The sequence below is a fragment of the Portunus trituberculatus genome, chromosome 21 (assembly GCF_017591435.1).
Source record: "Portunus trituberculatus isolate SZX2019 chromosome 21, ASM1759143v1, whole genome shotgun sequence".
Lineage (NCBI taxonomy): Eukaryota > Metazoa > Arthropoda > Malacostraca > Decapoda > Portunidae > Portunus > Portunus trituberculatus.
In genome coordinates this window covers 10215392-10287480 of record NC_059275.1, presented here as the reverse complement: position 1 = coordinate 10287480, position 72089 = coordinate 10215392, and the positions used below count along the sequence as shown (strand labels likewise).

General features: G+C 38.3%; 2 protein-coding genes across 3 annotated transcripts in view; one reads left to right on the top strand and one right to left on the bottom strand.

Annotated features, from left to right (window-relative positions):
- Positions 1 to 11844: 11844 nt before the first annotated feature.
- LOC123507118 (exosome component 10-like) lies at positions 11845 to 67458 on the top strand. 2 transcript variants are annotated; one of them, XM_045259697.1, is made up of 15 exons: positions 11845 to 12035; positions 14449 to 14573; positions 23086 to 23197; positions 26851 to 26931; positions 27098 to 27294; positions 27525 to 27711; positions 42322 to 42465; positions 62369 to 62716; positions 63048 to 63196; positions 64314 to 64476; positions 64651 to 64875; positions 65437 to 65598; positions 65866 to 66144; positions 66664 to 66942; positions 67241 to 67458. In XM_045259697.1, exons 1-15 carry the CDS (start codon positions 11967 to 11969, stop codon positions 67310 to 67312), a joined length of 2592 nt encoding a protein of 863 aa, XP_045115632.1. In that variant the 5' UTR covers positions 11845 to 11966; the 3' UTR covers positions 67313 to 67458. The 2 variants fall into 2 exon arrangements, with proteins under 2 accessions (XP_045115632.1, XP_045115633.1); XM_045259698.1 differs by lacking the exon at positions 14449 to 14573 and having other exon boundaries at positions 11892 to 12035.
- Positions 67459 to 71967: 4509 nt separating this feature from the next.
- The window catches only part of LOC123506980 (J domain-containing protein-like), a 7892-nt gene continuing 7770 nt past the window's right edge, over positions 71968 to 72089 (bottom strand). Inside the window, exon 4 of the mRNA XM_045259446.1 lies at positions 71968 to 72089. This exon is cut by the window's right edge and continues 4340 nt beyond it. The gene's annotated coding sequence lies outside the window, so the exon portion shown is untranslated.

Below are 72089 nucleotides of genomic sequence, written 5' to 3'. Positions count from 1 at the left end.
TTTTTTTTTTCTGTGTTTCTGTGGTGTTGTGACTTTGATGTGGTTTTTTACTGTGACTTACTCTGCGTGTGGTTTAAATTTAACCTTTGTGCAATCAAGTGGCTCCTTTTGGGTTAAAAGTGTTTCGTGACTTTCATTGGTATCGCATAGCAGTGGTAGAGCAGGAAACCAGGTAGAAAGGCGTGTTCACCGATAGCACTTATCTCTATTTTTTGCACATAGGCAGGTGTGTAATAAGTGTTATCCAAGTGTTGGGATCATCATATGTTCATGCGAACCCTCAATTCCCTCACTTCGCGGATCATTTTTCTCGCTAGTTAGAATCGGCCATTTTAACTAGTCTCTCAGACTAATCCGCCTCCTTATCAATAACAAGTCTCAGTACAATTCGCTCCTCACTCTCAAGTCTCGTAACTAGAGTAATCCGGATCCTCTTAATGCCGTAATTCTCTAGTTTACCCCTCATTAGTGATTGTACTCATAAGTGTTTACTTAAGTATAATCTAGGTAATTTCAAGGTTGCCTTTATTATCACTCTGCCAAGTTCCTCACTTAAGTAATTCGCTTATCATTTTTTGTTGTTTGTTTAACATCTATTTAATATGGCTACCGCTCAGTTTAACGTTGAAGATTTTCGTGCTGACCCTTCTCTGGAACAACTTAAAGGTGCTAATATAAAAAAGGACCAATGGAAAGCCATCGCTAAACATTTTGATGTTCCCATCACGTCTCAGATGACTAAAGAGGTCATTAAGAATGTAGTTGTTGAACATCTAGTGCAAGAAGGTCAGTTGCTAGGAAATGCCATAGAAGAGTTAACTCCCATGTCAGCCTCTACGAGGACTATAATACACAGTCCCCAGGAAGAACAGGATAAGAGTAGGATAAGTCAGTGGGAAATTGAGAAGCTTAGACTAGAATACCGGATGCATGAAAAACAAATGCAACTACAGGCAGAAAAAGAAGCGAAAGAAATGCAACTACAGGCAGAAAAAGAAGCGAAAGAAATGCAACTACAGGCAGAAAAAGAAGAAAGAAATGCAACTACAGGCAGGAAAAGAAGATAAAGAGAGAGAATTTCAGTTACAACTTAAAAGGCAGGAGAAAGAGTTAGAAATTCAGGAGTTAGTCCTACGAAATGACGCTAAGTTTAGAGGGGAAGAAATAGATATAAAGAAAAAGTTAGCAAGCTTTAATCCCGCTACAGCTGCTCCGCTAGTTCCCCCTTTTGATGAATCTGATGTTGACGGGTCATTTCGCGCTTTTGAGAGCATTGCTAATAGGAATAAATGGCCCAAGGATCAGTGGGTGTCTCTCCTTGTCCCTAAGCTAGTAGGAAAAGCTTACAGGGTATACAACGGCCTTAGTGATGAGGTAGAGTATGAAGAGATCAAAGGTAACATTCTAGACGCCTACTCTATCACTTCTGACGGATACAGACAACAGTTCCGAAAGTATGTGAAACCAGACTCTCACACCTATGTTGAATTTGCTAGTGAGAAACTAAGACAATTTAAGAAATGGTTAGCCGCCCTTAACATTACCACCTTTTCGGAGTTGCTCAATCTAATGGTCCTGGAAGAATGGAAGAACAAGTTACCCTTTAATATTCTGAGGCATGTGTCTGCCGCTAAAGTGGCTGATGCGTTTGCTTTGTTGATGGGATCCCTGGGTAGTAGAGGTCGTGGTTCACTATCTAATGTTAGGTCCTCCTTTGGGGAAGGTTTTGGGGGCGCGGGTGGTAAGCCGACCGGATTCTCGCCAAATGCATATAATTCCTCCTGGTGTACATACTGTAAGAAACCAGGACACACGATCCAAAAATGTAGACACCCAAATTGCAAGGCCTCTCAACGTCAACTTTCTTTAGTGGCCCCTAAATCTAACACCTTTGAGAACAAGAAACCAGTGGCCCTAGCTAACCCTGTCAACTCTCCTCTAGAACTTTATGACTCGTACATGTATCAAGGTAAAGTGTCCCTGACTGATGGTAAAGACAAGGCAATAAATGTCAAGGTTCTGCGTGATACAGGTGCTGCCCAATCCATCTTAAGGGAAGATGTCATCCCTAACATCAAACAGGCTTTCACTGGGGAGAAGGTGATCCTTACAGGTCTCGAATCACAGCTCTCCTATCCCTTGGCTAATATTAGCTTACAGTGCCCGTTCATTTCAGGAGAGGTTGTGGTAGCCATTAAACCTGGTGAACTGCCAGTACCAGGGGTACATCTTGTACTGGGTAACGATCTTGCGGGTAACTTGGCTGTTCCAAACTTAATTGTTCTTGATTCTCCCTTAACAGAAAGTCCCACTAAGACCCTGGACGAAACATCCCCTCACTTCTTCCCAGTGTGTGCAGTCCCCTGCCCTTTCATCACCTCCTCCACCAATGATTGCCTCTACTGACAACTTGTACAATAACATCATTTCAAAGGAGAATTTGATTAATGCTCAGGAACAGGATCTCACTTTGGCTAAGATCAGACATGTTGCCAGTGAGACAAAGGATATGTCTAAATTGCCTTGTTTTTATTATCAGGAAGGAGTCCTGATGCGTGCCTACAGACCTCCTGAACTGAAACAACTAGACACCTGGTCAGAAACACATCAAGTTGTCATCCCCTTGTCTGTAAGACCAGCCATTATAGAACTAGCTCATGATGGATTGTCAGGTCATCTAGGCATCCAAAAAACCTACAAGAAGGCTCTTCAACATTTTTTTGGCCAGGAATGAAAAAGGATGTGTCACACTATGTAAAAACATGTCACATATGTCAAATTGTGGGTAAGCCTAACGAACGCCTTGTGCCAGCTCCTCTGACGCCTATTCCAGTTCAGACGGAGCCCTTCGAAAAGATCGTTCTAGACTGCGTAGGGCCCTTACCCAAAACCAAACGAGGGAATCAGTATTTGTTAACCCTCATGGATCCCACTACCAGGTACCCTGAAGCATTCCCTCTTAAGAACATCACATCAAAGACCATTGTAAAACATCTAATACATTTTTTCACCTCGGTAGGAATTCCAAAACAAATTCAGTCTGACAAGGGTAGCAATTTCACTAGCCATTTTTTCCAACAGATAGTGAATGAGCTAAACATCGACCATGTAACCTCCTCGGCTTACCACCCCAATCCCAAGGCTGTCTGGAGCGGTTTCACCAAACATTAAAATCCATGATGAAGAAGTATTGCTTGGAGCATCAAGGAGACTGGGATGAAAGTATCTCTTTCCTTCTCTTCGCTTTAAGAGAATCTCCTCAAGATTCTTTAGGTTACTCCCTTTTGAATTACTCTATGGTAGACAGATCAGGGGGCCTCTCAAAATATTAAAGGATCAATGGTTTACTCAAAATACTCCTTCAAGCCCCAGTGTGTCTGACTACATCAGTAACCTTAAGAATAAAATCAGTGAAGTCAGATCTTTTGCTAAATCAAACTTCCTCAAATCTCAAACTAAAATGCAACAAAATTCTCTTCCCAAATCTGTCATGAGAAGTTTCAAACCAGGAGACAAGGTTTTACTTTTTCTCCCCACTCCAGGCAATGCTCTTCACAGTAAGTTCATGGGACCTTATGTTGTGGCTCAAAAACTAAGTCCATTAAACTATGTGGTCCACACTCCTGACCGTCGTAAGGATTCCCAACTAGTTCATATTAATCTAATGAAACCTTACCACTCCAGAGAACCAGAGGACGACTTGTCTCGCACTGTACCTGTATGTCTGGTAGGGAAGGAGTCTGGTCCTGTGCCCCCCGAGGAAGAGTCCGACATCGAATTCCTCTTCTCGTCACCTAAAGGACGCCCCTCAAACAGCGAAATCATGTCCAAACTTGATGAGGTTTTTTTTCCCTTAACACCTTCACAACAGTCTGCTCTTAAAAAGTTATTGCTAGACTTTTCAGAAATCACAGGTGACCTTCCAGGACTTTGTACTACTATTCAACATGACATAACATTAATATCTAATGACATCAAGCCTATAAGACAACCAGCCTATCGCATTTCACCCATTAAAAGAGACTTGATGAAAAAAGAGGTAGACTATCTGCTCTGTCATCACCTTGCAGAACCTAGTATATCCCCTGGGCTTCTCCTGCCTGTTAACATCTAAGCCAGATGGTAGTAGTCGATTTTGCACCGACTACAGGAAATTAAATAAAGTGACGGTGCCAGACTCCTACCCATTGCCCTTGATAGAGGACCTTATAGATAGCATAGGAGTAGCCAAATTTGTAACCACTATAGACTTACTTAAAGGTTACTACCAGATTCCCCTCTCGGATGAGGCCAGAATAATATCCACCTTCATCACCCCCTTCGGGCTATACCAATACACAGTGATGCCCTTTGGCTTGTCTAATGCTCCCGCCACCTTCCAGAGGGCTATAAATTACATCACCCAGGACTTGGAGGGAACATCTGCCTATCTGGACGACCTGGTGGTGACTTCGGACGACTGGGTGACACATCTGACCCGTCTCCGGAGGCTGATGGGTCGGTTGCAGGAAGCCGGGCTTACAATCAACCTGGCCAAGTCCACCTTCGGGAAGTCTACGGTGGTCTACCTGGGACATGTGGTGGGGAACGGCAAGGTTCACCCCAAGAGAGCCAACGTAGAGGCCATCCTTGGCTTCCCTGTCCCTACCACCAGGAAAGCTCTCATGAGGTTCTTGGGGATGGCTGGTTTCTACAGACGATTCTGTAGGAACTTCTCCACCCTGGCCGCCCCCCTGACGGACCTTATCAGCACTTCCGTCCCCTTCCACTGGACCCCGACCTGTGACCAAGCCTTCCAACATCTCAAGACGTTTCTCTCCTCGGAGCCAGTGGTCTGGACGCCAGATCACTCCCACCCCTTCCATCTACAAGTGGACGCGAGTGGAGTTGGAGTGGGTGCTGTTCTCCTTCAAGCGGACCCCACAAGCGGCATCCTCCATCCCATCGCCTATCACTCCACCAAGCTGAAGAAACACCAACTCAACTACTCCACCATCGAGAAGGAGGCTCTGGCACTCGTCCTGGCGCTCCAACGTTTTGAGTGCTACCTTCTTCCTGGTCCTCAAACTACGAAGGTCTTCACCGATCACAACCCTCTGGCCTTCCTTCACGCCATGAAGAACCGAAACCAACGCATTCTTAGGTGGGCCTTGTTAACTCAACCCTTCAACTTGGAAGTCCACCATATCAAGGGGGTGGACAACATCATCGCCGACGCCTTATCAAGATCTCCCGTCTCACCAGGTGAGGTACAGATAATGTGGAGAGAAGCTAATGTTGTACCAATAATTAAGAAATGAGATAAAACTCTAACGGCCTGTCAGCTTAACTTCAATTGTGGGTAAATTAATGGAATCAATATTAAAGAGAAAGATTAGGTTACATCCAGACAAACACAGTTTGATAAATCACTCATAGCATGGCTTTACGAAGGGAAAGTCGTGCCTTACAAACTTATTGAGTTTTATAGTAAAGTTTATGTGGCAGCAGATAATGGTCATAATTACGACATCCTATACTTAAGTTTCAGTAAAGCCTTTGACAAGGTACCACACCAGAGGTTCTTGAGAAAGGTTAGAGCGCACGGGATAGAGGGTAAAATATTAGGCTGCATTAAAGTGTGTTTAGGCGATAGGCGACAGAGTAGTAATCAACGAATCAAACTCCGAGTGGGATCAAGTAATTAGTGGGGTTCCACAGGGTTCAGTTTTAGGGCCATTGTTATTTTTAATATACATCAGTGACTTGGATAGTGGAATTAGTAGTAACAGTAAATTTACAGACGACACGAAGATGGGTAGATTGATTAAATCCAAATCTGCCTTTCAGGCAGATTTGGATAGGTTGAAAGAATGGGCAGACAAATGGCAAATGAAGTTCAACATTAACAAGTGCAGGGTACTTAGCGTAGGTGGAGGAAATCCACACAATAGGTACATGATAAATAACAAGGCACTAGGAAGTTCAAAGTATGAAAAAGATTTAGAAGTCATAATCTGCTCCGATCTTAGTCAAAGGAAGCAATGCATAGTGGCGAGAAATAAGGCTTATAGGGTACTAGGGTTAATTTTTAGGAGTGTTAAAAGCAGAAGTCCCGAAGTAATACTATAATTATACTTGGCGGTGATTAGACCATATCTAGACAATGCGGTGCAATTCTGGTCCCCACATTATAGGAAGGATATAGGTCTATTGGAGTTAGTACCAAAATGTCAAAAAAACTACAGGGGATGAGGGATATTCCCTATGAAGAAAGATTGAAGAAACTCAATTTGCATTCTTTAGAGAGAAGTTGAGAGGTGACCTTATAGAAGTATTTATTATAAGTGGTATAAGGGTTATAACAAAAGAAATATGAGCGAAGTTCTTAGGTTCCGTAGCGGGGACAGAACCAGAAATAATGGATTTAAACTTGAGAAATTCAGGTTTAGGAGAAAAAATGGGAAGAAACTGGTTTTCAAAAAGAGTGGTTAATGAGTGGAACGGACTTAGTGGTCATGCAGTCAGTGCTGAGTCAATAGGGAGCTTTAAAAGAAGATTAAATAAATTTAGGTAGTTTTAATCATACTGAGACTGCCATGTCTCCAAATGATTAAAGGCGGTGGTGTAGTGGATAAGGTGGTGAACGTGGAATCGGGCAGACATCCACGTGTGGGTTCGAACCCCACCACATACCGCTCTGAAGCTATGCCATATGTCGAGTGGTTTAAAGTTACCTACATGTCACCATGATGCAGGTTCTAGGTGGTTACACCAAAGATACGCTTGGTTGGTGATATGAGCCCTAATATGGGTACCATAATAGGGTACCCATATATGGGTACCATATTAGGGCCACATATACTCTTCAAGTATACCTGCAGGGACTATAGGCCATAATATGAAAAAAAAAAAAAAAAAAAGTGTAGGCCTGGCGGCCTCTTGCAGCTTCCCTCTTTTCTTATGTTCTAATCAAAGACAGTACAGAAGAAAGACTGGAAAGCTTAGCATTCAACATATACAAAACTTTGACGCCAAAGTTACCAAATGCCACCGGAATTTTTTTTTTTTTTTTTTTCGCGCCCATCTATCTTCTGGACGAAGCACTAACCCTGAACTGCCAGATGTAGCCAGTAATACTTTTATCATTACGTGTGTGTGTGTGTGTGTGTGTGTGTGTGTATATATATATATATATATATATATATATATATATATATATATATATATATATATATATATATATATATATATATATAGAGAGAGAGAGAGAGAGAGAGAGAGAGAGAGATTCTCACTTATTTACACACTCGTGTGTGTGTGTGTGTGTGTGTGGAGGAAATATGAAAAATAAAAAGGGTCAAGTTCCAAACTTTATTGCCACAAACCATATGATAAAAATAATCTGGGAAAAAAAATAGATTCAGTGTTAAGAAACGCATCACTGAAAACATTTTCATTCAAAGGTTCAGAGAACATTAAAATTAAGAACTGACAAAAGCAGTATTGAAGATAAAGTACACAAGAAAACAAACAAAGGGTGTGTTAGTCATGGCAAAAGGTCAGAAAACACAAATGATGAGTGACAACACAGACATAAGGATGCTATTGGTGCCATGGTATAACATACATATATAGCAATGCATGTATATGGAGTTCATACCTGCTGTACTTGTATCACAAATGCCATTACTTTGACAATATTTGCGCCTTTAATAAACAATGAAAGCAGTGCGTTAACCTTATGAAGCAAAAGACATATTTTGTTATGCAACGCAGATTTACATCTCCAATGCAGAAAACAATAAAGCAGTAGAAGCAGTCAGACACAAGCATGAATTAGGTAAAGCATCTACCAGTCAGTGCATCATTACTTGTCACATCAAAGAATGCTGGTTATTATTATTATTATTATTATTATTATTATTATTATTATTATTATTATTATTTATATATTGTTTACATTAAGCACAAACAATACTCTAAAGAAAATACAAGCACATGCTAAATTGTTTACACAAAATATAAGCATAACATGCTAGCAAAACACTATAAAATGATGTCATATCTACATACATGATACAGAATACTTCCAACACCTGAGAAATTAAAGGAACTTTGTTAATACATCTACCTACACACACACACACACACACACACACACACACACGGCCCGGTAGCTCAGTGGTTAGAGCGCTGGCTTCACAAGCCAGATGACCGGGGTTCGATTCCTCGGCCGGGTGGAGATATTTGGGTGTGTCTCCTTTCACGTGTAGCCCCTGTTCACCTAGCAGTGAGTAGGTACGGGATATAAATCGAGGAGTTGTGACCTTGTTGTCCCGGTGTGTGCTGTGTGCCTGGTCTCAGACCAGTGGTTCCCAACCTTTTAGTGATCTAGTACCACTTGGAGGTCCTGTACAGTCGCCGCGTACCACCTGGTTCCAGAGAAACTCAATTCGATCAGATATTACTTTATTTACCATAATTTTACAAGTAGAACACACAAATGAACTAAAAAAAATTCAACTCAATGCGAGGGCTGCATCTGCTTCTTCTCCACCAGCTGGTCAATGCGGGGCATGACTTTGCTCACAGCACATCGGAAATCATGCCCGGGAGCAGCAAGACGGTTCCGGCTCTTCGACTTGATGGTCATGAAGGCTGAGAACCCTGTTCGCACTCCCACGTCGAGGGAAAATCAGTAGCTGGGGAACAGCGTGACGGGCTAACGTTGGGTACGAGGAGGCCATGCTTACCCAGAAGTTTAAAGGTGAGCATTCTTTGTGCTTCGTCTTTGCTGTCTCAGTTTGGCAGATGGCAGACAGTGTATGGCAGATGGCAAACGCGTGTCAAATATGGCAGAATTCCATAATTATGGCAGACAGCGCAACACTGAGTCGCCAGCATACGTTTTCTTTCTGAGTCTGACCTGTTCGGTTCGGGTTCAATTCACACCCACACATTGTCACATTATTGACTATTTTATTTTATGTTAGGGCCATAGGCAGTAAACATTTTTGTGAAGTAAAAAATAACTAAAAATCGTTCATGACCCCGAAAGTGCTCGCGTACCACCTGGAAGGCCCTCGCGTACCACTAGTGGTACGCGTACCACAGGTTGGGAACCACTGTCTCAGACCTATCCCTAGATCGGAAATAATGAGCTCTGAGCTCGTTCAGTAGGGTAACGTCTGGCTGTCTCGTCAGAGACTGCAGCAGATCAAACAGTGAAATTACACACACACACACACACACACACACATATATATATATATATATATATATATATATATATATATATATATATATATATATATATATATATATATATATATATATATATATATATATATATATATACTATTTATGTTCAGCAAGTAAAACCCCAGAGGGAATACATCCCCATTTCGAGGTGCGACACTTGAAAGAAAGTGGTTCTGCACAGAATGCCCCTCCAGTGTTCCTGAAACGCTGTATCATTATATGTATATAGCCATTCACATTGTACATTGAAATATGACACATGAAGCCGAACAATGTTTCATATTCCACATGTAAAGGATGAACTTTATTCAAGTTTCACATGCATACACATGAATCTGAAAAAAAAAATTCATAAGCATACTAATAAGAATAGGTATGCACCATCCACACCACCAATCATGGCTCCAAAAATCATAGCAACAATTACTGGCCTTCACTTCTAACATCCCATCTAAGAAGCAAAATATCCCATGACAAAATCATTTCCCTGAACATACATGCACAAAATGTGCTCATAGTATTTTGTATAAACTCAGTTCACAACGAAATTTCATAAATGAACAAATCGGATACCTTGAAATAGTATTACATTTAAGTCCATTTATAAAGCAGAAATTTCCTTGTGTCTAGTCAGGTCAAGGGAAGCCATGTGGTGAGACAAAACTTCTCCGTTCCACCAACAGGAAGTTTTACATTCTCCACATGAATAATAGTTTCCCTGGCTATCCACAGGAGAGGCCGTGAAGGTGTGCTTCTCATGGATGGCCTCAGCACTCCTCTTTTTCGAAAGGGACTTTGTTGATACAGAATGGAGTGAGAAAACTGCACACTCGCCGGCCACGGGTCGTGGATGCTAACTGTTATGCCTACTTTATTGATTTTTTTTTTTCTTCGCAAATGAGTTCATATGGGTCAAGCAAAACGTATTTAATCATTACTAAAAATGTTCCTATACAAGATATTAGCTATTTAAAGACATGTATGAAGGTTTTTATTTATTTACATTGCGCCACTCGTTTCGCCTATTTTTAGTCTATGCGATGGTGAAGCCCTCTTGTGTTGGACGAAATAACTACATTAGAGTAAGCAGTTAGCCTTTTCTTCACCTAATTTTGGTGCTTTCCAGTCTTTCTTTTATAGGGTCTTTGGTTCTAATGTTCTTATCCATGACTTCAACTTTTCCTGAGTAATCATATGGATCAACTGTGGTGAGAACAGATTCAAGCTGAACACTTTGACATGGAAATATTTGTGACAAACCGAGAATATCAGTGCCTGAAAAGTGTCAGGTTATGCATTTAGGTAAAGACAACAAACTTTAGCTATGAGATGGAGGGATGTTGGCTAGAGGCAGTAGAGGAAGGAAAGGATTTAGGAATAGTGATAGACAGGACTATGAAATTTTCAAAGCAATGTTTAGAAGCAAGAAATAGGGCAAATGGGATCCTGGGTTTTATAAATAGAAATGTTAGTTATAAAAGTAAGGAAGTGGTGCGTAGCTTATATAATTCCTATGTTAGGCCCCATTTAGAGTATTGCATACAGGCCTGGTCACCCCATTATAGGTAGGATATCAACATGTTAGAAGCAGTTCAGAGAAGAGCAACTAGGATGAGTATAGAGATAGATTAAAGGAATTAAACATGTTTTCATTTGAGAGGAGATGTATAAGAGGGGAAATATGATAGAGTTATTTAAAATGTTCTCAGATACAAACTACATAGATGCGAGATCTTTCTTTACCTTAGAGGAGGGAAGTAGGACTACAAATCATGGCAGGAAGATTAGAAAGCAAGGCTGCAGGTTAGATAGAAGAAAATATTTCTTTAGTCATAGGGTGGTAGACTTCTGGAATGCATTGCCAGAGAGGGTTGTAAATAGCACTAGTTTGACAATGTTTAAAAACAGATTAGATAAGCACTTAAATTTATTAGATTTATAATTATGTATAGCGCTGCATGATAGTTTTTATAAGAAATTTACTATAGTTAAATAAGACATGATCCCCATGTATGGGGATCACAGATTGTGGAGGAGTTCGCTGCAGGACTTAGCCCTGTTAATGGGCCAAATATTTAGAATTAGTATATAATGTATTGTGTACTTGTAAGTGTATCTTTAAGTACTGATGACGAGGTCGCTGTGCGACTGATACAGGATAACCTAGATGGGCCCTGGTGGCCCTTTGTTATCCTATTATTTATGTTATGTTATATGTTATGGAGCGGCGTTTTAAGACTGTTGTTGTTTACCTAGATAACAACGCTTTGCAAGATGTGTGAGTGCTTAAAAAATTAGAATATAACTTTTGGGTCCTAGCTCAACACAGTGGTATGTTGACCCTCTAAATAAACTTTTAGAAGTTTAAGAAAAAAAAAAAAAAAAGGGCTTTAATATAGCACAGTCTGCCTCTTCTTTGGCAGTGGTTGATTTCAATTCTCACAAAAATTGGCACTTTGCCCTCCAGTATTTCCAAGTTAATCGCATATGGATAATACATATATTTTTATGTAATTTCCTGAGAGAGAGAGAGAGAGAGAGAGAGAGAGAGAGAGAGAGAATTAATGGACAAAAGCTCAAGCTTAGCAGGAGGCACTCTGGCGGCGGGAGGGGGAAGCTTGCTGGTAAACAAGAAACAGCACGCGGACTCCGGAGTGAAGAAAGTCAAGCACGCACCCCACAGTACTCCTCACTACTACCGCTGTTACTACTACTACTACGCAATGGAGGGGGATGCGGCCTCCTCGCACAATCCCTTCACGGGGAATCAGACACTTGACGAGTTCATAAAGGTAAATATGTGTTGTGGACACAGGTTTATCTGAGAGAGCTTGGTTACCCCTCTGAACCCTGAAAATAGTAACATAACATAAATAATAGGATAACAAAGGGCCACCAGGGCCCATCTAGGTTATCCTGTATCTGTCGCACAGCGACCTCGTCATCAGTACTTAAATATACACTTACAAGTACACAATACATTATATACTAATTCTAAATATTTGGCCCATTAACAGGGCTAAGTCCTGCAGCGAAATCCTCTACAATTTGTGGTCCCCATACATGGGGATCATGTCTTATTTAACTATAGTAAATTTCTTATAAAAACTATCATGCAGTGCTATACATAATCATAAATCTAATAAATTTAAGTGCTTATCTAATCTGTTTTTAAACATTGTCAAACTAGTGCTATTTACAACCGTCTCTGGCAATGCATTCCAGAAGTCTACCACTCTATGACTAAAGAAATATTTTCTTATATCTAACCTGCAGCCTTGCTTTCTAATCTTCCTGCCATGATTTCTAGTCCTATTTCCCTCCTCTAAGGTAAAGAAAGATCTCACATCTATGTAGTTCGTATCTGAAAACATTTTAAATAACTCTATCATATCCCCTCTTATACATCTCCTCTCAAATGAAAACATGTTTAATTCCTTTAATCTATCTCTATACTCCAGGCGCTTTAATGCTGGTATCATCCTAGTTGCTCTTCTCTGAACTGCTTCTAACATGTTGATATCCTGCCTATAGTGGGGTGACCAGGCCTGTATGCAATACTCTAGTACATATACTTGTTGGTTATTTGTATAGTTTCACCAATACTTTTTGGATGTTACGGAAATAGCCAGGTTAGTGTTGAAGTATTGCTTTATTAAAAATCCGAACCCTCTTAATAAACCGAAATGTCCTGATTATGTATTAACTATTTGGCGGATGAAACGATTTTATTCTGATAAGCCTTGATGCCCCTTGGTAAGTTTTTACAGTTACACCAACAGTTCACTTCTAGATGAAATTATTTTTTTCTTGTAGATTTTTACCTGTTTTGAATAAATATGCACTTCGTTTCCATCGCAAATCCGTAGTTTTTTTTTTTTTACCTCCCTCTCCGTCTCTTGCGGAAACACAATTTTGGAGTAAAACGAAGCATTTTTTTTTCTGGTCCATTTTGACCTGTTTTCAGTGAATTTGCACCAGCCAAACATAATCTACCCTAATTTCGCTAATGTAACCTAGTTGAGGCGACATGGGTAAATCTATAGAACAGCAACACGGATTAGAGAGGAGGTCCTGTTTTAAAGATTTACGGTGACATGCACTACTGATATGTCTTTCTCAGAACAAAATGAACTTTATCTAACAATTAAACTGATCTAACCAAAATAAACAACCCTAACTTGACTGGCAATGCTAAGAAATTAATATAAAGTCATTACCTTATTTCTTTTTGTAAAATCTGGCAATACAGTGGATATGATTGAGGCAACTTCATGCCCATTCAGATATCTTCCATAGACTGAATTCAAATAGGGTGGCTTCTCTTCACAAACTGCTTTAATTGGCCAGATTCATTATGTATTATTTTTATTGGTCAGTGGCTGCATGTCCAAACAAAAGAACCAATCATTGCTATTCATTTCACGCATGTGCAAATAATGTGATAATATGCACATATGAACAAACACATGTAACGGCATTTCTCAGTGCCCATCAGTCCATCACACTTTATAAACAATATGCAACAGGTATGTATGGGTTCAAATTACTCAGAATGAAAACCTCTTTAAGATGAGAAAGGTAACAAAAGCCATGTTGCTGTTGGTGTAAGAGTAAATAATATCCACCCCTTTAAATAACCTACCATCACTTTCTGTTGTAGATCACTGTTGTTATGTAGCCCTTTTTTCCTAATGTAAGGAACAGGATAGATATGAAGAGTTCTGCAGCTCTATTTGCTATTTTTGGGGGGCTAAAGCTGAAATAGATTTGAAGTAGGTTCAGATACTGTCTCAAACCTCCAAAAATTAATAGAGTTGCAATACTACTATTTTCAAATTTATTTTGTATGGATGGTGTGTTGTTGATCTTGTTCTTATTGCTAGTAGCATCCTTCAAACTAAACCCAACCTAATTTGACTGGTAAATATGAAAGTGCTGAAAGAAAGCATTGGTCAAGGCATTATTATTTATTTACGACACAAGCTGGGTTTAAAGAGGTTTCCATAATTTTCAGCTAAGACAGTAACATAACATCAGTCATGGCAGCTTGAAAAATTACTCTTGGCTTACATATAAACAAGGTACATTGGCAGTCCATCCAAACTTGACAACAGCTTGGTACTTAGGCATGGAAAATAATGATGAAAACAAATTGAATCCTCTGTGTGCCATTATGTCATAAAATATTCCTCATGCCTGCAGCAAATTATGACTACAGTTCGAGGGTGCCAGAAGTCTTGTGCCGAGCTGCAGGGCTGGCACCACTACAGGGACTATGAGGGTGTGCAGCGGACTATGGAAAGGGTCAACTCCACCATCACCAACCTGTGAGCACCTTAGTGTGTGTGTGTATTTACCTAGTTGTAGTTTTACAGGGCCTAGGCTTTACGCTCGTGTGGCCCCGTCTCCATATCTACACTTATCCAATTTTTCTTTAAAACTATGCACACTCTTTGCTGACATCACTTTCTCACTAAAACTGTTCCAAATCTTAACACATCTTTGTGGGAAACTAAATTTTTTAACATCTCTCAGACATCTTCTCTTCCTCAGTTTTTTACTATGCAATCTTGTGCTTCGAATGTCATATTCTTCTCTTAGGATCAGTTGCTCATTATCACTTGATCCATTCCGTTAATCAATTTATAAACTTGTATCAGATCCCCTCTCTCCCTTCTCTGTTCCAGGGTTGGTAGATCCATAGCCTTTAGTCTCTCCTCATATGTCATCCCTTCAAATTCTAGAACCATTCTTATAGCCATTTTTTGTAGTCTCCAACTTCCTTATGTGTTTCTTTTTATGGGAGGTCCACACAACTCCTGCATATTCCAATCTGGGTCTTATCAATTTCTTCATCATTTCTTTGTCCATGCAGTGAAATGGTAATCCAATAGCAGATTATATGTCTCTCTGAAAATTCTATCAATATGGCTTACCGGTTGATTGTTTTCTTCCATCGTCACTCCCAAGTCCTTTTCCTTTTTTACTTTCTCTAGTTCTACTTCATCTTCCATCTTATAGATTCCCACTGGTCATCTTTTACTCTTTCCCATTTCCATGACATGGCTTTTGTCCACATTGAATTCCATCTCCCACTTTTTACTCCATTTCCAGATCTTATTTAAGTCTTTCTGCAGTATTTCACAATCCTCTTTTTGCTTTATAACTCTGCACAGTTTCGCATCGTCCGCAAACAGATTTATGTAGCTGTTCACTTCCTCTGGCATGTCACTTATATATATGAGAAAAAGTATTGGCACCAATACTGACCCCTGAGGCACTCCACTTTCTACTGCTCTCCACTTGGACTTCATACCTTTTACTACCGTCCTTATTTCTCTCCCCCTCAAATAATTTTCTATCCATCTCAATGTGCTTCCTTTTAAGCCACCTTTCTTCTGTGTGTGTATTTACCTAGTTGTAGTTTTACAAGGCCTGGGCTTTATGCTCGTGTGGCCCCGTCTCCATATCTACACTTATCCAATTTTTCTTTAAAGCTATGCACACTCTTTGCTGACACCACTTCCTCACTCAAACTGTTCCAAGTCTCAACACATCTTTGCAGGGAACTATATTTTTTAACATCTCTCAGACATCTTCTCTTCCTCAGTTTTTTACTATTTGATCTTGTGCTTCTAGTGTCATATTCTTCTCTCAGAATCAGTTTCTCATTATCCACTTGATCCATTCCATTAATCAATTTATAAACTTGTATCAGATCTTCTCTCTCCCTTCTCTGTTCCAGGGTTGGTAGATCAATAGCCTTTAGTCTCTCCTCATATGTCATTTCTTCAAATTCTGGAACCATACTTGTAGCCATTTTTTGTAGTCTCTCCAACTTCCCTATGTGTTTCTTTTTATGGGGGGGGGGGTCCACACAAGTCCTGCATATTCCAATCTGGGTCTTATAGTACTTATCAATTTCTTCATCATTTCTTTGTCCATGTAGTGAAATGCTAATCCAATTTTCCTTAGCAAATTATATATCTCTCTGAAAATTCTATCAATATGGCGTACTGGTTGATTGCTTTTTTCCATCGTCACTCCCAAGTCCTTTTCCTTTTTTACTTTTTCTAGTTCTACGCATCTCCCATCTTATAGATTCCCACTGGTCGTCTTTCACTCTGTCCCATTTCCATGACATGTCTTTTGTCCACATTGAATTCCATCTCCCATTTTTTACTCCATTTCCAGATCTTACTTAAGTCTTTCTGCTGTATTTCACAATCCTCTTTTTGCTATATAACTCTGCACAGTTTCACATCGTCCACAAACAGATTTTTGTAGCTGTGTGTATTTACCTACTTGTATTTACCTAGTTGTAGTTTTACAAGGCCTGGGCTTTATGCTCGTGTGGCCCCGTCTCCATATCTACACTTATCCAATTTTTCTTTAAAACTATGTACACTCTTTACTGACACCACTTCCTCACTCAAACTGTTCCAAGTCTCAACACATATTTGCGGGAAACTAAATTTTTTAACATCTCTCAGACATCTTCCCTTCCTCAGTTTCTTACTATGCGATCTTGTGCTTCTAATGTCATATTCTTCTCTCAGGATTAGTTTCTCATTATCCACGTGATCCATTTCGTTAATCAATTTATAAACTTGTATCAGATCCCCTCTCGCTCTCTCTTCTCTGTTCCAGGGTTGGTAGATCCATAGCTTTTAGTCTCTCCTCATATGTCATCCCTTTAAATTCTGGAACCATTCTTGTAGCCATTTTTTGGTAGTCTCTCCAATTTCCTTATGTGTTTCTTTTTATGGGGGATCCAAACAACTCCTGCATATTCCAATCTAGGTCCTATTTTAGTACTTATCAATTTCTTCATCATTTCTTTGTCCATATAGTGAAATGCTAATCCAATATTCCTTAGCAAATTATACGTCTCTCTGAAAATTCTATCAATATGGTTTACCGGTTGATTGTTTTCTTCCATTGTCACTCTCAAGTCCTTTTCCTTTTTTCCTTTTTCTAGTTCTACTCAATCTCCCATCTTATAGATTCCCACTGGTCGTCTTTCACTTTTTTCCATTTCCATGACATGGCTTTTGTGTGTGTATGTATATACAGGCAACCCCCGCTTAATGAAGAGATTACGTTCCTAAAAGCACTTCGTTAAGCGAACCGATTATAACAAGTTTAACCCCTGACTTAAACTCCTATTGAGAGTAAACAAAGTGAGAGTGCATCATAGTACAGTGAAAGGTTTAATGAAAGTAAAATTATGAAGTTAAACATTTAGGCAGTTTAATTTAAGTCATTATAATGTACACTGATGTATGTATGTACTTAACTTTATAATGTTGATGATCTTAGATTTATGAAGGGAGGGAGAGTGAAACGAGAAAGACACTGACCAGCAACCTGTGGAATGTAAACAAAGGGCGTATCATTGTATCACATACAAAACTTATGTACCACATTTCCACAAGGCTTTCCATTTTATCTATTGTAAAGTCACGAGTTCAGGTGGTTCTTTTAGCTTGCAAGGAAGATACGGTCTCATCAGCCTTCTTAATAGAGTCTGCTGACTTGAAAATAGTAGAGACAGCAAATGGAGGCAAGATAGTGGCGAGCATTGCTATAGTTTTCTTGCCTCTCTCGTGTCTGTGAATAATGTCCAGCTTCACTTCGAGAGTAAGAGACTTCCTGGTCTTCTTAGGAACGCTAAGCCACATTGCAGGGCATTTTGGTGGTACGTTGAGCCTGTTCAAAACATTGACAGCTATGCTGTTAATGTTTTGAACACGAGAGTGAATGGTGCGCGTGTTGTCCATGAGAGACTTGATCTTGATCTTGATTTTGATTCCACAAGTGTCCCAGGATTTCTCCTGAGGCAGGCCTTAGTATCGGCAGCTCCTGGTGTATTCAAAATCCTGTAGGCTTTCAAACTTCGAAAAAATTACCTGGATAAAACTGCGTTAAAGCGAGTTTGATGTTTGTTAAACGAGCAGTTGGTAGTAAAATGAAACCTTTGTTGTAACGAAATTTCGTTGTGTGAACCTTCGTTAAGCGGGGGTTGCCTGTATATATACAGGTAACCCCCGTTTAACGAAGGTTCACACAACGAAATTTCGCCACAGCGGTTTCGTTTTACTACCATCTGCTCGTTAACGAACACCAAACTCGCTTTAACGAAGTTTTATCTAGGTAATTTTTTTCCAATTTGAAAGCCACACCGTATCATGCAAGCTGACAGGCTTTTGAATACACCAGGAGCTGCTGGTACTAAGGCCTGCCTCAGGAGAAATCCTGAGACACCTGTAGAATAAAGATCAAGATCAAGCTTCTCGTGGACAACACAGGCGCTGCCGATACAAAGGCCTGACTCAGAAGAAATTCTGCGTCACCTGTAGCATCAAGATCAAGATCAAGATCACGCGCACCACTCATTCCCCAGTCAAAACATAACAGCGTCACCAGCAGCTCATCTTCCCTAGTTCAACTTACCACCAAATCGCCCTGCAATGTGGCCTAACGTTCCTAAGAAGACCAGGAAGTGTCTTACTCTCAAAGTGAAGCTGGGTATTATTCACAGACAAGAGAGAGGCCAGAAAACTAATAATATTGCTTGCCACCATCTTGACTCCATCTACTGTCTACTATTTTCAAGTCAGCAGACTCTATTAAGAAGGCTAGTGAGACTGCATCTTCCTTGAAAGCTAAAAGAACCACCTGAACTCATGACTTTACAATGGATAAAATGGAAAGCCTTGTGGAAATGTGGTACATAAGTTTTGTATGCGGTACAATGATGCGCACTTTGTTTACATTCCACAGGTTGCCGGTTAGTGTATTTCCTGTTTCACTCTCCCTCCCTCCATAAAGTTAAGATCATCAACATTATAAAGTTACGTACATACATACATTAGTGTACATTATAATGACTTAAATTAAACTACCTAAATGTTTAACTTCATAATTTTTACTTTCATTAAACCTTTTACTGTACTATGATGCACTCTCACTTTGCTTACTCTCAATGGAAGTTCAAATCAGGGGTTAAACTTGTTATAATCGGTTCGCTTAACAAAGTTTCGCTTAACAAAGTGTTTTTTTGGAACGTAACCCCTTCATAAGCAGGGGTTGCCTATATATATATATATATATATATATATATATATATATATATATATATATATATATATATATATATATATATATATATATATATATATATATATATATATATATATATATATATATATATATATATATATATATATATATATATATATATATATATATATATATATATATATATATATATATATATATATATATATTTTGGGAGTAGCCTATTCTGAATGCATGTACTATTAGAGTCGACAGCAAGGCGTGCATTATTCTTATTATAAAGTGTATTTTGTATTTTCCACACAAGGATGCGTTCGTCAGGATTTAGCTGGTAGAGTAGTGAACCAAAGTCCAGTTCCTCGAGACATCTTTCGGTCTTGATCAGACGATCTTCAGGAGAGAAGTGGGTGGAACTGGTGAGGATATATATAGCTTATATAGGCGGTGGAAGCCTGTGTCGGGGAGCCAATCAGAACATTCTATATATACAGGTAGTCCTCGATTTATACGGTAGATGCCTTCCAGAAGGGACCACCAAAACGCCCTGCAATATCGCTTAGCGTTACTAAGAAGACCAGGAAGTCTCTTACTCTCGAAGTGAAGTTGGATATTATTCACAGACACGAGAGAGGCAAGAAAACTAATAGCATTGCTTGCCACCATCTTGTTTCCATCTACTGTCTCTACTATTTTCAAGTCAACAGACTCTATTAAGAAGGCTGGTGAGACCGTATCTTCCTTGCAAGCTAAAAGAACCACCTGAACTCGTGACTCTACAATGGATAAAATGGAAAGCCTTGTGGAAATGTGGTACATAAGTTTTGTATGTGGTACAATGATGTATCCTTTGTTTACGTTCCATAGGTTGCCAGTTAGTGTCTTTCCCGTTTCACTCTCCCTCCCTTCATAAATTTAACCCGTCCGCTGCGGACGAAGACACTGTGTTGTCGGTAAAAAAATTCTGAAGACTGTGGATGACGCACGTTATGCATCGGCAAATAAAAATATTCGTAGAATATTCCCAATGCGTTACTGAGCTCTCAAATTTTGACAGAGTCATCCCTGAAGACTGCCCATGCTTTGTTTATGTCCATGACCTTGGACGAGGCTTATCTTATGTCAGTCATTTACAGTAATTCACAACACAATACTCCTTTGTTTCACAACACACAAGACTCATTTCACTTATATGTTTCACAGCACTCATGTCACTCACACTCATCTGTGACAATACATCACTTATCTACCTCACTATATACGCTATCACTCATACTATTCTGAGAGAGAGAGAGAGAGAGTATTACTGTCATGTAGTCATTTATCTTATTGTTTTTTATTACTTTTGCATTCGCATATAATCATTACGAACATGCCTTGACAATTTGAGGTACAAAAACATTATATACATGCAGTAGACAAAATAAAACATAAATGGTGACCAATATGGCAACATCATTAGCTGGTATTTACCCCTCACCACAGTGGGCGTAGAAAATGCCTGGCTCAGACATGTTTTGGCTTATAGCGCAAAACTTTACATATTCAACAGGTACTTAGAAGCCATTTTTCTTTGGTTTTGGACCACAAGGATTCCAATTCCGCAATAAAAAAAAATTGCTTAAACCCGCCGCACTGGCAGTACATGTTTTGAAAAGTAGTGCTGCAGCAGACGGGTTACGATCAACATTATAAAGTTACGTACATACATACATTAGTGTATATTATAATGACTTGAATTAAAATGCCTAAATGTTTAACTTCATAATTTTTACTTTCATTAAACCTTTTACTGTACTATGATGCACTCTCGCTTTGTTTACTCTCAGTGGAAGTTCAAGTCAGGGGTTAAACTTGTTATAATTGGTTCGCTTAACGAAGGGTTTTTTAGGAACATAACCCCTTTGTTAAGCGGGGCTTGGCTGTATAGTGACAACCATCGAAAGGAAAAAGGAAATTATTGATAAATACGAGAAAGGAAGGAGAATAACCAATCTTGCAGCTGAGTACTGTATGGCTAAATCTACAGTAGCCACAATACTGAAGAAGACAGCTCATTAAAAGAGCTGATGTGGCGATTGGTGTGAAAAAGCAATTTAAGCGAAGAAATGGAAAAATTGTTGATTAGATAAACCAAAGGCAAATGGCTGGTGATTCTTTGTCAGAGGGCATAATTTGTGTGAAGGTTAGGCTTCTTGATTGTGATCTTATTTCTGATACTGCATCTGACTCCGATGATGATTTTAAAGCAAGTAAAGCATGGTTTGTGAATTTCAAGAAAAGAATTGGAATTCATTCTGTTGTGATGTATGGCGAGCCCCCAAGTCAGCAGTAAACATATGCTATACATCACTGTGTCATCAACTCCCACAATGGATGGTGGGAGTGATAGTGATTTCAGTGTCTGATTCTGCCACCTCTCCCGCACGCCTTACTTCTACACCTCGGGTCTCTCGCCATGTTGCAGGGAGACAACTTTTGAATGAGAGTGGTATCAGAAGGGCTTGAGAGAGACGCAAGGCCACATACACCTCATTCAACCTGTGATATTTTGATAACCATAGCATCTAAAGACTTCTGGTTTTTTGCATTGCAAAGAGGAAGAGTTGCTTGTGGGCAGAACACCATTTGTGCTCACTCGTTTATTGAATTTCCAAGTGTAATCAGTATGTGAATACAGGCTATTTTGTGTGTTTCTCGCCAAACCTCCCAAGTTAGTACAAGGTAAAAATACCAACATCCCCGAGTTTTAGGGGTTAATTGTGATGAAACTGGCCTGTTTTGGAAAAAAAAATACCAAACATGATCTATATATTAAAGGAAGAGAAGTGTTTGCCAGGACACAAGCCCATAAAAAACAGGCTAACCCTGCTGTGCGCCAATGCTAGCAGCGACTGCAAAACTAAACTGCTGCTTTTTTCTAAACTTGGGTTTGGCAATGGGTGGAACGAATTACTCGATTTATAGGTATCAATAGTCAAACTTTTTAATTCTCGAACGGCCATTTGGTACGAATGAAGTTCAAGTATTGAGTCTCCATTGTATGTATATATATATATATATATATATATATATATATATATATATATATATATATATATATATATATATATATATATATATATTTTTTTTTTTTTTTTTTCTCTCTCTCTCTCTCTCTCTCTCTCTCTCTCTCTCTCTCTCTCTCTCTCTCTCTCTCTCTCTCTCTCTCTCTCTCTCTCTCTCTCTCTACAATAAATTTGAGAGGTCACAAGGATGATTAATTAAGTTCTTTACCTTTTCATTGCAGTAAGCAACACCTCAGCAATAGAAACAATTAAATCTTAATAATCAGTGACAAAAAAGAAAATGGGAATTAGAAGAGTAGATTCAGCAATTTTTACTCACTATAAAGTTCAAAATGGTCAATAATGATAGAAAGCCATACCAAACGTCAGGGAAAGTTTTTAGTTTTCTTTTTTTATTGAAAGGCAGAATATCTTTTAAACTATCAGTAGTCTTAAAAACATCTTTGGAAATCTTAATGACTTCCTGTAAAGCATGATGTAAGTAAAAATAAGGCACCTCAACAGTTTATAATATGGTCCTTGGTATTACAAAGGTAGTGTCATCATAATTATCACCACATTTTTCACATGAGACAGACAAAAACTCATCGGGAACTTCCGACCAGAAAGGAGAAGGAGATGTTATTTATATTTTAGAGAATATGATAATCGTGGTAACTTTGATGATAAGAGCAACATTTATACCTTTCAGAATGAAGGACATATTTGATCACCAGGACATCAAGCTTCACCTGGCTCGTCACAAGCTGTCAGACCAAATGGATATGATGAGGGAAGGGAATGATGCCCTACTAGAAAGAATTGTAAGAATCTAAGTAATATGTTCAAGACTTTTTTTTTTTTTTTTTTTTTTTTTTACATGTATTACAGGCAACCCCGCTAATGAACGTTAAATTTTGAATTGTATGCCATGAATGGCAAACATCCAAAATGCAGTAATACCGAAGTTTTGAATCTGTAAATAAATAAATAGAGCAAGAAATAGGCCTACAAAACTTCGTGGGCTTTGAAAAGCGCGGGGAACTAGTGACACGTCGGGTGCACTGTATCGTCCGGGTTGGGGGCTGAGTGGTAACAAGCTGGGCCGTTTTCTATGCTCTCTCTCTCTCTCTCTCTCTCTCTCTCTCTCTCTCTCTCTCTCTCTCTCTCTCTCTCTCTCTCTCTCTCAAGTAAAGTCCCGGGTTACGTCGGTCTCGAGTTACGTCAAACTCGTAGTTACGTCAGTCCACTATAAGGCAATTTAAGATTTTAAAAAATGGAAAATTTATAAATCGTAAAGTGCGGAATTTATTGTTATTGTTGGTGGTTGCCCGCCACACCGCCCGCCTCATGCTTGAATACAATAACAGCCTGCCTCAGTTCCACCACACCATCGCCCCTGGCAAGAGTGTTATCCTACTTCTGCGTTTACTGACTCAAGTTCTTAGTATCTTGCTCAATGGCACCAAAGAGTAAACTTCTTAGTAACAGCAGTGATGCTAAGAAAAGGAAAACCATTATGCTACAAGAAAAAGAGGACATAATTAAAAGACATGAGAAGGGAGGCAGCAGCTGTGTGTGAGGGAGGGAAGAAGAAAATGGGAAGCCCATTACAATGACAACGGGGAAGTTGACGACCTTGAGGGCTCGCACACCCATCACAACAATAACAACTCCGGAACCTTCGCCTGGGCCACACGACACTCGCAGCTGACTTGTACGAGTACTGTCTGCGCCTGTTTGCTGATCCCTATTGCCCTTTCCTATTGCATTTCCTGCCCCGCTGCCCACTTCTACTCCCACCACACTGCACTACGCTCCCAGCTGTCCGCCCTGGGCGTCACAACATTCAACCTGCCCACCCTCCTGGCGGCCTCAGGCGTCCACCCCTCTCGGCAACCTGCAGTCCTTCACGTTCGTGGCCCTAATCAACAACAAAAACAAGCTTGTGTTTCATATTCCTACGTAGTTTTAAATAATATAACAATATAACCTTTAACTTACCTGAATGACCATAAACAATGATTGGTTGAAAACTCAATATGCTTTGAAATGTACGGAAACTCGAGTTACGTACAAAATCAACTTACTTCATGTTTCAGGAACGTAACTCTGACGTAAACCGAGACCTTACTGTATGTATATATATATATATATATATATATATATATATATATATATATATATATATATATATATATATATGTGTGTGTGTGTGTGTGTGTGTGTGTGTGTGTGTGTGTTTCTGTGTATCCTACATGATACGAGTCTTCTGTACAGATGTTTTGTACATATATATGTATGACAGAACTTTATCTGTGTGTGTGTGTGTGTGTGTGTGTGTCATGAATCCTCTGTACAGATGTTTTGTATGTATTGGGTATGTTTGATTGAGCTGTGTGTGTGTGTGTGTGCGTGTGTGATGAATCCTCTGTACAGATGTTTTGTACGTATTGGGTATGTTTGATTGAGCTGTGTGTGTGTGTGTGTGTGTCATGAATCCTCTGTACAGATGTTTTGTATGTATTGGGAATGTTTGATTGAGCTTTGTGTGTGTGTGTGTGTGTGTGTGTGTGTGTGTGTGTGTGTGTGTGTGTGTGTGTGTGTGTGTGTGTTCACTGTTTGATTCACTGTTTGATCTGCTGCAGTCTCTGACGAGACAGCCAGACGTTACCCTACGGAACGAGCTCAGAGCTCATTGTTTCCGATCTTGGGATAGGTCTGAGACCAGGCACACACCACACACCGGGACAACAAGGTCACAACTCCTCGATTTACATCCCGTACCTACTCACTGCTAGGTGAACAGGGGCTACACGTGAAAGGAGACACACCCAAATATCTCCACCCGGCCGGGGAATCGAACCCCGGTCATCTGGCTTGTGAAGCCAGCGCTCTAACCACTGTGTGTGTGTGTGTGTGTGTGTGTATTTACCTAGTATTTACCTAGTTGTAGTTTTACAGGGCCTGGGCTTTATGCTCGTGTGGTCCCATCTCCATATCTACACTTATCCAATTTTTCTTTAAAACTATGTACACTCTTTGCTGACACCACTTCCTCACTCAAACTGTTCCAAGTCTCAACACATCTTTGCGGGAAACTAAATTTTTTAACATCTTTCAGACATCGTCCCTTCCTTAGTTTCTTACTATGCGATCTTGTGCTTCTAAAGTCATATTCTTCTCTCAGGATCAGTTTCTCATTATCCACTTCATCCATTCCGTTAATCAATTTATAAACTTGTATCAGATCCCCTCTCTCTCTTCTCTGCTCCAAGGTTGGTAGTGCGTGTGTACGAGAGACACGAATTCACTGTGCAGATGTTTTGTACGTATTGTGTATGATAGAGCTGTGTGTGTGTGTGTGTGTGTGTGTTTTTGTGTGTCCTGCATGACACAAGTCCTCTGTACAATACCACAGCTCAAAATGCTACTAGGATTGTTGCCCCTATGCCGTAAGAAGCTGATATAATAACAATAATCTCTTGATTGAGATAGAAGTAATAAACTATAGCATAATTTGGTCTTCCCTATAAAGTTTTCTACGTTTTCTATGATACTCAAGGTTGGATTCTACCCGACGAGTCAAGAGGAGTTGCCAGGTGTCTCCTACTTTTCTGTAAAAACTCAAGTGAGGCCCTTGTTATAGTATCCGGAGGCCTCATGATGGCAACACTAAGTGGGGAGTAGTCATAAGAGCAGGTCTGAAGGGAAATGCGCCACGAAAATTCAAAACATTCCCCGCGAAAATTCATGATTACATAAGCGATCGCCGCGTCACAGTCCTCGAGAGGCTTGATTATATAAGCGATCGCCGCAGTTTAAGGGTTAAACCTTTTACTGTACTATGATGCACTCTTGCTTTTTTTTACTCTCAATGGAAGTTCAAGTCAGGGGTTCGCTTAGCGAAAATTCACTCAACGAACGTTTTTTTAGGAACGTAACCTGTTCGTTAAGCGGGGTTTGCCTGTATATGTATGTCTTGTTCAAGAAGCTGGACATTTTTTATTGTATGTTAAAATTCAAGTGTTTTGTTGGAGAAGCAGGAAATTTTTGTGTGTTTTAAGTTAGAATTCAAGTGTTTTGTGAGCAGAGCAAGAATTTTTTTAAATTGCAAGTTAGACTTCAAGGGTTTTGTTTGAGGAGTAGGAATTTTTGTATAATCTTTTTGATTTCAGATAACCAAGTGAACTTTCGAAATTGACAGACTTGCTTATTCTTTCAAGAACATTTGTATATTAAGATCCTTTTTAATCTATAATAACTGAGTGAACTTTTGAAATCTGTAGACTAGTCAAGGTCTTCATTTCAGATCATGTACATGAATGAAACATCTGCATTATGTCACAAAATTCTTCAAGGTTATGCACTTTTTTTGCATTATGGTCCAGATTGATGCACATTCTTTATTTCCATTACCATGCTTTTAAAAATTAATTGCCTGTTTTGTTAATATGATCAAATGTGTATCCACCAGAATTCAGATATTGATGAAGCATCTGGGCTGAAGAAAAATGCCAATGCTGAGCTGCTGGACCCAGTGATTAAAAAAGTTCAGGTATTATATTGAATAGAAATTTCAGTATATATTTTTTGTATCTTTCTTGTATATACTTATAAAGAATACATGTATATATTTTTATTACTGTGTTGCACATTGTAATAAAAGTATTATGTTGATCATGAGTTCCAAAAAAATTACTTACTACTTAATTTTATTTCAGGGTCCTTCCTCCCTCCAAATAGGTGGGAAAAATGTTGTGTTGCTGGCTTCCCGTAATGTGCAGAAGCCTCAGCTCTTCTTTAGTGAAAAGGTTCAGAACTCAGCCAAAGAACCATTCATACCAATCCTTAAAGAGAAGCCGAACTCCCTTAAGCCACTCTCCATTCTCCTTTGTCTGGATGCCTACGGTAGAGAGTAGTGAGTTACTATACTATGCTTGCTTTTATTACCATCACACCATCACATACTAGACAGAGTTGGATTGGAAAGGTGCATGCAATTATTAAGGTCTCTTCTAGAAATTTACTTTTTTTGGTATGAAAATTATTGAAGTAAGGAAAATTTATCTGATTCACTTTCTAAGAATGTGCAGTTTTTCAGATTATTTAGGATGACTGCTAATCGATTCACCACCCCTATTCTAACAGCTACAATCATCCTTATGAGTATGAGCTTCAGTACTGGGTGCCGGCAGCCTCTCAGCTCACCCCAGTGGAACCCCAGTCTCCCAAAGCACTTGATGAAACACCCCTCACCATGGTAAACACAGAGGAGGAGCTTGCTGCCATGGTGGCCAAACTGAAAGCCTGCTCAGAGTTTGCTGTTGACCTGGAGGTGAATATGTTTTATGATTTGTTGCATTTACATTGTAGTAACTATGGCTACTTGTTTGTGTGTACGTGTGTGATTGTATTTTCCTAGTTGTATATTACAGTGTTCATGCAGGGCTCATAGTGACTTGTCTCCATATCTATGTTTGTCAAACTTTTCTTTAAATTTATGCACACTTTCTGTTGTTATAATCTCTTCACTGAATCTGTTCTAGATGTCTACTATCCTATGTGGAAAACTGAATTTTTTTAATGTTCCTCAAACATTGACATTTCAAGATTTTATAGTGTCCTTTTGTCCGTCTATCTCCATCTTCAGTCAGTGATACCAGGTCTTGTCTATACAGTTTACTATCTTATATATCACTATTAGATCATCTCTATCCTGTCTATCCTTCAAAGTTGTTAGTCCCATTTCCTTCAGTCTTTCGTCATAGGGGAGGTCTTTTATTTCTGGTACTATCTTTGTCGCTGTCCTTTGGATTATTTTTAATTTCCTGGTATCCTCTTGCATATGTGTTGACCACACCATTGCTGCATATTCAAGTCTGGGTCTTATCATAGTGGTTATGATTTTTTCATCATACTATTATCCATGTAATTAAATGCCACCCTGATATTTGTTTGTGTCTTGTATGTTGAAGCAAATTACTCATTTATGTGTCTTTCTGGAGTCAGGGTGTCTTGTATTATCCCTCCCAGGTCTTTCTTTGCACTCCTTTTCATTATAATCTCTTCTTCCATTATGTATTCCTACATAGGTCTTCTGTTACTTTTACCAATTTCCATTACATGGCATTTCTTGTTATTGAATTCTAATTTCCACTTTTAGCTCCATTTTCAGATCTTTTCAATATTTTTCTGCAGTTCGTGTGGCCTTGCTGCACAAGGCTTTCTTCTTCCTCTCATCCCTATTCTGTACAACTCTCTAATGCAAGAATTAACCAGTACTCTCAGTCTTTCATACCTTTTTCTGGTAAACTTTGGAAATCCTTGTCTGTATCCGTATTTTCAACTTCCTGTGACTTGACTTCATTCAAGAGGGAGGTTTCAAGATATTTGTCCCTATCCTCTGGCTAATTCCTTTGGCTCTATAAGGAGACAAGCAACTGAGCAGGTCTTTTTTCTTTATATTTTTGTTGCCCTTGGCCAGTACTCTTCTCAAAAAACAATAACAAAAAAAACATTCCTTGATGTTCCTTATTACTCTCAAAAGTTTTGCATCATTTAGAAACAAATTTTTGTAGCAATTCAAACCCTCTTGTATATAATTTATATATGCTTGGAACATAATTGGTGCTAGCAGTGAACTCTGTGGCACGTCACTAGTAACTGTGCTCCAACTTGATGGGGTGTCTCTTATCACTGTCCTAATTTCCCTGTCTGTTAAGTAGTCTTTCATCCATTTTAAGATTTTTTCCTGTATTCCTCCAATGTGTTCTAGTTTCCATAGGAGTCTTTTATGTGGTACTCTGTTGAAAACCTTTTCAATATCCAAATACACTGTGTCAACCCATCCATCTCTCCCTTAATTGTACTTCAACTATTACTCTTGTATAAAAGCTTAGTGAATTTGTTATGCATGACCTCCCTTTACTTAAAACAAAATTGGGAGTTATATATATTATTTCATTTTCCTCTAGATATTATAAACCCTTTTCTTTAATTACTGTTTCACAAATCCTTTTAACAACACTAATCAGTGATACTTCTGGTCTGTAATTTAGGGACTTGGTCTTTTTTCCTCCTTTGTATATCAGGACTACATTTGCTCTTTTCCACTCCCGTGGTACCTTCCCTTCCTTCAGAGAGCTGTTGATCACATCCTAGATTATTTCCATCAGTTTTTCTCAAACTTCTCTCATTGTCCATCCTGACACTCCATCTGGCCCCATTGCCTTTCTTATATCAACCTTTTCTAGTAGTTTACTAATTTTCTTTGTATGCACCACAATGTTCCTTAGTCCTTCCTGTGTTACTTGGTTGTTTTGGTTCTATGAAATCTCCCTCTTCATTGAATACTGATTTAAATCTCTCATTCATTAGTTCACTCATTTCTTCCATTGTTTTATATATCCCATTTCCCTCAATTAACTTAGTGATGATCTCTCTGTTTGTCATTTTTTTCATTTATATACTTATAAAAAGGCTTAGGTTCCTCTTCACATCTCTTCACTACATACTTTTCAAAATTTCTCTCCTCCTCCCTTATTCTAAGATATTCATTTCGTGCCTCTTTATACTGCTTCCTATTTCGTTTTGCTGCTTCCTTGATTTTTTCCACACTGCATCCTTGCACTCATTAGCTTTTGCACTTGTGTTTGCTCTCTTTTACTCTGTATTCAGGAACATATCTCTACCCCTTCATTATACTTTCTAGGAATACAGTGTTCCCTTGCTATTTTGCGGTTCGACTTTCACAGCCTTACAGTTTCGTGGGTTTTATACATACATTCTGTGGATTTTTCATTATATCACGGGGTCTGTGGTGTCACTTACAAATACTGTACATACAGTAATTCGGTAAGTTAGTGTGTAATAACGACGACAATATACATTACTATGTATGTAAAGTACTGTACATGTATTGTTTGTGTACATATACATAGAGATGTACCGCTACATCGGTATCGGTATTGGAATCGGCGATATCGGCCCATTTTTTGGGTTTTGGTATCGGTATCTGCTTATTTTAAGCCGATACTTCCGATACCTAAAAGGAATTTACTACTTAGTAATATATTCGATATAAGATATTGATGATACCAAATTAATAAAATACGGCGTATTAAGTTTCCGTGGTGATAAGCCACAACCTCTAAATTGGATGTGTATGAAACGCATATAGGCTGAACTCCGGCATCCTGTCACACGGTCGGTCATGAGTCACCACGCATTCTCACTGTCTCTCAGTCAGACGCTGCTCCTCCACCCACACAAAGTTCACACAGGTGAAAAGCTTATGTTTTTGAACTATAATCTAAGAATGTCAAACTTCAGATATTGAGAATCCAACAAAATGATTTGGTATATATATATATAGACAACCCCCGCTTAACGAAGGGGTTACGTTCCTAAAAAACACTTTGTTAAGTGAAACTTTGTTAAGTGAACCGATTATAACAAGTTTAACCTCTGATTTAAACTTCCATTGAGAGTAAGCAAAGCGAGAGTGCATCATAGTACAGTAAAAGGTTTAATGAAAGTAAAAATTATGAAGTTAAACATTTAGGTAGTTTAATTTAAGTTATTATAATGTACACTAATGTATGTATGTACGTAACTTTATAATGTTGATGATCTTAACTTTATGAAGGGAGGGAGAGTGAAATGGGAAATACACTAACCAGCAACCTGTGAAATGTAAACAAAGTGTGCATCATTGTACCGCATACAGAACTTATGTACCACATTTCCACAAGGCTTTCCATTTTATCCATTGTAGAGTCACGAGTTCAGGTGGTTCTTTTATCTTTCAAGGAAGATGCGGTCTCACCAGCCTTCTTAATAGAGTCTGCTGACTTGCTGATGGAGTCAAGATGATGGCAAGCAATGTTATTAGTTTTCTGGCCTCTCTCTTGTCTGTGAATAATACCCAGCTTCACTTAGAGAGTAAGACACTTCCTGGTCTTCTTAGGAACGTTAGGCCACATTGCAGGGCGTTTTGGTGGTAAGTTGAACTAGGGAAGATGAGCTGCTGGTGACGCTGTTATGGTCTGACTAGGGAGTGAGTGGTGTGCGTGATCTTGATCTTGATCTTGATGCTACAGGTGATGCAGAATTTCTTCTGAGTCAGGCCTTTGTATCGGCAGTGCCTGTGTTGTCCATGAGAGGCTTGATCTTCATCTTTATTCTACAGGTGTCTCAGGATTTCTCCTGAGGCAGGCCTTAGTACCAGCAGCTCCTGGTGTATTCAAAAGCCTGTCAGCTTGCATGATACGGTGGGGCTTTCAAATTTGGAAAAAAAATTACCTAGATAAAACTTCGTTAAAATGAGTTTGGTGTTCGTTAAACGAGCAGATGGTAGTAAAACGAAACCTTCGTTGTAGCGAAATTTCGTTGTGTGAACCTTCGTTAAACGAGGGTTACCTGTATATGTCTCTCTGAAAATTCTATCAATATGGCTTACTGGTTGATTTTTCTTCCATCGTCACTCCCAAGTCCTTTTCCTTTTTTACTTTCTCCAGTTCTACTCCATCTTCCATCTTATAGATTCCCATGGGTCATCTTCCACTCTCCCATTTCCATGACATGGCTTTTGTCCACATTGAATTCCATTTCCCACTTTTTTACTCCATTCCCAGATCTTATTTATGTCTTCCTGCAGTATTTCACAATCCTACTCCAATATTCCTTAGCAAATTATATGTCTCTCTGAAAATTCTATCAATATGGCTTACCGGTTGATTGTTTTCTTCCATTGTCACTCCTAAGTCCTTTTCCTTTTTTACTTTCTCCAGTTCTACTCCGTCTTCCATCTTATAGATTCCCACGGGTCGTCTTTCACTCTCCCATTTCCATGACATGGCTTTTGTCCACATTGAATTCCATTTCCCACTTTTTACTCCATTCCCAGATCTTATTTAAGTCTACCTGCAGTATTTCACAATCCTATTTTTGCTTTACAAGTCTGCACAGTTTCATATCATCTGCAAACAGATTTATGTAGCTGTTCACTCCTTCTGGCATGTCGTTTATATATATGAGGAAAAGTATTGGCGCCAATACTGACCCCTGTGGCACTCTGCTTTTTACTGCTCTCCACTCGGACGTCATATCTTTATCTACCGTCCTTATTTCTCTCCCCCTCAAATAATTTTCCATCCATCTCAAAGTGCTTCCTTTTAAGCCACCCTTCTTATCTAAGTTCCACAGTAATTTTTCATGTGGCACTTTATCAAACGCCTTTTTTAAATCCAAATAAATACAGTCAATCCATCCCTCTCTCTCTTTTACTCTCTCAACTATTGTAGAGTAGAAACTCAGTAAATTTGTTACACACTACCGACCTTTTCTAAAAACCAAATTGGCTATTTGATAATAATTTGTTGTCTTCAAGAAACTCGATTCATTGTTTCTTTATTACTCTTTCACACATCTTGCATATTACACTAGTTAGTGATACTGGTCTGTAATTTAAAGGCTCTTCCTTCCTTCCGCTCTTATATGTGGGAACCACCTCAGCTCTTTTCCATTCTGATGGTATTGCTCCATTTTCAATTGAGCATTTTATGGTGTTGTATATAGGACTTGCTAGTTCTTCCCTACATTCTTTCAGTATTCTGCCTGAGACTTCATCCGGTCCCATTGCCTTCCCTTCATCCAATTCCTTCATTAACTCTTTTATTTCAAGCTTGGTTACTTTAACCTCTTTCATATAGACGGTCTCTCTATTATCCTGTTGCCTTTCAAATTTGGATTCCTTAGTAAAGACCTCATGGAATTTATTATTTAATAGTTCTGCTATACTTTTTGGGTCTTCCATCATCCCGTTCTCTCCTTTTCATCTTTCTATTGTTTCTTTTGCCTAATTTTTCATTTATGAATCTGTAGAACAATTTTGGTTGCTCCTTACATTTTTCGACAATGTCCTTTTCATAGTTCCTTTCCTCATCCTTCCTCACCTTAACATATTCATTTCTCGCTGCCTTGAAATTTTCCTTATTTGCTAGATTTCTATTTCTCCACCTTTTCCATGTTCCATCTCTTTTCTCCTTTGCCCTAGCACACCTTGTGTTAAACCAATCTTTCTTTCCTACTTTTTTTGGTCTATATTTTGGGACATATTCCCTGACTCCTATTTTGTATATTTCCAAAGATAAGTTATACTTCTCTTTTACTGTCTCTGATTTTCTATCTCCTCCCAGTTAATGTATTTGAAGTAGTTCTTGAGATTTTCAATATCAGCCTTTCTGTAATTTAATCTGTCTCCTTTGTATGAATCGTCTCTATCTTCCTTTCCCTCTTCTATATCCATTTTAAATATTACATGGTCATTCTTTCCCAATGGGCACTTATATCTTATATCATCGTTCATTTGTATAACCCTTGTAAAAACTAGGTCCAATCTCGCCAACTCGTCCTTTCCTCTGAATTTTGTGTTTTCCTTTACTTCTTGGTCCTTCATATTATTTATCATTAGGTTCAGGAATCTTTCTCCCAAGGCTTCTTCCCCCATACTACTTTCATAATTTTACAGTCCACTTCTTTATAGTTGAGATCTCCTACTAATATCACTTTTCTCCTTTCTTTAATGATTCTCGTTATACTCCTTATTGTGTCATCTATCATGTCTTTATATTCTTGATTCGTCCATGAATTTGTTTTAGGTGGCACATATGTTACAATGATTGTTAACTCTTTTATTAATATGCATCTTAACATACAGTACTTCTGCTTTTCCTTCCCCACATTCCACTTGGTTTATCACTATCTCCTTCCTTAACATTATCATGACTCCTTCTCCTCCTTTACCCCCTCTGTCTCTCCTCTATACATTATACCTATTATCCAATTCTATTTAGATTGCCTCATTTAGCTTTGTTTCAGCCAGGCATACAATATCCGGATTTTCTTTCTTTATGTAATCTCTTAATTCTAATTTATTTGATAAAACCTCGTGTATGTTTGTATACATCATTTTTAGTCTCTTGACTATATCACTTTTAGTTAAACTTGTTCCACTTTTTTCTCTTCTTTCTCTTCTATATACCATTTCCTTATCCTGTCTCCAAAAATTCTCCAAAAAAATGCCTTTTTTTCCTCATCTGTCCTTTCATTATTTTTTTCCCTTACTGCTGCTGCCAGTTCATTGTATATTTTCCTTTCTTCCTCATTTCTATATATATATATATATATATCCTTGCAGCCTTCTGTTTCTCTGAGTGTAGTTGTTCTATATAATATTTCTTCCGTTGCAGCTTGTGATTTTAGTAGTATTTTAATTGGTCTCGTTGTTCCTTCTTAATATGGTCCCATTCTGTTTATTTCTTCTACTTCCTCTTGTAAGTTCTGCCTGTCTCCATAGTTTAGATTTTTTAGTAGGTCTTTGACTGATTTCATTTCTTCTTTTCCTCTTCTTGGTCTATATTTTATATTTTTTTCTTTGAGTCCAAATACAATTACACTCTTTTTTTCTGCAATTTCCCTAACTAGATTTTCTTTTGTCTTGAGGACTCCTATCATCTGTGTGTGTGTATTTACCTAGTTGTAGTTTACAGGGCCTGGGCTTTATGCTCGTGTGGTCCCGTCTCCATATCTACACTTATCCAATTTTTCTTTAAAACTATGTACACTCTTTGCTGATACCACTTCCTCACTCAAACTGTTCCAAGTCTCAACACATCTTTGCGGGAAACTAAATTTTTCAACATCTCACAGAGATCATTACAACACTCCTTTCTTTATCCTTGACATGAGAGCCATACTCCATACATGGGCGGATAAGGCCCTTGTACAGAGCAAGCAGCTGGGAGGAGAGAAAATGGACGAAGACGCCACAGGACACCTCTTGGAAGCTGATTTAGCAAGAGTAGAGATGTGAAATTTCCAGTTTAGATTTTAGTGAAGGATAGACCGAGTGTGTTTAATGTAGAGGAGAGGGAAGTTGAGTGTTATTGAAGAAGAGAGGATAGTTGTCTGGAAGGTTATGTCGAGTAGATAGTTGTAGAAATTGAGTTTTGAGGCATTGAACAAAACCAGGTTTTCTGCCCCAATCAGAAACAAGTGAAAGATCAGCCTTGAGTCATTTAATTGTTCCTTAGTTTCTTTCTATGCGATCTTGTGCTTCTAAAGTCATATTCTTCTCTCAGGATCAGTTTCTCATTATCCACTTCATCCATTCCGTTAATCAATTTATAAACTTGTATCAGATCCCCTCTCTCTCTTCTTTGCTCCAAGGTTGGTAGATCCATTGCCTTTAGTCTCTCTTCATATGCCATCCCTTTAAATTCTGGAACCATTCTTGTAGCCATTTTTTGTAGTCTCTCTAATTTTCTTATGTGTTTCTTCTTATGGGGAGTCCACACAACTCCTGCATATTCCAATCTAGGTCTTATTTTAGTACTTATCAATTTCTTCATCATTTCCTTGTCCATATAGTGAAATGCTACTCCAATATTCCTTAGCAAATTATCGTCTCTCTGAAAATTCTATCAATATGGCTTACCGGTTGATTATTTTCTTCCATTGTCACTCCCAAGTCCTTTTCCGTTTTTTACTTTTTCTAATTTTACTCCATCTCCCATCTTATAGATTCCCACTGGTCGTCTTTCACTTTTTCCCATTTCCATGACATGGCTTTTGTCCACATTGAATTCCATCTCCATTTTTGCTCCATTTCCATATCTTGTTTAAGTCTTCCTGTAGTATTTCACAATCCTCTTTTTGTTTAATAACTCTGCACAGTTTCGCATCGTCCGCAAACAGATTTATGTAGCTGTTCACTCCCTCTGGCATGTCATTTATATATACGAGAAAAAGTATTGGTGCCAATACTGACCCCTGTGGCACTCCGCTGTCTACTGTTCTCCACTTGGACTTCATATCTTTAAGGTGGAAATTCGTTAATTTGGTCAAAAAAATTGAAAAATTGGAAACTTGGTACTTTTCTCTCTGGAAAAAGCCATCCAAAGTTCCAGGCACATCTTTGCTTACCTGGTAATGGCTTTAAAGGGCAGCCCTTTCAATACCCAAGCGTGCATCGCCTTTTTCTTCTAGTCTTTGTTTTGCTTGTATTTATTATTTTTTTTTAGCTGTTTTATTTATTTTTCATGATGTACGATAGTTTAGTATCAGGAGTGATGAGGAAGACACTCTCCTCAGTACCAATCGATACAGCCTTATCTTCTTGTGTGCAGCCTACCTGTTGATCGTTTTTACTGTTGGGTTCCCAAATTGTGACAATGCCACGTGTCCATGATGTAACATCCTGAAACTATCTAAACAGCCACTACCAGCCTCAAGCAGTTGTCAAGGGATTATGTAAGTACATATCTGAGTTTGGTACATATTGGGTGAGTTATTTTTTTTTTTTTTATACCATGTCTTTTCACAATTTATGGGCTAAAGGATACTTTTGGGTACCTCTATCTTAAAGCCCACCTGCTAAACCGTTCCCAGTGAGGCATTATGTTTTTGAAGATGTTCACAGAAGAATCGTTTTCTCAACTTTCAGTTTTCAGCATATACTGTTGAATAACTTTTTCAGTAATTGGTCAATTTCAAAAATTTTTGCAGCAAAATGATCAACAACCTCATCTTAACAAATGCTAGCATGATAATGCATGAACTCACTCAAATAAATTTACAACAGGCTTATAAACTCAAATTTTGATGAAAAAAAGGTAACAATTTGGCGTGTAATGAAATTGTTATAACATTTATGTGTATCCGATGCTAACGTTTATTGTTGTTATGTATATTATATGTGGTTAAGAGGAAATTGCCACACTGTTATTAGTTTTGATTTTATAATGGTATTTTGAATTATTTTCTTATCATAAAAATATTTATTGCAAAAAACTACGCCACATTTGTGTACCAAATTAACACTGAAGGCGTCACCATAAGCGTCACCTTGTGTATAAATATTATTGAATTTGGTGAAAAAATAGCAATGGGAGAGCCAAAAAACTGATATTGATATCGAGTCATCGAATTACCACCTTAACTATCGTCCTTATTTCTTTCCCCCTTAAGTAATTCTTCATCCATCTCAATGTGCTTCCTTTTAAGCCACCCTTCTCCTCTAACTTCCATAGTAATCTTTCATGTGGAACTTTATCAAGAGCCTCTTTTAGATCTAAATAAATACAGTCAACCCATCCCTCTCTCTCTCTTGTACTTTATCAACTATTCTAGAGTAGAAACTCAATAAATTTGTCACACATGACCGACCTTTTCTAAAACCAAATTGGCTATTTGATAATATTTTGTTGTCTTCAAGAAACTCGATCCATTGCTTCTTTATTACTTTTTCACACATCTTGCATATTACACTAGTTAGTGATACCGGTCTGTAATTTAAAGGTTCTTCCTTCCTTCCGCTCTTATATATGGGAACCACCTCAGCTCTTTTCCACTCCACTGGCACTGTTCCATTTTCTATTGAGCATTTTATGATGTTGTATATTGGACTTGCTAGTTCTTCCCTACATTCTTTCAGTATTCTGCCTGAGACTTCATCCGGTCCCATTGCCTTTTCCTCATCCAATTCCGTCATCAACTTTTTATTTCAAGCTTGGTTACTTTAATCTCTTTCATATAGACAGTCTCTCTATTACCCTGTGGTCTTTCAAATTTGGATTCCTTAGTAAAGACCTCATGAAATTTACTATTTAACAGTTCTGCCATACTTTTGGGTCTTCCACCATTCCGTTTTCTCCTTTTAACCTTTCTATTGTTTCTTTTTGTCTTATTTTTCCATTTATGAATCTGTAGAACAATTTTGGTTGTTCCTTACATTTTTGACAATGTCCTTTTCATAGTTCTTTTCTTCTTCCTTTCTCACCTTAGCATATTCATTTCTTGCTGTTTTGAAGTTTTCCTTATTTTCTGGATTTCTGTTTCTTCTCCACCTTTTCCATGCTCCATCTCGTTTCTCCTTTGCCCTAGCACATCTTGCATTAAACCAATCTTTCTTTCCTTCTTCTTTAGGTCTATATTTGAACATATTCCCTGACCCCAGTTTTGTATATTTCCAAAAATAAGTTATATTTCTCTTGAACCGTTAATGAGTTTTCCATCTCCTCCCAGTTTACGTTTTAAAATAGTTCTTGAGATTCTCAATATCAGCCTTTCTGTAATTTAATCGGTCTCCTTTGTATGATTCATCTCTATCTTCCTTTCCTTCTTCTATATCCATCTCTAATATTACATGGTCACTCTTTCCCAATGGGCACTTGTATCTTATATCATCGTTAATTGGTATATCCCTTGTAAAAACTAGGTCTAATCTTGCCGGCTCATCGTTTCCTCTGAATCTTGTGTTTTCCTTTACTCTTTGGACCATCAAATTATCTATCATTAGGTTCAGGAATCTATCTCCCCAGGCATCTTCCCCCATACCACTTTCATAATTTTCCCAGTCTACCTCCTTACAGTTGAAATCTCCTACCAATATCACTTTTCTCCTTTCCTTAATGATTCTTGTAAGACTCCTTATTGTGTCATCTATCATGTCTCTATATTCTTGGTTAGTCCATGAGTTTGTTTTGGTGGCACATATGTTCCAATGATTGTTAACTCCTTTTGTTAATATGCATCTTAACATACAGTATTTCTGATTTTCCTTCCCCAAACTCCACTTGATTTACCACTATCTCCTTCCTTAACATCATCATGACTCCTCCTCCTCCTTTACCCACTCTGTCTCTCCTCCATATATTATACCTTTTATCTATGTCTATTTTATTGCCTCATTTAACTTTGTTTCCACCAGGCATACAATATCTGGTTCTTCTTTCTTTATGTAATCTCTTAATTCTAATTTACTAGATAAAATCCCATCTATGTTTGTATACATCATTTTAATCTCTTGTTCTTATCATTTTAGTTAAACTTGCTCCATTCTTTTCTCTTTTTTTCTCTTTTATATACCATTTCCTTATCCTGTCTCCTATAATTCTCCAAAAAATGCCTTCTCCTCCTCTGACCTTTCATTATTTTTTCTCTTGCTTCTGCCACCAGTTCATTGTGTCTCTTCCTTTCCTCCTCGTTTCTATTTTTCTTTATATATATATATCTTTGCAACCTTCTGTTTCTCTGAGTTTCGTTTTTCTATATAGTACTTCTTCTGCTGCTGCTTGTGATTTTAGTAATATCTTAATTGGTCTCACTGTTCCTTCTTGATATGGTCCCATTCTATGGATTTCTTCTACTTCCTCTTCTAAGTTCTGTCTATCCTCGTCATTCAGATGTTTTAGTAGGTCTTTTACTGATTTCATTTCGTCTTTTTCCCTTCTTGGTCTATATTTAAGATTTTTCTTTCAGTCCAAAAATAATTACACTTCTTTTTCCAATTTCTCTTACTAAATTTTCTTTTTCTTGAGGACTCCTATCATTTTGCTTGTCATATTTTCATCTCTTTCTTTTAACTGTTCTTGAAATACTTCTTGAAATGATTCCTTGTCTTTCTTATCTTGGATTCTCCATGCTTATACTTCTTTTTTAATCACGTCTTGTACTCTTTCTTCTTCTTTGTTAACTAGATCTTTTAGCTTCTCTTTTTCTTTCTCGGCTTTACCGAGTCCTTCTTCCATCAATTTCTTATAGTTCGCTATTTGCACTTTTAATTCTTCATTTTCGGTTCTTAGCCTAGTTTCGTTTTCTTCCACTTTTTTTATCCTTTTTTTCAATTTCTGGAGCTCTTTATCCTGTTCTTCATTCTCTTTCATTCCCATACTCTCCTTTGTCAATTTATCTAATTTACGTTCGATAGTCAAGACTCTATCAAATAGTGAAGTTTGCGCCGTATCAAAGCCTTCAAATTCTCTTTCTCCGTCACCAACATTGTCATCATCAGCTTTCATTCTTTCCCTTGTCACATACCTGCATTTAGATGGAATATCTTTCTCACTCATTATTATTTAACACTGTATTCATGAAAAAAAAAATGAATCCACACTTATTGCCCAGGCCACTGTAAACCCAAACAAAGGTAGTGAAGATCAGCTGATTCTCGGGAGCGACGGTATTGCGTCCTTCCTCTACCGCGTCTCGTCTGTGTGTGTGTGTGTGTATTTACCTAGTTGTATTTACCTAGTTGTAGTTTTACAGGGCCTGGGCCTTATGCTCGTGTGGTTAGTCTCCATATCTACACTTATCCAATTTCTCTTTAAAACTATGTACACTCTTTGCTGACACCACTTCCTCACTCAAACTGTTCCAAGTCTCAACACATCTTTGCGGGAAACTAAATTTTTTAACATCTCTCAGACATCTTCCCTTCCTTAGTTTCTTACTATGCGATCTTGTACTTGTAATGTCATATTCTTCTCTCAGGATTAGTTTCTCATTATCCACTTGATCCATTCCGTTAATCAATTTATAAACTTGTATCAGATCCCCTCTCTTTCTTCGCTGTTCCAGGGTTGGTAGATCCATAGCTTTTAGTCTCTCCTCATATGTCATCCCTTTAACTTCTGGAACCATTCTTGTAGCCATTTTTTGTAGTCTCCTTTTTCCTTATGTGTTTCTTTTTATGGGGGGGTCCACACAACTCCTGCATATTCCAATCTAGGTCTTATTTTAGTATTTATTCAATTTCTTCATCATTTTTTTGTCCATATAGTGAAATGCTAATGTAATATTCCTTAGCAAATTATGTCTCTCTGAAAATTCTATCAATATGGCTTACCGGTTGATTGTTTTCTTCCATCGTCACTTCCAAGTCCTTTTCCTTTTTTACTTTTTCTAGTTCTACTCCATCTCCCATCTTATAGATTCCCACTGGTCATCTTTCACATTTTCCCATTTCCATGACATGGCTTTTGTCTACATTGAATTCCATCTCCCATTTTTTACTCCATTTCCAGATCTTCTTTAAGTCTTCCTGCAGTATTTCACAATCCTCTTTTTGTTTTATGACTCTGCACAGTTTCGCATCGTCCGCAAACAGATTTATGTAGCTGTTCACTCCCTTTGGCATGTCGTTTATATATATGAGAAAAAGTATTGGCGCCAATACTGACCCCTGTGGCACTCTGCTGTCTACTGTTCGCCACTTGGACTTCATATCTTTAACTATCGTCCTTAATTCTCACCCTCTCAAGTAAATTTCCATCCATCTCAATGTGCTTCCTTTTAAGCCACCCTTCTTCTCTAACTTCCATAGTAATCTTTCATGTGGCACTTTATCAAATGCCTTTTTTAAATCTAAATAAATACAGTCAATCCATCCCTCTCTCTCTTGTACTTTATCAACTATTCTAGAGTAGAAACTCACTAAATTTGTTACACACGACCGACTTTTTCTAAAACCAAATTGGCTATTTGGTAGTAATTTGTTGTCTTCAAGAAATTCAATCCATTGTTTCTTTATTACTCTTTTACACATCTTGCATATTACACTAGTTATTGATACCGGTCTGTAATTTAAAGGTTCTTCCTTCCTTCCTTTCTTATATATTGGAACCACCTCAGCTCTTTTCCATTCTACTGGTACTGTTCCATTTTCTATTGAGCATTTTATGATGTTGTATATAAGACTTGCTAGTTCTTCTCTACATTCTTTTAATATTCTGCCTGAGACTTCATCCGGTCCCATTGCCTTCTCCCCATCTAATTCCGTCATCAACTCTTTTATTTCAAGCTTGGTTACTTTAATCTCTCTCATATGGACAGTCTCTATTACCCTGTGGTCTTTCAAATTTGCATTGTGTGTGTGTGTGTGTGTGTGTCGAGTTTTTTTGTTATTGTTTCTCTTTCCCATCTAAGAAAGCAGAAGATATTTCGAACTGATTATGATGTAGAAATTAAAAAGGTTGTTTGTCTCAAAAAAAAAAAGCCATATTTTGTGTAATGGTCTTCTTTAATTTGCTTAACTTACACTGCCAGCATATTATACCTCATGGAAGGTGCTGGAAATATACTTGTGTTAATGATCTGTTTACAGCACCATGCATTTCGCTCTTACCTGGGACTGACCTGCCTCATACAAATATCAACACGAGATGAAGACTTTATCGTTGATCCGCTGGCTCTGCGTGGCAAGCTGACCATCCTCAATGAAGTTTTTACTGACCCTAAAATAACAAAGGTGAGTTTTTAAGACTGTTTTACATCAGATGTAATGCTAGGTGAGACACATGGGCAGGCTGACTTTGTTGTGCTATGAGCATGTTCACACCGAAAGCTATGCCTGCCTGTATTTTACCTAGTTGCATAGTTGTATTGTACAGGGTTCGAGCAGGGCTCATAGTGTCCTGTCTCCATGTCTCATTTATCCAATTTTTCTCTAAAGTTATACACATTGTGTGCTGTAACAACTTCATTATTCAATGCATTCCACTTCTCCACCATTTTGTGTGGAAAAACTATATTTTGCAATATCCTTCACACACTGCCTCATCCTGATCTTCTTTACATGACCTCTTGTCCTTCCATCTTCTGTCACCAGCACCAAATCTTCCTTGTCTATCTTTTCAATGCCATTGACTATCTTGTATATTATTATTAGTCTCTTCGTTCTCTTTTATCTTATAAGGTTAGTAGTCCCATTTCCTTCAGCGGTTCTTCATAGTGTGCGTGTATTTACCTAGTTGTAGTTTTACAGGGCCTGGGCTTTATGCTCGTGTGGCCTCGTCTCCATATTTACACTTATCCAATTTTTCTTTAAAACTATGCACAATCGTTGCTGACACCACTTCTTCACTCAAACTGTTCCACGTCTCAACACATCTTTGTGGGAAACTATATTTTTTTAACATCTCTCAGACATCTTCCCTTTCTCAGCTTTTTACTATGCGATCTTGTGCTTCAAATGTCATGTTCTTCTCTCAGAATCAGTTTCTCATTATCCACTTGGTCCATTCCGTTGATCAATTTATAAACTTGTATCAGATCCCCTCTCTCCCTTCTCTGTTCCAGGGTTGGTAGATCCATAGCCTTTAGTCTCTCCTCATATGCCATCCCTTCAAATTCTGGAACCATTCTTGTAGCCATTTTTTGTAGTCTCTCCAACTTCCTTATGTGTTTCTTTTTAGGGGGGTCCACACTACTCCTGCATTTTCCAATCTGGGTCTTATTGTAGTACTTATCAATTTCTTTATCATTTCTTTGTCCATGTAGTGAAATGTTACTCCAATATTCTTTAGCAAATTATATGTTTCTCTGAAAATTCTATCAATATGGCTTAGTGGTTGATTGTTTTCTTCCATTGTCACTCCTAAGTCCTTTTCCTTTTTTACTTTCTCCAGTTCTACTCCATCTCCCATCTTATAGATTCCCACTGGTCATCTTTCACTCTTTCCCATTTCCATGACATGGCTTTTGTCCACATTGAATCCATTTCCCACTTTTTACTCCATTTCCAGATCTTATTTAGGTCTTCCTGCAGTATTTCACAATCCTCTTTTTGCTTTATAACTCTGCACAGTTTCATATCATCTGCAAACAGATTTATGTAGCTGTTCACTCCTTCTGGCATATCGTTTATATATATGAGGAAAAGTATTAGCGCCAATACTGACCCCTGTGGCACTCTACTTTTTTACTGCTCTCTACTTGGACTTCATATCTTTATCTACCGTCCTTATTTCTCTCCCCCTCAAATAATTTTCCATCCATCTCAAAGTGCTTCCTTTTAAGCCACCCTTCTCCTCTAACTTCCACAGTAATCTTTCATGTGGCACTTTATCAAACGCCTTTTTTAAATCCAAATAAATACAGTCAATCCATCCCTCTCTCTCCTTTACTCTATCAACTATTGTAGAGTAGAAACTCAGTAAATTTGTTACACACAACTGACTTTTTCTAAAAACCAAATTGGCTATTTGATGATAATTTGTTGTCTTCAAGAAACTTGATTCATTGTTTCTTTATTACTCTTTCACACATCTAGCATATTACACTAGTTAGTGATACTGGTCTGTAATTTAAAGATTCTTCCTTCCTTCCTTTCTTACATATGGAAACCACCTCAGCTCTTTTTCCATTCTGCTGGTACTGTTCCATTTTCTATTGAGCATTTTATAATGTATATAGGACTTGCTAGTTCTTCCCTACATTCTTTTGATATTCTGCCTGAGACTTCATCCGGTCCCATTGCCTTCTCTTCATCCAATTCCTTCATTAACTCTTTTATTTCAAGCTTGGATACTTTGACCTCTTTCATATAGACGGTCTCTCTATTACCCTGTGGCCTTTCAAATTTGGATTCCTTAGTAAAGACCTCCTGAAATTTATTATTTAATAGTTCTGTCCTAGTTTTTGGGTCTTCCACCATCCCGTTCTTTCCTTTTAACCTTTCTATTGTTTCTTTTGCCTAATTTTTCCATTTATGAATCTGTAGAACAATTTCGGTTGCTCCTTACATTTTTCGACAATTTCCTTTTCATAGTTCCTTTCCTCATACTTCCTCACCTTAACATATTCATTTCTCGCTGCCTTGAAGTTTTCCTTATTTACTGGATTTCTATTTCTCGTCCACCTTTTCCATGCTCCATCTCTTTTCTCCTTTGCCCTAGCACACTTTCCTTTAAACCAATCTTTCTTTCCGTCTTCTTTAGGTCTATATTTTGGGACATATTCCCTGACTCCTGTTTTGTATATATCCAAAAAATAAGTTATCTTGCACTGTCTCTGAGTTTTCCATCTCCTCCCCGTTAACATATATGAAGTAGTTCTTGAGATTCTCAATATCAGTCTTTCTGTAATTTAATCAGTCTCCTTTGTATAATTCGTCTCTATCTTCCTTTCCCTCTTCCATATCCATTTCTAATATTACATGGTCACTCTTTCCCAGTGGGCACTTATATCTTATATCATCGTTCATTTGTATACTCCTTGTAAAAACTAGGTCCAATCTCGCCGGCTCGTCGTTTCCTCTGAAGCTTGTGTTTTCCTATACTCTTTGGTCCATCATTTTATCTATCATTAGGTTCAGGAATCTTTCTCCCCAGGCTTCTTCCCCCATACCACTTTCATAATTTTCCCAGTCCACTTCTTTACAGTTTAAATCTCCTACTAATATCACTTTTCTCCTTTCTTTAATGATTTTCGTTAGACTTCTTATTGTGTCATCTATCATGTCGTTATATTCTTGATTGGCCCATGAATTTGTTTTTGCTGGCACATATGTTACAATGATTGTTAACCCTTTTTTATTAATATACATCTTAACATACAGTACTTCTGCTTTTCCTTCCCCACATTCCACTTGGTTTACCACCATCTCCTTCCTTAACATTATCATGACTCCTCTTCCTTTACCCCCACTGTCTCTCCTCCATACATTATACCTATTATCCAAGTCTATTTTGATTGCCTCATAGAGGTTTGTTTCAGCCAGGCATATAATATCCAGTTCTTCTTTCTTTATTTAATCTCTTGATTCTAATTTACTTGATTTCCGGTTCTTCTTTCTTTATGTAATCTCGTAATTCTAATTTACTTGGTTAAACCCCGTCTATGTTCGTATACATCATTTTTAGTCTCTTGCCTTTATCACTTTTAGTTAAACTTGTTCCACTTTTTCCTCTTCCTTCTCTTTTATATACCATTTCCTTATCCTGTCTCCTAGAATTCTCCAAACAAGTGCCTTTTTTTCCTCTTCTGACCTTTCATTATTTTTTCCCCTTACTGCTGCTGCCAGTTCATTGTATCTCTTCCTTTCTTCCTCATTTCTATTTTTCTTTATATATATATATATATATATATATATATATATATATATATATATATATATATATATATATATATATATATATATATATATATATATATTTTATATATATTATATATATATATATATATATATATATATATATATATATATATCCTGCAACCTTCTGTTTCTCAGAGTTTAGTTGTTCTATATAATATTTCTTTTGTTGCTGCTTGTGATTTTAGTAATATCTTAATTGGTCTCGTTGTTCCTTCTTAATAAGGTCCCATTCTGTGTATTTCTTCTACTTCTTCTTCTAAGTTCTGCCTATCTTCGTCGTTTACATTTTTTAGTAGGTCTTTGACTGATTTCACTTCTTTTTCTCTTCTTGGTATATATTTTATATTTTCTCTTAATTCTAATTTACTTGATAAAATCCCGTCTATGTTCGTATACATAATTTTTAGTCTCTTGCCTTTATCACTTTTAGGTAAACTTGTTCCACTTTTTCCTCTTCCTTCTCTCTTATATACCATTTCCTTATCCTGTCTCCTAAAATTCTCCAAACAAATGCCTTTTTTTCCTCTTCTGACCTCTCATTATTTTTTTCCCTTACTGTTGCCGCCAGTTCATTGTATCTCTTCCTTTCTTCCTCATTTCTATTTATATGTATATATATATATATATATATATATATATATATATATATATATATATATATATATATATATATATATATATATATATATATCCTTCAACCTTCTGTTTCTCAGAGTTTAGTTGTTCTATATAATATTTCTTTTGTTGCTGCTTGTGATTTTAGTAATATCTTAATTGGTCTCGTTGTTCCTTCTTGATAAGGTCTCATTCTGTGTATTTCTTCTACTTCTTCTTCTAAGTTCTGCCTATCTTCGTCGTTTACATTTTTTAATAAGTCTTTGACTAATTTCACTTCTTTTTCTCTTCTTGGTTTATATTTTATATTTTTTTTTTTTTAGTCCAAATACGATTACACTTTTTTTTCTACAATTCCCTAACTAGATTGTCTTTTTACTTGAGGACTCCTATCATTTTGTTTGTCATATTTTCTTCTTTTTCTTTAAGTTGTTCTTGAATCATCTGAAAATAAGCCTTATCTTTCTTATCTTGGACTCTCCATGCTTGTATTTCTTTTTTAATCACGTTCTGTACTCTTTCCTCTTCTTTGTTTACTAGATCTTTCAGCTTCTCTTTTTCTTTCTCGGCTTTACTGAGTCCTTCTTCCATCTGTTTCTTGTAGTTAGCTACTTCCTTTTTCAGTTCTTCATTTTCTGCTCTTAGTCTAGCTTCGTTTTCTTTCACTTTTTTTTATCCTTTCTTTCAGTTTTTGAAACTCTTTTTCCTGTTCTTCATTCTATTTCATTCCCATACTCTCCTTTATCCATTTATCTAATTTACGTTCAATAGTCAATGCTCTCTTAACCCCTTCACCATGTTAAAAGAGCCGCCTGTATGATATCTTTAGTCCACCAGCTGGAAACTCTTTTTTGTCATACTTGTTGTCTTTGTGTATTCTGCTGCTATTTTTAAGTCACTATATCGCCTTAAGAGGAAAGTAGGCGCTCTCTCTTCAGAGAGAGAGAGAGATTAGAAAATTTTGTTTTTGTGTGTGTGTGTGTGTGTGTGTGTGTGTGTGTGTATGTTGTTTTTTTCACCCCATTTAACGAAGGTTCACACAACAATTTTTTGCTATCTTAAGGTTTAATTTTACTACCATCTGCTCATTTAACGAACACCAAACTCGCTTTAACGAAGTTTTATCCAGGTAATTTTTTCAAATTTGAAAGCTGTATCATGTAAGCTGACAGGCTTTTGAATACATCAGGAGCTGCTGGTACTATCCTCAGGAGAAATCCTGAGACACCTGTAGAATAAAGATCAAGTTCAAGCCTCTCGTGGACAACACAGGCTCTGCCGATACAAAGGCCTGACTCAGAAGAAATTCTGTGTCACCTGTAGCATCAAGATCAAGATCAAGATCACATGCACCACTCACTGCCCAGTCAAAACATAACAGCGTCACCAGCAGCTCATCTTCCTTAGTTCAACTTACCACCAAAACACCCTGAAATGTGACCTAACGTTCCTAAGAAGACCAGGAAGTGTCTTACTCTCTTAGTGAAGCTGCGTATTATTCACAGACAAGAGAAAGGCCAGAAAACTAATAACATTGCTTCCCACCACTCCATCTACTGTCTACTATTTTCAAGTCAAGAGACTCTATTAAGAAGGCTAGTGAGACCTCATCTTCCTTGAAAGCTAAAAGAACCACCAGAACTCGTGACTCTACAATGGATAAAATGGAAAGCCTTCTGGAAATGTGGTACATAAGTTTTGTATGCAGTACAATGATGCGCACTTTGTTTACATTCCACAGGTTGCCGGTTAGTGTATTTCCCGTTTCACTCTCCCTCCCCTCATAAAGTTAATATCATCAACATTATAAAGTTACGTACATACATACATTAGTGTACATTATAATGACTTAAATTAAACTACCTAAATGTTTAACTTCATAATTTTTACCTTCATTAAACCTTTTACTGTACTATGATGCACTCTCACTTTGCTTACTCTTAATGGAAGTTCAAATCAGGGGTTAGACTTGTTATAATCGGTTCGCTTAACGAAGTTTCGCTTAACAAAGTTTTTTTAGGAACATAACCCCTTCGTGGGATTGCCTGTATTTACCTAGTTGTATTTACCTAGTTGTAGTTTTACAGGGCCTGGGCTTTATGCTCGTGTGGTCCCGTCTCCATATCTACACTTATCCAATTTTTCTTTAAAACTATGTACACTCTTTGCAGACACCACTTCCTCACTCAAACTATTCCAAGTCTCAACACATCTTTGCGGAAAACTAAATTTTTTAACATCTCTCAGACATCGTCCCTTCCTTAGTTTCTTACTATGCGATCTTGTGCTTCTAAAGTCATATTCTTCTCTCAGGATCAGTTTCTCATTATCCACTTCATCCATTCCATTAATCAATTTATAAACTTGTATCAGATCCCCTCTCTCTCTTCTCTGCTCCAAGGTTGGTAGATCCATTGCCTTTAGTCTCTCCTCATATGCCATCCCTTTAAATTCTGGAACCATTCTTGTAGCCATTTTTGTAGTCTCTAATTTTCTTATGTGTTTCTTTTATGGGGAGTCCACACAACTCCTGCATATTCCAATCTAGGTCTTATTTTAGTACTTATCAATTTCTTCATCATTTCCTTGTCCATATAGTGAAATGCTACTCCAATATTCCTTAGCAAATTATACGTCTCTCTGAAAATTCTATCAATATGGCTAACCGGTTGATTATTTTCTTCCATTGTCACTCCCAAGTCCTTTTCCTTTTTTACTTTTTCTAGTTCTACTCCATCTCCCATCTTATAGATTCCCACTGGTCGTCTTTCACTTTTCCCATTTCCATGACATGGCTTTTGTCCACATTGAATTCCATCTCCCATTTTTTGCTCCATTTCCAGATCTTGTTTAAGTCTTCCTGTAGTATTTCACAATCCTCTTTTGTTTAATGACTCTGCACAGTTTCGCATCGTCCGCAAACAGATTTATGTAGCTGTTCACTCCCTCTGGCATGTCATTTATATATACGAGAAAAAGTATTGGTGCCAATACTGACCCTGTGGCACTCCGCTGTCTACTGTTCTCCACTTGGACTTCATATCTTTAACTATCGTCCTTATTTCTCTCCCCCTTAAGTAATTCTTCATCCATCTCAATGTGCTTCCTTTTAAGCCACCCTTCTCCTCTAACTTCCATAGTAATCTTTCATGTGGCACTTTATCAAAAGCCTTTTTTAGATCTAAATAAATACAGTCAACCCATCCCTCTCTCTCTTGTACTTTATCAACTATTCTAGAGTAGAAACTCAATAAATTTGTTACACATGACCGACCTTTTCTAAAACCAAATTGGCTATTTGATAATATTTTGTTGTCTTCAAGAAACTCGATCCATTGCTTCTTTATTACTTTTCACACATCTTGCATATTACACTAGTTAGTGATACCGGTCTGTAATTTAAAGGTTCTTCCTTCCTTCCGCTCTTATATATGGGAACCACCTCAGCTCTTTTCCACTCCACTGGCACTGTTCCATTTTCTATTGAGCATTTTATGATGTTGTATATTGGACTTGCTAGTTCTTCCCTACATTCTTTCAGTATTCTGCCTGAGACTTCATCCGGTCCCATTGCCTTTTCCTCATCCAATTCCGTCATCAACTTTTTATTTCAAGCTTGGTTACTTTAATCTCTTTCATATAGACAGTCTCTCTATTACCCTGTGGTCTTTCAAATTTGGATTCCTTAGTAAAGACCTCATGAAATTTACTATTTAACAGTTCTGCCATACTTTTGGGTCTTCCACCATTCCGTTTTCTCCTTTTAACCTTTCTATTGTTTCTTTTTGTCTTATTTTTCCATTTATGAATCTGTAGAACAATTTTGGTTGTTCCTTACATTTTTCGACAATGTCCTTTTCATAGTTCTTTTCTTCTTCCTTTCTCACCTTAGCATATTCATTTCTTGCTGTTTTGAAGTTTTCCTTATTTTCTGGATTTCTGTTTCTTCTCCACCTTTTCCATGCTCCATCTCGTTTCTCCTTTGCCCTAGCACATCTTGCATTAAACCAATCTTTCTTTCCTTCTTCTTTAGGTCTATATTTGAACATATTCCCTGACCCCAGTTTTGTATATTTCCAAAAATAAGTTATATTTCTCTTGAACCGTTAATGAGTTTTCCATCTCCTCCCAGTTTACGTTTTAAAATAGTTCTTGAGATTCTCAATATCAGCCTTTCTGTAATTTAATCGGTCTCCTTTGTATGATTCATCTCTATCTTCCTTTCCTTCTTCTATATCCATCTCTAATATTACATGGTCACTCTTTCCCAATGGGCACTTGTATCTTATATCATCGTTAATTGGTATATCCCTTGTAAAAACTAGGTCTAATCTTGCCGGCTCATCGTTTCCTCTGAATCTTGTGTTTTCCTTTACTCTTTGGACCATCAAATTATCTATCATTAGGTTCAGGAATCTATCTCCCAGGCATCTTCCCCCATACCACTTTCATAATTTTCCCAGTCTACCTCCTTACAGTTGAAATCTCCTATCAATATCACTTTTCTCCTTTCCTTAATGATTCTTGTAAGACTCCTTATTGTGTCATCTATCATGTCTCTATATTCTTGGTTAGTCCATGAGTTTGTTTTTGGTGGCACATATGTTCCAATGATTGTTAACTCCTTTTGTTAATATGCATCTTAACATACAGTATTTCTGATTTTCCTTCCCCAAACTCCACTTGATTTACCACTATCTCCTTCCTTAACATCATCATGACTCCTCCTCCTCCTTTACCCACTCTCTCTCTCCTCCATATATTATACCTTTTATCTATGTCTATTTTATTGCCTCATTTAACTTTGTTTCCACCAGGCATACAATATCTGGTTCTTCTTTCTTTATGTAATCTCTTAATTCTAATTTACTAGATAAAATCCCATCTATGTTTGTATACATCATTTTAATCTCTTGTTCTTATCATTTTTAGTTAAACTTGCTCCATTCTTTTCTCTTCTTTCTCTTTTATATACCATTTCCTTATCCTGTCTCCTATAATTCTCCAAAAATGCCTTCTTCTCCTCCTCTGACCTTTCATTATTTTTTCTCTTGCTTCTGCCACCAGTTCATTGTGTCTCTTCCTTTCCTCCTCGTTTCTATTTTTCTTTATATATATATCTTTGCAACCTTCTGTTTCTCTGAGTTTCGTTTTCTATATAGTACTTCTTCTGCTGCTGCTTGTGATTTTAGTAATATCTTAATTGGTCTCACTGTTCCTTCTTGATATGGTCCCATTCTATGGATTTCTTCTACTTCCTCTTCTAAGTTCTGTCTATCCTCGTCATTCAGATGTTTTAGTAGGTCTTTTACTGATTTCATTTCGTTTTTCCTTCTTGGTCTATATTTAACATTTTTTCTTTCAGTCCAAAAATAATTACACTCTTCTTTTTCCGCAATTTCTCTTACTAAATTTTCTTTTTCTTGAGGACTCCTATCATTTTGCTTGTCATATTTTCATCTCTTTCTTTTAACTGTTCTTGAAATACTTCTTGAAATGATTCCTTGTCTTTCTTATCTTGGATTCTCCATGCTTGTACTTCTTTTTAATCACGTCTTGTACTCTTTCTTCTTCTTTGTTAACTAGATCTTTTAGCTTTTCTTTTTCTTTCTCGGCTTTACCGAGTCCTTCTTCCATCAATTTCTTATAGTTCGCTATTTGGACTTTTAATTCTTCATTTTCGGTTCTTAGCCTAGTTTCGTTTTCTTCCACTCTTTTATCCTTTCTTTCAATTTCTGGAGCTCTTTATCCTGTTCTTCATTCTCTTTCATTCCCATACTCTCCTTTATCAATTTATCTAATTTACGTTCGATAGTTAAGACTCTATCAAATAGTGAAGTTTGCGCCGTATCAAAGCCTTCAAATTCTCCTCCTCCCTCACCAACATTGTCATCATCAGCTTTCATTCTTTCCCTTGTCACATACCTGCATTTAGATGGAATATCTTTCTCACTCATTATTATTTAACACTGTATTCATGAAAGGAAAAATGAGTCCACACTTATCGCCCAGGCCACTGTAAACCCAAACAAAGGTAGTGAAGATCAGCTGATTCTCGGGAGCGACGGTATCGCGTCCTTCCTCTGCTGCGTCTCGTCTGTGTGTGTGTGTGTGTGTGTGTGTGTGTGTGTGTGTGTGTGTGTGTGTGTGTGTGTGTGTGTGTGTATTTAACTAGTTGTATTTACCTAGTTGTAGTTTTACAGTACCTGGGCTTTATGCTCGTGTGGCCCCGTCTCCATATCTACACTTTACCAATTTTTCTTTAAAACTATGCACACTCGTTGCTGACACCACTTCTTCACTCAAACTGTTCCACGTCTCAACACATCTTTCAGAGAAACTATATTTTTTAACATCTCTCAGTCATCTTCCCTTTCTCATCTTTTTACTATGTGATCTTGTGCTTCGAATGTCATATTCTTCTCTCAGGATCACTATCTCATTATCCACTTGGTCCATTCCGTTGATCAATTTATAAACTTGTATCAGATCCCCTCTCTCCCTTCTCTGTTCCAGGGTTGGTAGATCCATAGCCTTTAGTCTCTCCTCATATGTCATCCCTTCAAATTCTGAAAGCATTCTTGTAGCCATTTTTTTTGTAGTCTCTCCAACTTCCTTATGTGTTTCTTTTTATGAGGGGTCCACACTACTCCTGCGTATTCCAATTATAGTACTTATCAATTTCTTCCTCATTTCTTTGTCCATGTAGTGAAATGGTAATCCAATATTCCTTAGCAAGTTATGTCTCTGAAAATTCTATCAATATGGTTTACCGGTTGATTGTTTTCTTCCATTGTCACTCCCAAGTCCTTTTCCTTTTTTACTTTCTTTAGTTCTACTCTATCTCCCATCTTATAGATTCCCACGGGTCGTCTTTCACTCTTTCCCATTTCCATGACATGGCTTTTGTTCACATTGAATTCCATCTCCCACTTTTTACTCCATTTCCAGATCTTATTTAGGTCTTCCTGCAGTATTTCACAATCCTCTTTTTGCTTTATAACTCTGCACAGTTTTGCATCGTTGGCAAACAGATTTATGTAGCTGTTCACTCCCTCTGGCATGTCATTTATATATATGAGAAAAAGTATTGGCGCTGATACTTACCCCTGTGGCACTCCGCTTTCTTCTGGTCTCCACTTGGACTTCATATCTTTAACTACCGTCCTTATTTCTCTCCCCCTCAAGTAATTTTCCATCCATCTCAAAGTGCTTCCTTTTAAGCCACCCTTCTCCTCTAGCTTCCACAGTAATCTTTCATGTGGCACTTTATCAAATGCCTTTTTTAAACCCAAATAAATGCAATCAATCCATCCCTCTCTCTCTTGTACTCTATCAACTATTGTAGAGTAGAAACTCAATAAATTTGTTACACACGACTGATGTTTTCTAAAACCAAATTGGCTATTTGATAATAATTTGTTGTCTTCAAGAATCTCGATCCATTGTTTATTACTCTTTCACACATCTTGCATATTACACTAGTTAGTGATTTAAAGGTTCTTCCTTCCTTTCTTATATATGGGAACCACCTCAGCTCTTTTCTATTCTACTGGTATTTTTCCATTTTCTATTGAGCTTTTTATGATGTTGTATATAGGACTTGCTAGTTCTTCCCTACATTCTTTTAATATTCTGCCTGAGACTTCATCCAGTCCCATTGCCTTTTCTTCATCTAATTCCTTCATCAACTCTTTTATTTCAAACTTGGTTACTTTAATGTCTTTCATATAGACGGTCTTTCTATTACCCTGTGGTCTTTTAAATTTGGATTCCTTAGTAAAGATCTCCTGAAATTTACTATATAACAGTTCTGCCATACTTTTTGCGTCTTCCAGCGTCCCGTTCTCTCCTTTTAACCTTTCTATTGTTTCTTTTTGCCTTATTTTTCCATTTATGAATCTGTAGAACAATTTTGGTTGCTCCTTACGTTTTTCGACAATGGATGTGTAATTCACCTCAGCTGTCTGCTGATCACCCAGCCAGTCTTCCCCATTACGGAGCGAGCTCAGAGCTCATAGACCGATTTTCGGGTAGGACTGAGACCTCAACACACTCCACACACCGAGTAAGCGAGGCTACAACCCCTCAAGTTACATCCCGTACCTATTTACTGCTAGGGGAACAGGGCCCACACATTAAGAGGCTTGCCCATTTGCCTCGCCGCTTTTTGGGACTCGAACCCGGGCCTCTCGATTGTGAGTCAAGCGTGCTAACCAGTACACTCAGTGTGTGTGAGACAGTTTGAATACATGATCCGAGTGCACAAACCAGCGTATGACTTCAGGGCAGAGGTGACGTCGATAGCGGGTTTATGGACATTCTGCTGCCACCTGGCACTTGGATTGGCTGTACTATGATGCATTCTTGCTTTGTTTACTTTCAATGGAAGTTTAAGTCAGCAGTCAAACTTGTTATAATTGGTTCGCTTAATGAAAATTCACACAACGAACAGTTTTTTAGGAACGTAACCCGTTCGTTAAGCAGGGGTTGCCTGTATATATATCATAAACCATTATAAGCACTCTTCCCCCTTTACCCTTCTTGTCTCTTCTTCAGCTATTATATCCCACTTCCTTAAAGTTAACATGGATCTCTGCTCTTAGTTTTATTTCAATGATGCACATTACATCTAGCTTTTTTCTTTCAAATAATCCCTTTCCTTTAACATGCTGGATAACAACCCATCTATATTGTATAAGTCACACTTAAATTCTTGTCTCCTCCACTACCTCCTCCTTCTTCTGTAGATACCACTTGTTTAATCTCATATCCAGAACCCTCCAGTAAAAATTCTTTTTCTTAATATCTATCCTTTCTCTCTCTCTCTCTCTCTCTCTCTCTCTCTCTCTCTCTCTCTCTCTCTCTCTCTCTCTCTCTCTCTCTCTCTCTCTCTCTCTCTCTCTCTCTCTCTCTCTCTCTCTCTCTCTCTCTCTCTGCTTCATTTCTTAGTACTTTCTCTTTTTCCCCCTCCTCTAGGTTCATATCTCTTTTTATCCAGTATCATTGGCCAGCTTCCTTATCCTTGTCATAATTTCATCCACCTCTACCTGCAATCTCATTCTCACTTTCACTGGTCTCCTATCCTCTTCACTAAATCTTCCACACCTAATCGCTTCTTCCATCTCCTGTTCCAGCTCCTGTGTGCTGTCCTGGACCTGTTTGATAATAGTTTTGGCCAATTCTCTCTCCATGCTTTCTCATGAACTTGTCTGGATTTTTTTTTTTTTTTTTTTTTTTTTTCTCCCCTCCCCGTTATCCCAAAAATCACGAAACATTTCCTCTTATCCACTGTATCTCTCTATAGACCTTTTTTCTCCTTAAATTCTTGTATAACAGCATCTTTTGCTTTTTCCTGAATTTGTCTCTACTACTAACCTTATCCTCTTCCTGTTTTTGTTTCTATTCATTGTGTAATTCCTTCAGCTTGTTTTCACCTAATTCAATTTCTACTCTGTCCTCCATCCCATCCTGTACTTTTTTCTGTAGGTTCCTTAAGGAGTTTTCGTAGTCATGACATGTAGCTTTTAGTATATAATTTTATTTCTTTATCTCCTGTATCTTCTCCTCTAATCCCGGATTGATTACACTGACCTTCTCACATTCGACTAATCTCAATCTCAGCTCTGTATTTTCTGTTATCTATTATCAGTCTGTCCTGCTTGTCCATTAAGGGGAACATCCGGTTTGGAGACTGAAAAAATATGAAAAATAATGTTTTTTTGCGGAAAAAAAATATGTGGTAGATATACATGTTAGCTATTATATCACGAAGTTTTATGGTGAAACGCGCACTGGTTTCCGTTTAAATGCTATTCAAAGGTCCTGTACTCAACCACGTGCATTTGTTTACATCAACAGAATCAGTTTTTTTTTTTACTGAAAAACTCTGAAAAAAAAAGGCAAAAATCTGAACTTTTTTTGGGTGGTATGATACGGCAACACTGAAAGTGAGTGTGTGTGTATGGGTGGCGTCAACCAAGGCCACTAGCGAGAAGACTCAGTAGGGGAAAAGCTATCAGAGAGAGAGAGGATGTTGCTGCATCTTTCGCTACCCGCCCTACACTCTACTAAACAGAGTAATTTAGCTATTGCATCCTGCTTTTCACCTACTGCCAACCATGGGATGGGTGTCTAAGAGGAATAAGCAGAGAAAGGATGCCTGGAATATGAGTATGGAAGCTCAAAGAATAAAAAGAGTGTGTTGAACCTGACACCTCAGATGCTCCAGTACACATCGTCACGTCACCCTCACCACTGCCACACCACTGCCTGCCACTCCCACATCACAGCCCACCACATCTCACATGTTTATCAACCTCCTCATATTGCCTGTTTCATCTCTAAATCCAGTAAAGTCCTTATCCATATTATCCTCAATCAATCTCCTCAGTCCAACAGGTGTTTCAATAAATTTCTGATTTTCACAAGATGGCATTTTTTTTATGTCATACGTCTGGCCGCACCTCTTAGTTCTGTCTCTCTCTCCATTTTTTCGTCCATACAATCCAAAACCCTATGGCCCCCTACCCCCCTATACATACATCTAAGTCAGGCTCCAACGCCTGCTGTAGCTCTTTCTTGGGAGCTGCTCGGCACATCTCAGTGCGGTGTCGGTAGCGTGTGTGAGGCACGAGCGGAACACACTGACATTCTGACAGTTCCTTGAGTTGAGGAGTTAGGTCACAAGGGTTAGAGTGACGTGAGGGACTGCAGTAGGTGGGAAGCAGGCCTCTGGAGATGAGAGCACAAAGGCAAGAATCCCATGGGGGAATGAGTCATCCAAGTTATGGCCAGAAAAATCACCTGCCCACCAATCTTGGAAGCAGTGCCAGCAGTGTGGCAGGTGTGTGTCCCACAGCTTTGCATCTGGAGTGAACACACCTATTGGAAGTATACTGAGGCAATTGTAAGCACTGCATGCCTGGTGTGTCCCGCCTCCAGTTTGTGTGTAGTGCTCAGTATTTTCTCACTAATTACTTGCCTAATCTTTTAAGCATCTCTCAATAGGAAAAATAGCAAAATGGAAAATGATCATTTTCTATAAAAATTACCTCAATTTATACAAATTTATTTTATACAAATTCAGAGTTATATGGTGTCCAAAAATAGGGGTTATTCATCACATTGTACAAATTCCTCAGAATTATACGGTTTCAAGAAAGTTAAAATTCACGCGGCGATTTAGTTCAGTAATGCAGGTGTCACTAGCTAGCTGTTTCTCTCCACCCGCATCCTTGTCACCCTTGCTGCGCGCCAAGCAGCCTCATTGTTCACCTATGCATGCGTGGTTGTGGCAACATCTGTCTCTCTCGTGCCCAGTATTTACCATGGCTCCCAAGCGCCCTTCAGCATCTCCAGCTGGCGGTGATACACCAGACACATCGGGGACAACCTCAGTAAGCCCTCACAGCAGCCAACTTGTCTGAGTGTATGGACTTGTTGGCGCAGTCAATGAAAATTCTCGAAGAAATTGACCCAAATATTGAAAGAAGTACTGCCGGGTCATGGAAAAAATTACGTGCTATGAGGTTCTTCTCAAAGAAACACAACAAAAGAAAAAACAGCAATCAATAACAAGCTTCTTCAGACCGCACACACCAAGTCAAGTAACAGAATCGGAGACAGACGACGACAATGGTGACACGTCAGAGGAGGAAGTAGCAAAATAGAGGAAGAAGGTAGTAATAAAACAATTTTGTGTTTCCCTTTTTCATAATCATTTTTATGTCTGTAAGTTTATTAATAAAAGCAGTAATAAGCATAATAGAAATGTGTTTAATGCAAAATGTATACGTACAGTGAAAGATTATTTTATTTTGAACACATTCTTCAAAGTTTAGTGGTGGTGGTGGCGGTGGTGGTGATGGTGGTGGTGATGGTGATGGTGATAGTGATGGTAGTGGTAGTGGTGCGAGGATGCCTGAGCCTCGCCCTGGAGGGCGAGGCTGTTAAACCAAGGGACGAAGTGGATGTGCTGGTAGTCACGCTCATGAGGATCGTGTGGCTGCTTGATGGAAAGGGGCTGGAAGTACTGTACAAAGCTCAGGTTTGCTCTTTTATACTAAATAAAAAATCTAGGGAGTTAGGTATTCATTCCTTACTTTATACGGTCCCTTCTGGAACGCATCTACCGTATAAATCGAGGACTACCTGTACTTTCCAATGCAGTCCCATAGAATAGGCAGGATGAATCTAACCAGAAGTGGCACACATAAACACACATTGAGCACCATATGTGGTGCAGTAGTCACCTGCCGCCCGGTGGAATACTCCAGGAGAGGTACTTACGGGGATGTAGGCAGTGCTGCAGACTGAGTGATTCCCCGTGTCCTCTCTTCCCGGTTCCCTTTGTGGTCTCATTTATACAATTGAGCAGCTGCAGCCTGCCCTCTAAAGACAACTTCTACTACTTCCTACACTACACTACAACACCTTACACTTTTACACTCTCTTCAAATCAAAATTTAATAATGGCTTCACCACGCCCTGCCTCGGAGTCCCCTCTGGGAGGGACCATAAATGTCCCCAGGTCGGACTGCCCTCTGCTGTCGACCTTGGGTGTCTTGACACTTCATCTAATACTTTCACTATCAATTTCTGCAACATTCGTGGCCTTCGTTCTAATTTTCAATCTGTGGAACACCACCTCTCCTCTACTAAACCTCATCTTCTCTTCCTAACTGAAACACAGTTGTCTGTGACTACTGACAGCAGCCCTTTTCTGTTCCCTCCTACTTGCTCTATCCTCATTTTCAATCCAAAGCTGGATGTTGCGCATACGTGCGTAACGACACCACTTGCTCTCGTGCCCACAATCTTGAATCTTCAGAATTTTCTACCATCTGGCTAAGACTTCAATGTCACTCTCTAACTAAATTCATCTGTGCTGTATACCTCTCACCTAATTCCTCTGACTATGTAAAATTCTTTGACTATTTGACTTCCAAGGTGGAGCACATCTTATCTCACTTTCCTTTGCTGAGATCTCCATTTTAGGGATTTCAATGTTCACCACCAGCTTTGGCTTTCATCTTCTTTCACTGACCAACCTGGTGAACAAACCTTCAACTTTGCTATCCTTCATGACCTAGAGCAGCTAGTGAAGTTCCCTACCCGTATTCCTGACCGCCTTGGAGACACGCCCAACATTCTTGATCTTTTCCTAACCTCCAACCCTTCTGCTTACTCTGTTAAACTTTCCTCTCCGTTGGGCTCCTCCGACCACAATCTAATTTCCGTTACCAGTTCTATCACTCCAGTGCAGCCTCAGGACCCGCCTAAGCGGAGGTGCTTCTGGCATTTTAACTCTGCTAAGTGGGAGGAACTAAGGCAGTACTATTCTGATTTCCTTGGGATGATTATTGTTTTCATGTCAGAGATCCTTCTCTTTGTGCCGAGCGCATAACAGAGGTGATTATCTCTGGCATGGAGCTATACATTCCTCATACTTTCTCTAACCCTAAAGCTAAAAAGCCTTGGTTTAACTCTGCTTGTTCTCGTGCTGTCAATGATAGAGAGGCGGCTCACAAACGGTTCCGTAGCCATCCAACTGCTGAAACTCATGCCCTATATATTTCTGCCCGTAATCATGCCAAATCTATTCTCCAACTTACTAAAACTCTTTCATCAATAGAAAATGTCAAAGTCTTTCCAATTCTAACTCCTCTCGAGATTTCTGGCATCTAGCCAATAATATCTCTAACAACTTTACTTCTTCGTCTTTCCCTCCTTTACTTCATCCAGATGGCTCTACAGCTGTCTCTTCTTTTCTAAAGCTGAACTCTTCGCTCAAACCTTTGCTACCAACTCAACTTTGGATGATTCTGGGCATATTCCTCCTACTCCTCCACCCTCTGACTACTTCATCCCTAAAATTAAAATTCTTTATAAAGACGTTTTCCTGGCCCTCTCTGGCCTTGATTCTCGGAAGGCTTACGGTCCGGATGGAGTCCCTCCTGTTGTTCTCAAAAACTGTGCTTCCGAACTCGCTCACTGCCTGGTCAAACTCTTTCATCTGTGTCTCTCTACTTCTATTTATCCTTCTTGCTGGAAGTTTGCTCACATTCAACCTGTCCCTAAAAAAGGTGACCACTCCAATCCTTCTAACTACCGCCCTATAGCTTTGATTTCCTGCCTTTCTAAAGCCTTTGAGTCTATCCTTAATAGGAAGATAATGAGGCATCTATCAGCTCACAACCTTCTCTCTGATTGCCAGTATGGTTTCCGTAAAGGCAGATCTACTGGTGATCTTCTTACTTTCCTAACTGAATCTTGGTCATCCTCTTTTAGGGACTTCGGTGAAACCTTTGCTGTCGGCCTTGACATATCGAAAGCCTTCGATAGAGTCTGGCACAAATCTTTAATTTCTAAACTACCCTCCTACGGATTCTATCCTTCTCTCTGTACCTTCATCTCCAGTTTCCTTTCCGATCGTTCTATTGCTGCTGTAGTAGACGGTCACTGTTCTTCCCTAAAACTATCAACAGTGGTGTTCCACAGGGTTCTGTCCTATCACCCACTCTCTTTCTATTATTCATCAATGATCTCCTAAATCTGACTCAATGCCCTATCCACTCCTATGCTGATGATACCACCCTGCATTATTCAACAGCGTTCAACAGACGCCCAACCCAACAACAATTAAATGACTCAAGGCGAGATGCTATGGGACGCCTAACTTCTGATCTTTCACTTGTTTCTGATTGGGGCAGAGAAAACCTGGTTTTGTTCAATGCCTCAAAACTCAATTTCTACAACTATCTACTCGACATAACCTTCCAGACAACTATCCTCTCTTCTTCAATAACACTCAACTTCCCTCTCCTCTACATTAAACACACTCGGTCTATCCTTCACTAAAAATCTAAACTGGAAATTTCACATCTCTACTCTTGCTAAATCAGCTTCCAAGAAGTTAGGTGTCCTATGGCGTCTTCGTCCATTTTCTCTCCCTCCCAGCTGCTTGCTCTGTACAAGGGCCTTATCCGCCCGTGTATGGAGTATGGCTCTCATGTCTGGGGATCCACACACAGCTTTACTAAACAAGGTGGAATCTAAAGCTTTTCGTCTTATCAACTCTTCTCCTCTAACTGACTGTCTTGATTCTTTAAGTCACCGCCGCAATGTTGCATCTTTATCTGTCTTCTACCGCTGTTTTCATGCTGTCTGCTCTTCTGAACTTGCTAACTGCATGCCTTCCCCCCTCCTGCGGCCTCGCTGCACAAGACTCTCTACTTCTTCTCATCCCTATTCTGTCCATCTTCCTAATGCAAGAGTTAACCAGTATCTTCACTCCTTCATTCCCTACACTGGTAAACTCTGGAACTCTCTACCTGTGTCTGTATTTCCACCTGCCTATGACTTAAACTCTTTCAAAAGAGGAGTGTCAAGACACCTCTTACGTTAACTGGACCCTCCTTTTAGATTTTTTTGTTTTTTCTCTACTTTCCTCTTAACAGGGCCTGGCAACCAGCGGGATTTTTTTTTTCACTTTGTTTTCCCTTGGCCAGTGCCCTTGTAATGTAAAAAAAAAAAAAAAAAAAAAAAAAAAAAAAAAATATGGTTGAGTATGAACAGAAAAGCATGTTACAAGATATCATGAATTCCCTCACTCACCACAAGAGGGCAGATATGTAAGATCTTCAAAATTTTTCCACAGGTTATTCACGGGGCAGACTATGACATCCTTTGGCTGCAACGTGATTGTGGCGTGTATGTGGTGAACCTGTTTGACACTCACCAGGCGGCCGTGGTGCTGGAGTACCCAAGCCGCTCCCTGGCTGCCCTCCTCCTCCACTTCTGCCAAATACAGGCCAACAAGGTGTTCCAGAGGGCAGACTGGAGGATCAGGCCACTCACCCAGGAATTTGTGGACTATGCCAGGCAGGACTCACATTACCTCTTGTACATTTATGACCTGATGCGAAATGAACTCATTGAGAAGGGGAACCAACTCAACAACTTAATTACAGCTGTGTACCAGCGTTCTGTGGATCTGTGTTTGAAGGTAAGTGGTTCAGTAAATGGGTCAATTTGAAAAAAGATAAGACACAAAAATTTGTGTTGCCCTTGTGCCATTTTGAATGTATTGCAAAGCAATCTTTTACTCAAATGCATGCTGAAAGTCACAATAAATTTAGTGATTTTTTTTTCTCATGTAAGAGGGGAAATCTGGCCTAGGGCAACAAAAGTTATATTAAACAAAAAGGCCCACTTAGATGCCAGTCCCTGAGCAAGTCCAAGAGAGTTAGCTAAAACAATGGGATAAATGTCTTAAAACCTCCCTCTTCAATACTAAAGCAAGTAGTAGCGAGTATTCATTGCATCGTCCTTTTCAGATATATAAGAAGCCATGGGTGGGATCAGACAGCCACATGAACCTTTATCGCCACAGCCGAAAGACCTTCAACTCCAGGCAGATGTTTGCTCTGCGAGAAGTCTTCCTTTGGAGGGACAAAGTGGCACGGGAACAAGATGAAAGTCCCGAGTGAGTATGACTTTGCTGTGTCTCTTCCCATTTCTTTCCTAAACCTGAATTTTTCAAGTTTAAACCCATTATTTCTGGTTCTGTCCCAGCTACTGATCCTAAGAACTACATTCATGTCCCCTCTGTTAAAACCCTTATACCACTTAAATACTTCTATCAGGTCTCCTCTTAACCTAACGTCTCTCTAAGGAATGCAAATTGATTTTTTTCAGTCTCTCTTCATAGGGAATATCCCTCATTCCCTGTATCTTTTTAGTCATCCTCCTTTGCACTGACTCCAACAGAGCTATGTCCTTCCTGAAATGTAGGGACCAGAATTGTACCGCATAGTCAAGATATGGCCTGACCAGCGCCAAGTATAATTTTAGTATTACTTCAGGACTCCTGCTTTTAACACTTCTGAAAATGAAAGCTAATACTTTATTCGCCTTATTTCTGGCCTCAATACATTGCTTCCCTGTACCGAGATCAGAGCTAACTATAACTCCTAAATCTTTTTCTTACTTGGAACTTCCTAGTGCCACGTTATCTATCGTGTACCTATTCCTTGGATTATCTCTACCTACTCTCATTACCCTGCATTTTTTAATATTGAGCTGCATTAGCCATCTACCTGTCCATTCTTTCATCCTATCCAAGTCAGCCTGCAAAGCCTTGGCATCCGAATCGACCTAATTAATCTACCTATCTTTGTGTCGTCCGCAAATTTACTGATATCACTATTAATTCCACTATCCAAGTTGTTGATATATATTAGAAATAATAATGGCCCTAAAACTGAGTCACTAACTACTTCTCCTCACTCGGAATTAGATCCATTAATTACTACCCTTTGTCGCCTGTCGTCTAACCATGCTTTAATCCAACCTAATGGGTTAAGCCCATCCATGATGTGGGCAGGTTTTTAGTGTGATGCTTTTACAAACATTGTCTTAAAGCTGGGTATTCTTAACCCACTCAGTGTCACCTTAGAAAATGGCTAGCTTGCATGCAGGACAAACTCAATTTTTTTTATTATATCACCACATCTGAGTTCCTGTTGGTCATCACCATACTGAGTATTGCCACTGTATCCATTTTGTGATGATTGATTGATAAATAAGAATGTATTTTCCAGGTATGTCCTCCCCAAACACATGCTGCTGCAGATTGCTGAAGTTTTGCCCAAGGAAATGCAGGGAATTTTGGCTTGTTGCAATCCCATTCCACCTTTGGTCAAAACTGAACTTCTCACACTCCACACAATCATCAGGGAGGCCAGAGAACAGCCACTGATTGATGTTAGTGGCTATATGTCTATTTATTGTAGTTATTATCATTTGATAAGATCACAATTTTATGTTCAATTCTGTGAAATGTTGAGAAGTTTTTCTTGTGCTTTTGTTTTGTCTTTTTTGCTGTTGAAAACATAGAAATGGCTGAATTTAATATAATTGTTTGTGTTCTTTTTTCAGATCAAAGACACTCCTGTAGTGCAGCCAATGGCAGCACAGGCCCCTGAACCTGATGAACTCTCACATAGTCTGAACTGCAAACATGACCTCTCCCAGTGTGATGAAAATCCTACTGACCTGCCCACTCTGCTCAACCCTCGGGAGACACTACTGGGGAACCTTTTCACAGAACCTGAGACATCCATCATATTTAAGAAAAAGTCAGACATGTTTGGAGAGCTTAAAGTGAGTTGGAGTCCTTTTTTTTATGTAGACTACCATTTCTTATGAGTAGAGACCAATGGAACACTTATCAATCCATTTATCTAAGATAGCTCCTATCTTTGACTGTTCCTGAAGGAGATTAGCATGTTTACCTGTGTTTGCTATGCTATCAAGAAAACAGCTGATGATCCCTGGCAAGAGGACAAAGGACACTATCATTATCTGGAAAGCATAGTTGTTGCCTATGGGGGATTGACCTTTGAAACCTGCCATCTTTCTTTCTATATTATTTATTGACTCATTAATATTTTCCTATGCAATACTTATAGCACTTATACTTATTCACTTGGAATTATCTCTCTTTTATAATGAAAGTGACTGTTGGGTGATTGTGAAGATTGTAGATGTGGTTGAAGCAATTTTTTTCTTTATTTTTAATAGGAATAGTTTGTTCTGAATGTAAATTTTCAGGATGTAACTTACTTGCTTGAAGGAATTGAATATGTGTTTAGAGGTTCTACTGTTCTTATGATCACTTTTGTCCACTGTTTATTTTAAGGAATAATTTCTTTTCTTTTTCAGTGTACAAAAGTGCATACTGACAGTGTGGCAGATATAAAGGACATTATGCAGTTCATGAGTCCTTATGAGAGGTACAGTGCCTACATTGAGATGAGGCCATTCCTGGAGGGCGGCAAGAGGAAAAGAGAGACAGAGGCAGATGACCTTGAGCGAGTCAGCAGGGTGAGTGTGGTAGTGTGGAGAATAGTGTTGTCTTCAGTTGAGAACAAATTTAAGAGAAAATCTGATATGATAATCAGTGAAAACATAATTATGCCAGTATATACTGTAGTGTACTTGTTCAGTGACAGTGGTGAGAGAAATTCCCATCACTCAATTATTCTCCAGCATACATGTAATCAGTAGTACAACATTACAAATAGAAAGTAATTTTGTTGTAAAGAGAATGTGACAAAGTATATTTTGCCAATAGTTAGTTTATAATTTCAGGTAAGAGATCACTTTCTGTGTCTCTCCAAGAACACTGTTCATGTACCAGAGGAGATTGGAAGAGTGGCAGCCAATCACCAGGTAGAGGTAGAGGCTCCAGTCACGGTGGATGGATTGGTAATTGACCAGGCAGAGAAAGAGGCAGAGGATAAGAAGCAATTGTCTGAAGAAGTGGAAGAAAAACTTCATACCAATACTGCAAAGAAAACTAACAAAGCAGAGAAGGTCAAAAAGATCAAGAAACATTCTCAATTCAAACCCATGGTGCTTGAGAAGAAGGTACACAACTTTTACTTAGATCATAGAGTTGATTTTTTATTGTGTAAGCCAAGTACTTCATAGTTTGTGCTTTTTAGTGACTGATGTATGATTAGCTACATGACTCTTGTGATTCAGCTTACTTGTTTTCTGATCCTTTTTGATAGCTAAGTTTAGATCTTTGCCTTGGTTAACTAGGAGGACTAGCTAATTTGACTGTCATCTTCAAGAACAAGAGACATATTGCTATGGAGTGGTGAAATTCATGAAAAGGGAAAACTTGGAACTGAGTGTTTTAGTAATGAATAATGATGGACTGAGTAAAGAAATTAAGATAATAGATGTTCAGTGTTTATAATTTGTAGTAATTTAAAATATCCATCTTTGTCTATTGTTAACAATGTTGATATAATGAAAAGTGAAGGTGTATTGATTATCTAGGTTAAAAGTTATCCCCCTCAATTAAAAACATTAAGTTAATTAATTACACACATCCTTGCCTGGATGACTCATATCCAGTAATAAGACATCTTCTTCTAGATCAAAGGAAAGAAAGCAAAGAACAAAGCGCTGAAAAGGAAATCCTGTGAAGATGGCGAGACACCTCACAAAATGCAGAGAACCAATGCAGGACCTAATGCTGTTGTTGGGGAGGCACAGGAAGAAACTCCAGACAACTCTGAACATGTTGAGGGCAATACTGGCCAAGAGACTGCAACTGCAGCCTTTGATTATGAAGCTGCTGACTATTCCATGTTCCAGAAGGCTAAAAATAAAGCAATGAAGTCACAAAAAGTCAGAGAGAAATTCAAAGGAAAGGTATGTTTGTGCATTTTTATCATTATGCTTCTTTATTTCTCTCCTCAGCTTCTTCAGTACCATCATTTTTTTTTTTTTTTATTTATTTGTTTACAATAAGAATATCATGTTATACTATCAATATCTATCATATTTTTAGACAAAAAAGCTTTTTTATAACATTAACCCCAATTCGCACATTCAAAACTAAACTGAAATCCTATGCAACAATGATTATGCTTGTGCAATAGATACTTTCTACAGTGTTTTATGCACCAGTATGTTCAGAAGTCTTATTCATTAACTTTGTCATTGACAGAATCACAAAAACAAAAAAGGAAAGAGCAGCATGAAGTCATTCACATGGGGTGCTCAGAAGGGGAAGTGGTAGATCTTAAGTCTGACTGCATCCACTGATGTACTGCTCAAGACTTGAATTGGCTTGGTGCCACAGCAATTCCACCATGTTAACTTAAGTCTTTCATGTTGTTACTTGTATTATTTGTATATGTATAATAAACTGAAAGTATTTGCAATTTATAATCTATGCTTTGTTAAGGTGCATCCACGCTTGTTGCATTTCCTTGTATTGTTGCATCGTTGTGTATCACCCAGTGATACAGTACGGTGCAACAGGGTATTTTACCCGCTTGTTGCATATTTGTGTGCTGTATTATTGTTGCATGGTGCAACAGTATCATTCAGTTTCTTCCTAGCTGTAGTCATGAGTGCAAATGTGCAGTTGGCTGTGGTCACGTATATTTTTATTCATGAACATCAAATCAGTAAAAGGAAAAAAAAGTCATGGCATTGGTGGGTGTCTAAACTCTATGCAAGTAGAGAGATGTACAATAGAACAACTATGATGTCCTTCTTACTCCACTCCATTAGTATATAGTGCTTCACACTAAAGATTACATACAGGCAACCCCAGCTTAACGAAGGTTCACACAGTTAAATTTCGCTACAACAAAGGCTTCATTTAACTACCATCTGCTCGTTTAACGAACACCAAACTCGCTTTAACAAAGTTTTATCCAGGAAATTTTTTTCAAGTTTGAAAGCACCACCATATCACGCAAGCCAAGAGGCTTTTGAATGCACCAGCACCTCTCATGGACAACACGCGCACCACTCACTCCCCCTGTTCAAAACAATAACAGTATCAGCAGCAGCTCGTCTTCCCTCGCTCAACTTACCACCAAAACGCCCTGCAATGTCGCCTAGCGTTGCTAAGAAGACCAGGAAGTCTCTTACTCTCAAAGTGAAGCTGGATATTATTCACAGACACGAGAGAGAGGCAAGAAAACTAATAGCATTGCTCGCCATCATCTTGACTCCATCTACTGTCTCTACTATTTTCAAGTCAGCAGACTCTATTAAGAAGGCTGGTGAGACCGTATCTTCGTTGCAAGCTAAAAGAACCATCTGAACTCACAAATCTACAATGGATAAGATGGAAATCCTTGTGGAAATGTGGTACATAAGTTTTGTATGTGATACAATGATGCGCCCTTTGTTTACATTCCACAAGTTGCCGGCTAGTGTCTTTCCCATTTCACTCTCCCTCCCTTCATAAATTTAAGATTATCAGCATTATAAAGTTACGTACATACATACATTAGGGTACATTATAATGACTTAGATTAAACTGCCTAAATGTTTGACTTCATCATTTTTACTTTCATTAAACCTTTCACTGTACTATGATGCACTCTCACTTTGTTATAGTTGGTTCGCTTAACGAAGGGTTTTTTAGGAACATAACCCCTTCGTTAAGCGGGGGTTGCATGTATAAGACATAATCGCAAGCTGTCACAAATGAGCTTCTGTACTCATGGTCATCCACGATAACACTGAGCGTGCAACAGGATGATGCTACACTCCCTGTCCACATGAGGGTTGGTGAGTTGCGTATCATTCCTTTGTTGTGACAGCAAAAAAACGATAAATGGCGGATCGACCCCATTGCGTATCTTTATATCATATTTTGATACGCAACGGTGCAATGCTATCCCATCCACATTGCTATGCAACGAAGATACAATACGAGAAAATGCAACAAGTGTGGACGTGCCTTTAAAATCATATAAACAATATAGAAACTTTTGTCAAACTTTTACAGTTGCATGATGAGTCTGTGCAAATCACCTGGACAGATTTACCTTTTTACATTTAGTTCATGAATCAGTCAAAATTGAAGTGTGTGTGTGTGTGTGTAATTCACCTCGGTCGTCTGCTGGTCACCCAGCCAGTCTTCAGTGTGTGTTTGTGTGTGTCATTTATGGGACTGTACATGTGATATAATTTTACCATGACATTTTGATATACATGTCAAGATGAAAATTGATGCATTCACCATTTCATACACTGTACAATATAGGAGTGCCTGATGAAACTTTTGACAAAGTCTTGCAAGGAATGTAAGCAATGTTCATTATATGCTTAGACTTGGATGTAAAGTTTTCACTCTTTACATTGCTATCTGTTTACACCACATTTGTCATCATTGTTGTACAATCATCCTTCAGCATGTCATGTTCCTCAGAAGTGCATTCATTCATACATAACAGCAGCTTTAAGGCCATATCACACCGAAGACAAGGCACCCAATGCACATGGTGTGAAGCTGCTTAGCTTAAAATCACCTCAGTGTATTTCTAATTGGAGTGTTCACACCGGATGCAAAATTTTGGGACACATGCCAGCCACACTGTATGCACTGATTCCAAGATCGCCTGGCAGGTAATTTTTTTGGCCATAGCTTCAATGACTCATGCCCCCTTAGGACTCCTGCCTTTTTGCTTTCATCTCCAGAGGCGACACTTTTTTTTTACCACACTGACCTGACTCCTCAACTCTCCCTCACTCACTCACTCTCCTCCACCGTGAACTGATGGTGCCTTGCTTCTTAATATCTTGTTTATTGAATGATAGAACTTCAGAGAACTGACCTGGAGTCAGTCTGAAGTACTGTCCAAATTTCCCTCTTCCATTTCTAGCTCTTAAATAAGATAATGATATTCACCAAATTCTAGTTGTTTCATATTTGCCCTATATACTCATTTCTTTTTTCTCTTATTATTCAAGGCTAAAGATAACATTAATAACTCCTCTTCCTCCACCTCCTCTATGTCAGGGGACCATAGAATACTGTCTTCCTTTGTTGCAGAAGGAACTGTCAAGTCAGCCAGCCTCCACCACAGGGAATGTCTTGCCTAGCATCACGCCCAGTGTGAATTTATCTATAGCAGCCAAAGTCACTTCGACTTGTGTGTCAGGTGTCTTACCTCTGGTGTGAAATGGTCTTTATTTAGCCAATGTAATGAAATAAGTACAACTGTGACTCGGAAAATTAAAGAAAATTATACACTCCAAATTTTTTGCTCTTATGTATTATGCAGAGGATAATTGAATATAAAAAAAAGGTTGGTTTCACTGAATTCCCTTCTTGTTGCTTCTTATTATATTTTTTTGAGGTCAGTATTCCTTCTCTCAATATTTTTCTTGTCTCAAATATCATGTTCTTTCTAATAGGGCACAATCTTTGTTATTTCCATTTCATAAGAACGTAAGAAAAGAGGGAATTCGCAAGAGGCTGTGTTGTCAGTCCTACATGTGGCAGTCCCTGTATGAGTTTTTTTTTTTTTTTTTTTTTTTAGTCCCTGTATGAGCAAAGCTACCTAATTCCATCTATCATTCCCATCCATAAATTTATCTAATCCTCTTTTAAAGCTTCCTACTGACCCAACACCAACATGACCACTGAATCCATTTCTTTCATCAACCACTTTTTTTAAAACCATGGTCTTCCCATTTTTCTCCTTAACCTGAATTTCTCAAGGTTAAACCCATTATTTCTGGTTCTGTCCCCACTACTGATCCTAAGAACTTTGCTCATGTCCCCTTTGTTATAACCCCTATGCTACTTACATACTTCTATCAGGTCCCCTTCCTAACCTATATCTCTCTAAGGAATGCAAATGAGTTTCTTCAATCTCTCTTCATAGGGAATATCTCTCATCCCTTGTATCTTTTTTTAGACATCCTCCTTTGCACTGACTCCAATAGACTTATATCCTTCATTTAATGTGGGGACCAGAATTGTACTGCATAATCCAGATGTGGTTTGACCAGCTCCAAGTATAATTATAGTATTACTTCAGGACTTCTGTTTTTAACACTCTTAAAAATTAATCCTAGTACTCTATTAGACTTATTTCTAGCCTCTATCCATTGCTTCCTTTGATCAGAGCTGACTATGATGCCTAAAATCTTTTTCATATCATACTTTGGACCTCCTAGTGCCTCATTTTTTTATTGTTTACCTCTTGTGTGGATTTCCTCTACTTACACTTAGGATCCTGCATTTGTTAATGTTGAATTGCATTTGCCATTTGTCTGTCCATTCATTTAGCCTGTCTTAAATCTGCCTGATGCAAATCTGGCCTTGTCAATCTCACCCATCTTCATGTCATTTCCAAATTTACTATCACCACCACTATTCAAATCATTGATATTATATTAGAAATAACAATGGCACTAGAACTGAATCCTGTGGCACCCCACTAATTACCTGACCCCACTCAGAGTTTGATCCATTGATTCCTACCCTCTGTCACGTATTGCCTAACCACACTTTAATCTAGCCTAATTTTACTATAAAAACTCAACACGTTTGCAAGGCTTGACTTTCCTTTCATAAAGCCATGTTGTGAGTGATTTATCAAGCCGTCTTTGTTTGTTTTTTTTGCTATTAATTCCATCAGTTTATCCACAATTGAAGTTAAGCTGACAGGTCTATAATTAGACATTTGAGTTTTATCCCTTTTCTTAAATAAAGCTTGTCTTCATAGTATTGCCACCGCACCTGATTCTAAGGACATCCTAAAAAGTTCTGTTAAAGGTTCACTGATGGCATCCTTACATTCCTTAAGTACTCTTGGACATATTTCGTCAGGTCCAATTTATGTGTTGCAAGTCAGTCAGTCTCTCTCTCTCTCTCTCTCTCTGTATGTGTTTCTTGTAAAGGTTACAAAAGTAATGTTAATGGATGATACACAACATTTATTAAACTATAATGTTTAGTGTTTCACGTTAAGATGTCAGTTATACAGAATCACTTAAATATTATACTTAAAATACTGCACATGAAAGACAAAGACCTG

What these genes read in the sequence shown, in the direction of transcription:
- LOC123507118 (XM_045259697.1), top strand. Translation starts at nt 11,967, where the DNA reads ATGGAGGGGGATGCGGCCTCCTCGCACAATCCCTTCACGGGGAATCAG. An exon ending in ATGCCCTACTAGAAAGAATT is followed by an intron (nt 23,198 to 26,850) that starts GTAAGAATCTAA and finishes TGTATCCACCAG; the next exon opens with AATTCAGATATTGATGAAGC. An exon ending in CAGTGATTAAAAAAGTTCAG is followed by an intron (nt 26,932 to 27,097) that starts GTATTATATTGA and finishes ATTTTATTTCAG; the next exon opens with GGTCCTTCCTCCCTCCAAAT.